Source organism: Rhea pennata, chromosome 11, assembly GCF_028389875.1.
Source record: "Rhea pennata isolate bPtePen1 chromosome 11, bPtePen1.pri, whole genome shotgun sequence".
In the NCBI taxonomy this organism is placed as follows: Eukaryota; Metazoa; Chordata; class Aves; order Rheiformes; family Rheidae; genus Rhea; species Rhea pennata.
The window spans coordinates 10,664,223-10,736,311 of record NC_084673.1 but is presented as its reverse complement, the minus strand read 5'-3'; the positions used below and the strand labels follow the sequence as shown (position 1 = coordinate 10,736,311).

Below are 72,089 nucleotides of genomic sequence, written 5' to 3'. Positions count from 1 at the left end.
CCTCGACCGGTCCCTGCATCGAGCAAAGGCCCGAAGCAGAACCGCTTCCCTCTTCTCCGCTCCACTGCTTGGGAGAGCGGGACGCGCCGACGGCTTCCGGCCCCGCGCTAAGGTCTCCAGATCCGCCCGGGGCCAGGCCGCCCCAGACAAGGACAACTGGGGCACGGCAGCCTGGAAAGGTCCCTTCCCCCGTCCGCCTTTGCTCTCCAACAGCTGCAGTTACTTTGTACACTGAAAAAAATAAATCACTTTCATACCGTCCCTCCCAACGCCCTTCTCTCACCTCTCCGGGGCAGCTGCCCGCGGGATCCTCTTCCCGCCCAGGCAGGGCTCTCCAGAACCTCCCGCGCCCCCCTCGGCTCTCTCCGACCCGCCGAGGAACCGCGAGCGGCGGCGCAGGGACTTCTGCCTGCCATGGCGAGTTCCCAGTGCCTTTCCCGGCCGTTTAGTTCAGCCACAGAGCCCTGGCAGACTCGGCAACAGCTCCTGGGCCGGGAGTCAGCGGGCCAGGCTGGTTTCCAGTTTCCGCAGGGAAGATGATGGAGGCGCCCCGCGGCGCGGCGCGGCACAGCGCGGTGCGGCGCGCTGCTCAGGCCGGGTTAGCGGGGCGGCGGGCGGCCTCACGGCCCTGCTTCGCCTCCCGCGGTTGCTTGTCAGCGGGCCCAGCGCTAAACTGATCGAAATGCCAGCCTTCGTGTTGCCAGAAGTGAGTTAAGAGCAAGGCTGGAACAGCCACGCTGCCGGCGCCACACGCTTGCTGTCAGCTGAGGGAGCCTCGTCCACCATCCGCACGTGTCTTCCTTGGTGATCTACACGTAACTTCAAATATCAGATAAACTGTCACCAGCGCTTCCTACTCACACAACGAAATGTCGTTCGATTCACATAGCCTGTCATCTATTTATTTTTGTCATCTAGATTTTTTTTTAATTGTCATCTAGATTTTTTTTTAAGTTGTCTTCCATCTATCTCTTTGTTAAATCTCCAATTCACTTTCCTTGCAATGGATTCATTTTGATATTCTAGCCAAACAAATGCAGAAAGTGCCTGGAGGAGTGACTTGCAGGCAAGATGTAAAAGATTATATGCTTACAATCAGTAACCTACTGATGTGAACTGTTGGGAAGGGATAAACAAAGAATTTAATGACTGAAGAAGGCTCCTAACCTTCGTATGCACCTGGATGCTAGTATCATTAGCCATTAACCGTTAAGGCAATATTTACAATGTTTTCCATCCTAGAAGAAAGCCAATAAGAAAGAGATTAATATGAACTGTCTCAGGATGAACACAAGAACTGAATGTATTGAAATTTCAGATCCCATTCTAGCACTCAGTCTACTTGTTAAAATTATTGCACTGATATGGGAACTGCCCAATACTTTAAAAAAGCCACTGCTTTTGATAATAAATTTGAGTCTGTGTATAGTCAAAGAGCCTGCTATTTATGTAGTGTCATTACTTGCGCAAGAATTGCTGGGTTGTGAATTGCAAGAATATGGCCAAACTTAGTTATTCCAAGTAATCTTTGTGCTGTTCCAGCTTCACAATCCTGCTCGTTTATCTCCTATGATGGTAGGAGCTTGTCCCTCCTTGGATCTAAGTGCATTAGCTCACTGGCTACCTGCATTACTATTTCTCATGGTACCCCTAACCTCTGGCTAATTTTTTTCTTAGTGGACAGCATTTATTCTCCAGAATCCATCCTTGCTTCAAATTAAAAGCTTAGAAAGACGAGCTATTAACTGAAAAATTAGTCCGAAGAACCATCATTGACTGAAGAAGAAATCCACAGTGCAGAATTTCCTATTATATTATATGTAGTCCGCGGCAGGTTGTGAGATAAAAATCTTTCCCCTCTGGGATAATCCAGTCATTCTTCCTTAGCAGTGGATTCTACTCTCTCCCATAACAGCATATGGTTTGTGACACATATCTTTTGGCGGGTATGTCCTCCATTGCATCATTCACATTAAGAAAGAGTATTCTGTTATAATGGCAATAATCTAGGCTTCAGAAGCATTCAAAATTATGAAATAAAGTGTTTATATATACCGTTGGGTCCTAGACTCATCTGGCTCCAATTACCACTCCCTTTCTCTGCACCTCATTACTAAGTGATAGGAATATTGCAGAACTAGTCTCTATCTCTGAAGTTACAGGAGTTATGTTATACAAAAAGAACCAACATTGCCAGAAGTAAAAAAATTTCTATTGAAAATATTTTTAGATACATATTGTTGCTAAAGCGTTGAAGGGACAGGGGAATTGTCTAATGTTAAACACATCATAAAAGCTAAAAGTACAAAACTGAAGTTATGCTAAAGAGTAAGCCTAGTTAGTATATGTCGTGAAAGCAAATCAGATAGAGACCAACGATCTTACCACAAGGGAACCAGAAGGTATGAGAAAGCTGTAACGTCTCTTGAAGGATGCAAGCTCCAAATATTTTGACTTTATTTGTATTCTTTTTTCATTGAAGAAGGAAAAAAAAGATATGATATTGAACAGATGTTTACAATATGTTATTTACTGCAGAGTGTAAACAATTCACCCAGAATACAGAAATTATTTTAAGAGTATGTATCTGAGAATTATAAATTATCAGAGAATTATCATTCCTCAGTACTCTAATGCAGTCATTCCAAAGCATTTGTTTTCTGAAATTCAGATTAAACACTGCATTAAATATTTTAAAAATTATCTCTTCCTACTGCTGTGAATTATCTATGTTGGACTGACAGTTCATTATTTGAGTGAGGGAACAAACTCCTCGAAAAACATAGAAGCTAAGTCATTGTAATTCCCTTAAAAAACTCCCCAACTGAACTGCAGAGCAAACTCGAATGAAGACGATTTCATAGGAAGCTGCCTTCTCCCAGGGGAAAAATGTCATTCTAAACATAGCTCATTTTCAGAAATCATCTCTGCCACTTGGTAGCTTTGCTTATCACTTTGCTTGTGGAGTGCTTCTAGCTCCCTGGATCAGAAGTTTCTAGTTGTCAGAGGTCAAACAGAGAATTGTTAACTACACATTACCGTGTATGTATTGCACTAGGTTTGAGCTTGTGCTCAATTATTAAAACCAAGAGCAAATGTATACCCATAATCACCCTTTCCCGATTAAGTTTTAAATTTGCAAAGTATTAGAAATCTGACAATTAAAAATCAAACAAAACTAGTCTTCTACACATACAGCTTACAAACCAATTTAACCTCTTGACAATAAAGCTTTCTGAAAGTGCATAACTGCATGCATGTTCAATGTTTGTAATAGAACTGAAATGTAGAAAATTTTCTTCAGCTGGGAGTTTTACAGTGCAACACATCTATACAAAATGTTGTTAGAAATGGCTCATTAGAAAATAGTATTGCTTAGAACAGTTGTAAATGGTCTGCAGAAAATAGTAAGACAACTATATTTAATGATATTACTGTTTAATAAATTACTTTTATGCATTAATTTAATGTTAGTTTTAAATTTCTAGTAACTGAAAAGCTGAGCATACCACAGATGTTGCACATGTACACAATAATGCTCATACTTCCATAAATTGTAGAAATAAAGCAGGTGTAGCTTATTAAAGGGTATATTACGTTCAGCTATTTATTTTGAGAAATATGCCAGTAAAATGCAAAGGACCTTTTTTTGCGTGACAGTTTATAGATGCAAAGATGCAAAATGCAAAATCTTTTTAAAAATGTGCCTGATGACCACTAGGTTTTTCAACAGACAACTGGTAAAACTTCACGGAAAACAAGGAAGCTCAGTTGTGCATATTAACAACTCTGTGAGAAACAGCTTTTCTTCAGATTAATGCTCAGCATTCTAGAGGAATACGCAACATATTTTTACAGCATAAAAGGTACTAAGGTCATCCTTAGTGATAAAACACATGTGAACACACGTAGTTTATCAGAATGTCTGTATCATAGACATATCAAAGACATATCTATGTTTGATATAGACATATCTATAGCAAAGACCCATTCTTCTGGGAATCATTTTAGAGCATGCAGATGTTTCCACAAGCGATTATATTCTATAGCCCAATAAAATCCATCTAAATAAAAAATAAAATACAAATCTGAGAATGTCTTCAAATATTCCCCTAGTTCATCACTGACTATTTATAGAATCCTCTATTTTTTCAGGACAGGCAGAAGATAAAATTTCTAGAACCTACAGCTAATTTTAAAAATCACATGATAGTTGAAGGTTCCTAAAACCCATTACTGGTTTTGGGTCATTAGTTTGTTTATGGCAAAGGTTCTTTGTAGATATGTACACTTGCAGTCAGTTTTATCACTTGGATTGATTCTCAAAAATTCTTATAAATCCCATCTTAAAATAATCTTTTAAATTTGTATTTATTTTTAGGAAAAAAGATATATAATTCAGTGTGTTCAAATGGTTCTGACGTTATGTATAGCTTGACATTCTCATTTGAACATCCTAAAATACTTCACTTCCACAAAAACTAAAAGCCAACTAAAACTAAAACTAAAAACTAAAATTTAATAGGAGTGTAATCAAGTTTCAAATATTTCTATTTACATATCTTGCATAAAGAGATATTTCAGAATAATCAGTATGAATATTTGACACACACCTTACTTTCTATATGTAAAACGCTATTTTAGACCATTGAAATATTTATATTGTCTGAAGATCTGTTCCAGAAAGAATAGCTTTAAATATCTAAAGCTAGAGTAGATGAGATGCATCATTGCTATCTATATGAAAGATCAGCGATGCATCTTTAAGTATTTTCATGAAGTGTGTGCCTTCATGTTGAAAGAACTTTAGTCAATTTGCCATCATACAACACAGTTAATACATCCAAAAGGCAAGAAGCATTCATGTACTTAAAATAGCTTGTCTAAAATAAATTACATATGAACATATTGTGGAAAAAAAATCACATTTGTTTCTAAAGAAAGGAAGAATTTTGAAAATGGAGGGATGATGTGTAACACAAATTACATCAAATCATTGAGAGACTCAGCAGACTGCAGAAATAGTTAATCCTTTGTTATAAAAAGGAGCACTCATTTTTTGGCTTTTCATACAAAACCTGTGGATTAGTGCAATAGGGATACATTAATGTATTTTAAGCAGTATTGACCATTCAATTTACAGTCTTAAAAGATTATAAGTCTCTCCATGGAAGTAGTTTCATCTTACTTCGAGGGATGTCTGAAACAAGAGAGGATTAATAGCAGCTTGTTAAAATTTTTTGGTTCTTGATAAGGGAAATGGATGATAAAAGGAAGATACAGATCTAGCTTTATCTTATTGGTTAGTCATCTGGGCAGTCAGCACAGCCTTCCTCTTACGAGCAATGGGTGAGGGCATAGCAGTGAGTAGCAAGTAGAAACTTGTTTAACTTATACAAGATTGTTCAATCTCAGAAAGCTATCAACACACTAGCAGTTTAGTATACCTCTGTTTCATAATAAAGTATTCCAGCTGCACTAAATGAGTAACAGAGAGAATAGTAGTTAGGATGTCAATAAATCTTTGCCTACTGAAAAAATTACAGTGCAAATAGCATTATATGCATTTTTGATAGTATAACAGTTCTGAGAAATAGAAGAGAGGGCTGGTTCAAGGTGGAAAATATAATATGTCACACTGATACCTTTTTAACTGTTTTCCAAAGGCTGAAGTTTCAGTCCATGGTTTAGGATTCCCTAGGGATGCTTCCTTAATAAAAAAGGTTTGAAGGTACACAATAAGGGAGTCCACAGCATCAGATGAATCACTTTAACCGCGTGGTATGTCTAAAAGTTGATATTAATAAGAATTTGACTAGGAGATGATGGCTTCAATTTGTCATCATCATAAGCTTTTCATGATGAGGAAAATCATTTTAAGTCTTTTGTCTCCATTTGCAAATGTAAACTATTGTAAGAATCAGACTTAAACGAGTTGAACTTTAGTGCTAGAAACACTGAAGATCTGGGAACTACTCCAGTTCATTGACTGTAAGAATACTACTGAAGAATTTTAAATGGCACTCTAGTTATCAATTTGCTGCATTTTTTTATTTTCATTTTTTTTAAAAACAAGTTTTCTTTTGCTATGCCTTAACTGATGCTCCTGGAATAAAAATGCAAGGAAGAATTGTTTTCTTTGACATCTAATACTTCACACTAATGTATTAAGCACATTTAATCACATAGAAAAACTAGAATCTCAAAACTGGAAATATCAACACTTATTAAAATGAGATTTGTGCACTATTAAAATATTGACAAAAATAAGACACATATCAAAAAATTCTGTGCTTTAGCTTTAGGGCTAGGTAAAAAGGCAAATCTAATTTTGCAGGTTGTTGCAGAAAGAAAATAATTCTTATACTGATATAAAGTACCAGGCAGAGTAATATTCACCTTTTTATTAAAGTTTATTGGACTCTACCAAGTCTGTGAAGAGAGTGTGATTTAAACATCCTACTATATAAATGATTTGAATCACAATAAAGTTTTTTAGGATTTCTATACTATTTCCTTTAGAAAATGAAATATTTTTTATTTACAGGAAGACTACATATCCTAGTAATGCCTTTTCTGCTACATGCACTTGTTATTACATCAGTGAGAGGTCTGCAAGCCTGGCTGTATCAGGCAGAAAAACAATGAAGTATGTTCCTGCATACAGAAAGTATTTCCAAGGGAATAAAACAACTAAACAGCAAGACAGAGTTATTAAGTAAACAGACTCAAATAGGTTTTCTTTTCCCACTGGTTTCTCCCATAACATTTTCATTAACATGAAACATAAAATTATGAAATAAAGCATTTAAAAAGTGTCAACCGCTAACAGTGATTAAAGGGCACACGCTTGTCACAGCCTTTTTGTTTCAATGGTTAGCTGAACCTTGTATTAAAGCAGTGGAGTATGATAGGTATATTTTCCCTTGTAATCATTATTTCCACATGAACACTACCACAATTGTAGACTTTATTCTTTGAAGTCAACGGTATTTTACTTTAAAAAGGTGCTAGCATCTGATAGTTCAAAATGTCCACTCTATCAAGAAATCATAAAGCCACCAGCCACTTACTAACAAGAGGTATTTAACTTAATCTAGGAAACCTGGTCAATCAAAGGGCCAAAACCCATCAGTCCAGCTGTGCCATGTACCTTAAAATGTGGTCAAAAACAAGGTAAAAGTACCTTATGATCCCTACTACTAAAATTGAGAGCTCAAAAAGATTTGATATAAACAGCTTTCTAAACTGACATAATCAACCAAGAGCAGCTGTCTGAATTTACAGTTATAACGTGCTAAACTATATTAGTTAGATACTACCAATTTACCTCAATAGGAGTTTAATTTCAGTAGGCTTGCTAGGCTTAATTTCCTCTAAGAACAGCTCTCTAGTAGTGTGTTTGGGAAAGATTCGATTTATCATGACAGCTCTATCTTTGCTATCTTGAGAACACCTACAATTAATGTATGCAGCCGCAAGTATTTTCCTTAATCGTAGGGAGAGGGTTAACTTCCATTGCCAAATCTTACCAGTACACATGTATCCCATCAGGAATGGGTATTTATATTGATCGTCTATTTCTACTTTTCACCAATGGACCTTTCAGAAAAATTATGCTACCTGACCTTATCACAGAAATACCAGAAATGTCTGTTGATTGATGCAGTATTGTACAGCTGCTGTTCTGCAGCTGTCATACAGCTGATCTATGTCTATGCAGAACGGACTACATGCATCTTACTCAAACACTCAAAACTGAGTTGGGAATGTAAAATGAAATTAAAGTTTTTCTCCCAAAAGGCCGCTTGTCTACAGTCCCTAACACTGAAACTCAAATTGTTACGCATGCAGAAAATCCTTTCACATCATGAGGGCTTAGGATGGCAGAATTTACCATGACTTTCATGTTCAAGACTAAGAGACATGGGACTGGATCAAGTAAGACCACTGATGAAGTTTTGAAAAAATTTAGGTCGTTATAACTTATGCCAAAACAAAAGATGCTACTCCCCATTACACCTCTGTCCTAATCTGGAACTGGATTTTTCAACCATCTTCTATGCTAAAAAGTCAGATTTAGTGTGTTGTCAAGTATCATCTTCTGGTTCTCTTTCAGCAGTCTGTATTTATCTCCTCCTTTTGGAGTCTTTCATTCAGAAGTTTTGCTCAAAATTTTTGTATGTTATACTCAAGAAACTCTGCTTTCTGGGAGTTTCATGTTATTTCTCTCTCCCTGGTGATTTTGCAATTTTTTACCCTCTCAAATTTGATCGATAGGTTGTTTAGTTCATTGTTTTGATTATTAATGGATATAGATGAAGATAAAGCATATAGTACTCTTGTATACAACGTTGCTTTTTTCCCCAGAAAATGCAAAAAATATTTACTAAAGCTTTCTAATACCCCCTCGATATAGCTGCAGAGCTTATCTATTCTAAAAATTACAGAAGTGACAGGATCAAATTTGTTTGTATGAGAAAGTTAGTACTTAGGTGGGTTAAAGCCATGTTTATACGCTTTTATATTCTGGGCTAGCATCAGTGAGCAGCCTCAGGGCCACTTGACAGCTGACAACAGCTAGAGCTAGGCTGAATAGCAATAAGACGGTGATGTGATTTTGCATGGCTTTTTGTCAAGGTAAAAATTGAGTTAGTCTGCGCTTTTACAGGTGACATGGCCAAAGGGATGCCTGTTCATAACATGCTGCTGTATAGTTTGCTGACAATGGTATTGGTTTAAAGCATCCTTTCAGATGAGCTGTGACTGTGATGCTTGGAACTGTATGATTTTAGAGTGTTTTGTGCCTTGCACTCTTGCAGCATCACAAAGGATAGCTCAATGGTCTGTGAAAACTCATAGGAAAATTGATGACAACTGGGAGGAAGACTGAAGGTAGGAAGAAAGGTTGATGGATCATTATGCTGTAAAACCCAACAACAACAGCCTCAAATTTATTTCCCTTACTTGTAAAAAAAAAAAAAAAAAATTGCATACCTCAACATAAATCTAAAGGTAAACCAGATGGTATACATTCTGGCCTCTTTCCACACTTGAGACAATATGCTGGCTTATGTGAGCCTGAGTATATGTGTCTGTGATCTAATCAATATGTGAATTGGAAGTTAGATAAGTCATTAAAAAGAAAGACTCCAAGTGACAGTCTCAAACCACTCAAACACCTGCCTTAAGGCTGGTAATTTGTCCATGATTATAGTGTAAGAGCCTCTGTCTTCAATGATTTGGAGCAGATCCATAGCCACACTTCCTAAATGATTTTGTTAGTAATATATACAGCACCTTTCATAAGCCTCAGAAGTCTTTTGTGACTTTAAAAATTAATACATCTGAGAATCATTCCATTTTATACTGCACTGAAACAAAACTGCCTCAAGGGCCTCCTTCTCTTGAAATGAAGGACAGCATTTATTACTTTTTAAGAGACAGTAAACAAAATTCACATTCAAAAATTACCACAGAAGACTGACCTTGGGCGTAAGTCCTTATTCTGTCAAGACTTTGAGATGTCATACAGTAAAGACCTATACTGACAAGTGTCAAATCTAAATACTAGCTTATCCTGTGAGTATGCCAGATCCTTTCCATACTCTTAAATATCCAATGATAGTAATTGTTGGATAAGTAAGTGTTGTTGTTGTCAGTGAATAAGCAGAAAATTCAAGTATTTCTCTATATGAAATTACATTCATGAAAGTTGTGTAACTACTTGCATTGCTTCCTCCCAGACAGTTGGGTACTAGTATTTAGTTACATCTAACTAGTCTAATTAGCATTAGCATGTTAGATAAAGCAACTCAAAAAAAAAAAAAAAAAAAAATCTAAAACACTTTTCCTGGCAAATCCTACCAAAAATCTTCTGACACTTGTACTGAATTTCAAGTCACTTTACTATTAAGAACTGTTATCCTATTTGGTCACATTCCCTCTTATGCCACAACTGTCCTTTGGAAATCAGTCCCTCTGATGAAATAAATTCACCACAAAGCACCCTGTCATTCTGAAGAATGCACTGCATGATAGTCCAGCCAGTGCAATATCTAATTCAGTCAATTGACAGAATGCTATTGGAGGCCAAATTACAGTTATTTTGAGGGAGTGGAACACAAGATGGAAATGAAGATGTATACTGAACTTTTTTGAAATTACATAGAATCTAAATATGTTGAATCTGCACATTTCCCTCTGAAACACTTAAGAAGTAAAGCTAATTTCAATATCAATTATTTTTTGCTGCAATTTTAAGTCTTTCAGAAAATACTGTTGTGTAAGTGGTATTATTTTATCTATATGAAACATTCAAAACCAACTTGTAGTGGCTATTATTTGCTAATATCACAAATTTGTACCCACAAAAATATTTTCAAATTTTCATTGAAAAAAACCCTTCTTTTATCTTTACTTGAAAGTCCAAATTTTCTGTAGGCAGAAAAAAAAGACCCATTTTTAATGCGCCCAGTTACCAATATATATAAAACACAAAAGTTTGTATAGAATTCAACAGATTTAAAAAAGGCCTAGTCATCTTTCGTTGTTCCACAGAATTAACGTAGAGGATTAATGATGTAATTATTTGATTCTACATTTAAAGTTGATGTAATGATGTAATTACAAATGATTACAAATGATGTAATTTGTAGAATGTGTTGAAGTGATCAGTGGTATTTTACAGATGTTCCACTTCATGGGATTTTCCCGAAAACAAATGTTGTTACCATGAGTATTAACAACCAAGAAACATAGCATGTTTGTAGCTCTGGGTTGGCCACAGCATGTTTTGGTGAGCACAGGTATCAGAGATGACATGCAAGAAAATTACGGTTGCGGTCAGAGCAACTTAGTGGGCAAAGGACACATGCGCAGGAATCCAAGGCACGTGAAAAATGTATTTTTTCTTTCTTTTAAGGATTCTAAATTTTTCCAACAATTGACATTAATGGGCTATGCCCCTTCTAGGAAGGGCACCTTCCCCCCACCCATGGTCAACATTTTAGAGGTTACATCTTCTTTATGCTTTAGGAACTATTGTACTGAAATAAATCAAAACAGACAACATTAGAAATAAGTTTTAAGAACATTTGAGTCAGGCAAAAGTCCATCTTACCCAGTTTCCCATCTTCATCTTTGATGATGGTGAATAACAGACATGAGCAAGCTTCAATACCAAAGAACAGGGAACATATGAACAGATCTGTCTCCCTGCTTTTAACAGTCAACTAAAGATAAATCAAATTATTTCAAGAGAGATTTTACTAAGCAGTAGCCCCTCTTATAAAAACATATGCATCTATCTATCTATCTATCATGATCCTTTTAGAGCTACAGAATATATGCTGTCATATGCCAGGAATCAGTGCTGCTTTTGATACAGCTGTTACACGTAATAACTGCAATTAAAAGTTAGGTCAAACACTGTACTACTTACGGGGTTATATCCTCCTTTATTCAGCACTCATTAGACCACATCAGGAACACTATGTGAAGTTTTGGGGTCCCCAGTAGCAGAAAGACATTGACAAACAAGAACAAGTTCAGCAGAGGGCCACTAAGAAGGTCGGATGCTGGAGCACTTGCCCTGCAGGGAGAGGCTGAGGGAATGTGGCTTGTTCAGCCTGGAGAAGAGACAACTTCAAGGGGACCTCATAACAGCCCTTCAGTGCACGAGGAGGTCATCAAGAAAACAGAACCAGGGTCTTCACTCTTCAGACAGCATGGTAGGAGGGCAACAGACAACGGGCAACGGGCACAAATTGAAACGAGAGATTCAGACAGAATGTGAGGAAAACTTCTCCACCATTAAGACAGTCTTAAACAGGCTGTCCAGAGAGGTTCTGCAGTCTCCATCCTACAGGCTTTCAAGATCAGACTAGATAAAGTCTTGAATAATCTAGTCTCACCTCATACCTGACTCTGTGTTGATCAGGAGATTGGACCAGATAACTTCTGAGATCCCCTCCAACCTCAGTTACTCTGTAGTTCTATAGCAGAAGAGATACAGCATATTGTAAGTTAACATAAAAAGCATAAAGTGTTGTTTTGTTTATCTCCGTAGCTCTCAACACCATATTTTCATAATCTTATCCTATAGGTAACTGTTTTCCTTTTTGATTCAGATTATTAGTAGTTCTTGCCACATAGGAAGCAATGTGGAATTAAGTTGATGACATTTAATGAAGAAACAATGCAGAGGTAGTTGCAGTTTCTTCAGTTTCTATTTGTGATAACTGCTTTTGCAAATTGAAAACATGACCATCAACCAGGAGAACGTCATAAAATGGAATTAAAATGTACAACACTTCACATTTCACAGTATATAGCTACATCTCCAATTGTTTAGTTAGTATATTTTTTTCCTTAGAAAAAACTTTTTCCATGATCAGTAATGAAGACAAACTATATTTAGATCACAGCTGCCTAACCAGTATTCAAGGTTACTGCAACTTGGGATTAACACAAATTCATTCATGCATGCGTTTTGGTACTGACCTGTTTAGGTCTGTTTTCTTACCGCAGAAAGGCTTACCTCATTTTGAACTTCATAGAAAGTAGTCTTTCAGTTAAAGGCCAGTGAGGGAGGAATGCAAATAATGTGTTCTGCAGTACTTAGATTCTTAGGACAGTTCAGGAATAAGCAAACAAACAACCCTCCAAATCCCAAACTAAACAGACAGAGCCTTTCCAGCTTGACAGTTGATATATTTTAATTCAGCTTTCCACTTATTTTTAGGAGGCGTGTGCTACTCAGAGTTAATAGGGGAAAAGGGATATTTCCTGTGTTTCTAAAACATATTTTTCCAAGTGCTTTGTGTAGTTTCCAGAAAACAAGGTATAAAATATTAAGCCAGCTGCATTGAAAACAAAAGCCTGCTGTTCTCTCACAGTACAAAGATATGGAATATTATACTGATATTTGCTTGAACGATGTCACCACATTTGTTTTGATGGGCTCTTATTAACTACCAAGTGGGAGGGAAGGCTGTTTTTTACTTTTTGTTTTACAGAGGTCAACAGAGGCAACAGCAGCTTATGCAAACTACCTTAAGAGGGTCAGACTTGTGGTAATGTTTATAGTAAGAAGTATTAAGCTTGACAAAGTGTTACAGCTTAAACAGACAAGCTTGCAAAACAAAAGACCTTACTGAGTTCTTAAGTAAAACAGCCTATTACTATTAGACTAATGCTAGAAATTATGCTGAAACAGGTGGTAATGAGTGGGAGATTCAAATGAATAAAGCTATTTGCTTGACACTTTTGGGGAGGGAAGGGATTTAAAGTAGCGATACGGTGATGTGATAGATCTCTTACCTTCTGCACACATAAAACAGATTGTATTTGAACAACTTTACCAAAAGAACAAAATAACTTTGACCAAAAAGAACAGGGACAGTATCACTGCATCACTTAGTTAGATCTTGTTTAGGATGTGCTAATACTGTGAATACTAGCTTTAATCTGTATTACTTACATTGACTATGTATCAAGTGACAGACTGATTAATATGTTGTTGATCTTAAAGCCTTAAATGGTGCATGTCACGCTTATATCCAAGTTTCCCATTGATTAGTAGCAGCACATGCATTCAAACGTCTTTTTATGCTGTGTTCTGAGTTGGTAAATGACCATACATATTGGCAGTAAGACACTGACTGTAAAATATTTTTCTCCCCTGAAGTCTTGTCTTCTGTTTTGAAAACCATTTTAAGACTTTTCTATTGCAAATATAATAATCCTGGCTATTAGCTCTGCTTTCAATCATTTTAATTTTGCATAGAAAAGAATTTTTATTTTTCTTTCTAGGTCATAGATAGGTCTAAGTTGCATTTGCCTTCAACAGATATCAGTAAAATAATTTATTTAAATATCTGGCAGAATTTAAAAGAAAAAACCTAAATAACCAGAAAAACCATCAAAAAAAAAAAAAAAAAAAAAAAAAACAACAAAAAACCCCCTTAAATAATTACATTCAGGCTAATGTCTCTGCAAACTACAAATTTTTGTTTATACTTAATTAGTAAAAGTATTTATGGAATAATCAAGGTGTATATGAAGCCATACATGAAAAAACACCTGATTCTGAGACATGTAGAATGAAATATTACCTAGAAATGTAATTTTATCTCACATTAAGGTTGAAATTTTTTCATCTTGATTATATTTCAAGTTATTTTAGAACAACAATTGCTAGTTAAACCTGCTTAGAAAAATGATTTCTTAGAACTGGCTTCATACAAAGTCAAAACACACTCATGGATTTTCTACTTCAAATAGAATAGTTGTATATAAAACTATAGGTTGCTTTTTTCTAACTCTACTAATCCTTCTTAGGAGTTGGAAGTATTACCTTTCATAAGGGGCAAATTTCTTTTAAGAGGATAGAGAACTGTAAGTTTTCTTCATAAAAATTCCATAAGTTTCTACATGTAGCATATCAAGAAAGTCTGCGATCTTCCTAAGTGGCCAGGGAAAGAGATGAGGAAAACCACCCCATAATCTCTCCAAACTGTCTTACCAGCTGTCAAACTCAGTCACTGTTTCAGCAGATGGGACCCGAGTTTCCGGAAGGGCTGTGTTACAGCATTACAGCACGCCTGTGCACTGAAGAAATGGGTGCTGCAAGCTGGCAGAGCGTTTACAGTAGCCTTTTCCCTGTTAAGAGTTGGACAGGATGAGAATCACGTGAAAATTTAAGGGAAAAGATGCAAATTAGACAACATTTTCTAAAGGAACCAATATGCTTAGTTATTCAATACAATATCACTTAACTACTTTGGAAAGTGCTTTGCTTCTGTTTCTCAAATGCCTCAAATTAGGCACCCAGAATAAGCAGTAACTTTGGAAAATCTTGGCCCTAAACCTTTGCCACCTTTTTCATTATTCACAGCTATTGGTAACTACGTTCTTCTCTCAACTAGTAAAACATTTTCTGAGAACAGACGATAGACGCATCGTGACTGAAGAGACTTAGCTTGGGCAACTGATTTAACAGTCATATAGGCCAGATACACAAGTATAATAAAAGGCTAAATTCAACACTCATTACTTAAATTGTTGTTGGTAAATTATTTCACTATGTCATAACATGCTGGATTTAGTCATATATTGTACTTTCCCACACACTTTTGGATTCGGCACAAATTTTTATTATGTAATACTGTTGGTAATAGCAGAGGGAGAATAACATGGTCAGTTTACTTTTTTTGGTGAGAAATGGCAGACGTCTGCTCTTGTACATTCTTTACTGTTAATTTAAAATATTTTGTTATTAATATACAAAAACATGAGTTTTTTAATGTGCTAAACTAATTTTAAAGTACTATTAAGTTTTTCTACTTCTTCCACTTCCATTTTTGAATACTGTATTGTGATACTTGATTTTAATAGCAGGCAATGAAACAATAATTGTAGCAAATTGAGCAAAACATTTTGCAAAGTCAAGAAAAATATCTACGTGATATAAAAGCCAGTATGAACTATTTTGTTTACCCCTGTGCATACTATTTTGTACATTTTTTTAATATGCCTTTACATCTTGGTCTTGTTACAAAACTATGCAAGGCCACCTGAGACAAGGGTTTCTTTTCCAGTCATATATTTGAGCATCCTTTTGCTGCATTAACATCATTGTTCTCACATCATTGTCCATGAAAGTGCCTTGAAGATAACTACTATTTTTAACAATGTCTGTAAAGTGGATATTTGTTATTTCTTTAACTCTAGTATTCTGGTTTCATTCTGAGGGTGACAGTGGAAGAGCACTTTCTTTAGGAAGAGCACTTTCTTTCTGTTTAGGAAGGTTTTAATTAGACTTACACCAGGTTCACTTATCATATTCTTTTCCCCTCAAATCTATGGAAATACTGTGATTTCTTCTAATTTTGGTGTAAAGCTTGGTAGGTGGGTTGCAGTCTGTAACACAGTTTCCAGTTATTGGAGGGAGCAATTGTATTTAAATTTGTGAACACTTTCTCTTATGTGGTTCATCTCTACTGCCTCCTTTAGTAGGAAGTATCAAAAGTAGTGATTATCTTAAACTGATTTGCATTTGCTGGGATTCAAGGATTTCTTTTAAAAGAAAGTTGAACTTCCCTGCAGATTTTAAATATAGTTTTTTTCATGTTCCTTTCTGTCATACAAAGTCATTGATGATAACTGACTTCTGTTAATGCTGTTACTGTGTTATGCAGATGTTTCCTGGAATCTCTCTTGTACAAATGATAGATTAACAGGAATTCTCTTGACGTATTATTTTCAAAACAGTATAATGAAAATATTCAGCCTATTCTCTTTATCTGGTCTCACATGCAGTATAAGTACACGGGCTGAACTCACACAGTGTGAAAACCCTGTAGATTACACTGTGTAGGTAGGTAGCTTACAGCTCTTTTACCCACAACTATTTACGTATCAAAGAACTGTACTTATGCAGATCCTAGGATGATGTTTTCCCCAAACACAAGCACCACAGAGTATGCCCTACTGATACCAGCTTGTAATTAACTGGACTTTTAAGAAGCATAATGTCATCAGGTATCTTGAAAAATATCAGAAAACACATTTTTAGCTTTCTGTACTTAGCTTACTACTTTGATTTTATTCTTATTAGGCTTTTATCAGCCTATATTTTTAATGATTTCAAGACCTTTTTGCACTTATTATATAGAAACCTAGATTCAGAATATGAAGGACATGCTTTCCCCATATAACAGATGCTAATGGCATATGCTTATTGTTCTTATCCTCTGCCATATGACAGATATAGTTTATTTGTACCTTGAATCAGTTTTGACTGTTTTAGGTATTCTTTCAGACTTATTAAGTTAGCCTTGTATTATTTATGACTGTTCTTTCTCTTATCCTGCATTTTAACTTAAAAGGATACTGCATCACTGTTACAGAGTTACTTCCCATGCAGATATTCTTCAGTCGTACGGTATCCGATATGCTTTTCTTTGCCTTTAAACATGATTATTGAAAACGTTTTCATTTGTCCTTTGAATATCTTACGGTTCTTGTTATTTAATGACTTTTTATAATATTAAATTTTCACTCAGTAATTTCTCATTTCAAATTTTATCTTATTACGATCCTGTTAGAAGTCAAACATATCCATGAATTATTCGATTTCTCTCAGTGCTCATTTTTCCTTTGAAAACAAAATGCCTCATTCAGCATATGCAGATTTCCTCTATTCTCATCAGTGAACTTAACTTTGAAGACCTCTGCTCCAAAGATATTCTTGATCCTTTACCCTTGACTTAAAACAAAAAAAAAAAAAAAAAAAAAACAACAAAAAAAAAAAACACAGCTTTTCTGGCCTGCCTCACCTCTAAAGAACTACTTCATTAGCTCTTGCTAGTAATCTAGTCCTTGCAATACTCCTAGTTTCAGAGTCTGCAGATGGTATCTTTCTTGAATTATTCTGCAAGAAAGTTAAATGACTCCTTTTTATTATTCTTTGCTAGGCTTGTGGGAACAGAGATAGATTTTTCTAATGGGCTTTTCATACAGGCACTGCGCTATCACCTCAAGGTCAGCAGAAAAAGACTAAGAAATTGTTTGCTTTGTCTCTTATTTAGGAGTATAAACATTACGTAGCTGCATGAATACATGGCATTTGCTGAAATTATCAAAAATATTACTAACATATTAATTAGAGAATGCTGCCATTTCAAAATGTATTAGCAAATTAGCAAACAATCCTTTCTTTAAGGTGTTTGATGGCAGATGAATATGAGAGGCAGCCATAGGAAAGATGGAAACTAGTATTTCCAAAAGTTGTGTTGGAAAACTACTTAGAACACGGTTTGTGAAAGAAAGAAAATTCTCAATTTCCTCTTATAAGTAGTTCATTAAAAAAGTCATTTTATAATTTGCTAATTCAAGAGCAGTATTAAGTATTTAGAATTTTAATCTTAAAAGCATCATTAACACCTATTTACACTCTTGTTAAGAGTATGTATCTTTCAAATTATCTAGAAGTGCAGCTTGTTTATACAAACTTTTTAAAATGATTCCTAGTCTACCATCTTATTTAGTCCTAGTCCTAGTCTGAGGATCTTGCAGTCAAAGATCTTCCTCAAAAGCTTACCTCCTGCTAAAATAAATGGATTTTTCTCAGACAATATGTTTTTTTTTTTTTTTTTTTTTTTCCTCCCCAAAGCTACAAGCAAGCCTCCTATGGGATGATTAGAAACATCAAAAAATAAGAAATCCCTCACAGCTACAGGCAGTTATACTTAGGTTCTGCTTCCAGACTGAGGGGTTTGGTTTTCTTATTCTATACCTGACAACAGCTTTAGTTTAACACGGCTACACTGTAGTCACTAAATAAACATTTCAAGCATTCCCTGGCACATCATAGACTTGCAGAATAAACTTCGATTGGAAGGGACCTCTGGAGCTCATCAAGTCCAACCTCCCGCTCAAAACAAGTCCCGCTAGGACAGGTTGTGCAGGGCCTTGTCCATTTGGGTTCTTACTGTCTCCAAGGACAGAGATGCCACAGCCTCTCTTGGCAACCTCTTCCCACCTGTTTGACCATCCTCATTGTGAAAAGTTTTTTTCTTGTATCTAACTGGAATTTCCCTTATTCCAACATACATCTGTTGCCTCTTGTCCTGAGCACCACTAAGCAGAGTCTGGCTCTGCTGTCTGTATTCTCCTGTTATGTACCTGAATTCACCTGAATGCAGCAATAAGATCCCTCCTAAGCCTTTTCTTCTCAAGGCTGAATAATCCTAATTCTTGCAGACTTCCATCAGGCATCATGTATTTCAGTCCCCTCACCTCGTTGGTGGCCTCTGTTGGACTTGCCACAGTATATCTGTGTCTTTGTTTGACAGCAGAGTCCAAACACGGACACTCTACTCCAGATGTCTCACAACACACAAAGCAGAGGGCAATAAGCACTGCTGGCTGAACTCCTGCTAATGCAGCCTTTGCTGTTCAATTTCGTATCTAGCAGGACCCAGCAAAGCTGCTCTCTAGCCAGTTAGGTCCCAGCAGGTACCGCTATATGGGACTATTTCATTCTAGATGCAGGACTTTGGGTTTGCTTTTATTGGGATTCATAAGGTTCTTGTGAGCCCGTTTCTCCAGCCTGTCAAGGTTGAAGTGGTTTTGAAGAGTCATTATTTCAGAATTTTTTAACAATTCTTTTTATTCTTCTTTTTACGAGTTGAGTAAATCCATTACATTAAAATAAGAAATCATGTAAAGCTATAGCTTTTTTTTTTTTTTTTTTTTTTTTTTTTTTTACGAATATATGACTTGAGGCTTAAATCAAAGGAAACAGGAGAAGAATAGAAATTTTCAAATGCTATGGTACTCTTGTAGATCTTGAAAGGCATAAACAATGAAGAAAAAACCCTATGAAATCTTGCTCTTTGGAGATTTCAATCCAAGGAAGAGAAGAAAGCTGTTAGAGTGGATATTTACCTATGTGAAGCCAAACGCATGAAATTAGGATAAGTAATAATAGATAAATCTTATAGCTTTCTTTTCATACTTAGAAGATTGAGCCCAGTCAGAGAGGAAAAATATGTTGGAGGTTATCAAAAAGTAAACTCTCAAATTGTATCCAATTTTAAGGAAAATAAGTTTTCTCAACTTTTGCTTAAAATGCCAACATATATTTTTATAATCAATCAATCTCCTAAAAGATAAGATTGCTGTTCCATTCATATTGACAAGGACCAGAAATTAGTTCTAAATGATTAGAAGCAGATATATATTGTAAACTTGTGCCATATTTATACTATAGAGCTGCTTTTAATCACTTCAGGCATGAAGTTTTCGGTTATGAAACTTATCAGACTTATTCTGTCTTAGTAAAGCATTCTGAAATCTTAGCCACAGTGGCAACAAGCTATGTGAACAATGATATACTTGCATCCTGCTTGAGGCATATTCCATACCTCAAGCTGAATTTTTAAGCAGGACAGTCTGTTCAGAAAATGTGCATTCTTACTGTTTTAATTTTATCTAGACACACTTTACATCTGCCCAAACATGTGCTAAGTAGGAAACAAAGTAATTCACAAATAGAAGTACTTTCTCTATGTTCTCAAGTGAAATTCAAGGAATATGGTTCTAATGATAACTCGGAGTATAATAAGCCTTCTGCAAGGATTTAAGGAAAGGAAACACCAACAGAAGCTTTGTGAAATGGTGAAAAACTGTGGGTTAAATATATCAGCACTGCTGCTAAGTGGAACTGACAGAGCTGCTGGGATAGCTCAGTGACCTGACTAAGACAGTAGTGAGAAACCACGTTCTCTGTCCACCTCTACAGAATTTTATCAGAAATTATTAATATATTAATGTATATAATAAGTTCTTACTATATATAGACACCTCTCTCCTAAAATAGATCTCAGATTGCCATGAGCTGTGACCTATATATAGATACAGCTAAGTCCCATTACTTTTATGAAAGCAAATAGGAACATCCTCTTCAGAAGTGAAGAAACATTAAATAAATACAGTCACAGCGCAAGAAAAAAAAAATACTGTAAACATTTCCATCTCCAGTTGCAAAAAGTCAATTAAAGTGAGAAGAGATCTTAGACTAACTTCTACAGACATGTAATTGTATCTTTTACCCAATAGCCAGCACCTTCATTTATCCATTTACTCTCCATACATTTGGTAAATTCCCTGAAGTTTGGAAGCAGCTTCTTTATTAGCTTATATTCTCAATAAGCTCAAATTGAACTCTCCTATTAAATCCCACAAACAAGTCTTTGTGTACCTTATTAATACACCTTCTTAGAGGCTGAAGAAGTTTTCTAATTTCTATCCTTTCCTATAACACTGAAAATGTAGTCTTTTAAGAATATATTCCATTAACACCACTAATGGTCTGATACACAAAAATCCTTCTTTCATTTCAAACTCCAGTAAATAAGACATACAGGACTGTAAGAAAAGGAAGTAAAGACTATAATATAGAGATCATGAGATACATATATATGTTTCAAATGTATTCACACACAAAATACACAGTTTGTCGTAGTGCATTACAGTTGAGTGGAGTGCTGTATTATTTTTTATAGGGGAATGGCACTAACTCGGGATGCCGGAACGTGGCAACGTTGCAGTCTTTGCTGCAACGTGTGTAAGTCACAGCAACGGGAAGAAGTAGTGGAGCAGAATGGTTGCTTGCATGGCAGCTGCTGAATCTCACAGTTTGGTGTCTAAGTGAAAGCTAGCTTTTACTGGGTGTTTAATCGTGACTTTCAGCTGAAGCAGCTAAAGTACACGCAAGTTCTGACAACCGCTGTGAGAACAGGAACCTGCGGCAGAGGAGCGGGGTCAGCATTCGGAGCAATTGCATCAAGGCGCTGCGGCGAGGCTTGCCAAGGCTTGCGTTTCAGCTCCCAGAGAGAACAGTTTGTTCTCTCGTGTCAGAAAATGAGCTCCTACACCCAATGGTCTTATTTGCAACCAAATTTCCACTTCTATCTGTCCTGGGCACCTACTCTGCTATCCAAATCTCACGTTACTGTACATTTTAACGTAACAGCTCAGCATCAATATTTTATGTAGCAATGAAGATATGTTGGTTATACCCTCCAAATAATCCTCTTCCCTCAACCTTTTCTTTTCTGCCTTTATGGCCAACTCTTTCTCACAGTTTTTCCTCCGTATAAAGTCTTGTCTTTTCCTTTGTGTATCTATGCTATGCAAAGAGCATAATTTCTTTCAACTATTTTACATTTCCTTCCTCATCCTTTAATTTATTGCATGTTCATCCAGACCAGAACATTTCATATATCATTTACCTGAATCTCATGAATAGGAGTTTGAAAGTCAACATAATAACTATTGCTTCCCAAGTCCTCTCATTTTGTTTTTATTTTCCAAAGCTCTCACTTCACATTTCACTGTTTGCACTACACGCAACCCAAAAAGAAAGCAGATTTCGGTCCTGGAAGGTTCAAAAGCTCATTAGTGGAGTTAACAAAAAAAAAAAAAAAAAAAAAAAAAAAAAAGGAAAAAAAAACAGAACAGACACACAGAGAAAAGCAAAGTTACTATGGGAAGATTTGAAGAAGAGATACAAGACATGCTGGAGAGGGGTACCTTCCTTTGATTCCAAATTATGTCTTACTGAATATGTATTACAGCTTCCCCACCAACCCCATACATTGCTTGCAGTTTTATAAATAATCCACAGCAGACAGTATATGAAGAATGTAACAGAAGAAAATCCAATCTATTTAATTAATTTGAATTTGCATGTCAAAACCTTGTGTACATTATTTCAAAACACACATTGAACAGTTCTCACAGCTCTGTATATTAACGAACAAATGAGAATAAATCTGTATCTTCTTTAAATTTGCTGAAAATACGTTGCACTGTTCATTGTCAAGAGATTTTTTTTTTTTTTTTAAAAAAATCACACTCTTTTCATGGATCGTGAGAAATTCAGAGCAGGATGGCAAAGGGTGTTTACACAGGCACTTAGCCAGGAAACACTGTTTTCCACAGATACAGTCATTCGGGGAGCACATCTCTGATTTTTACAAGCTTTCTCTCTCTCTGTGTGTTCTTGTGCCCCTGCGATTATATCAAGAATTCTATCTGTGGGTGAGAAAACACACAGGTCTGCACAATGTATTCAAATGCTGCCTCTTTCTTTTAGGTAAGTACTACCACACTGAGGCCATTGCTAGGAATTTTACAGAGCGAGATAAACAAATGCAAACCTCTTAAGGAAACACATGGGCTGCAGGATGGTTTCACAGCGAATCCTTACCAAAAATCTGCATAAGAACAACACAGAAGAACGCCCTATAAAGCTTATGTGAAATGCAGTACTGCTTATTAGCAGGCTTCCTGGAAAACCTCCCGAGAGAGAAAGTCTTGCCACTTTATTTCTGTGTGCTTTCCTGCATCTTAAGTTGCAGTTTAAGATCCCGTAGGATCATGTGAGGCTAGGTTATATATTAGAGAGCTGTGCTGTGAGGGTGTAAGCCTAGCAGCTGGGTAGTGTTATGGTTGCTGCTTTCCTGTGCTAAGCTGATTTACTTGTTTAAGGTCTGACCTCATCATCCTGTCAGTATGGATTCCCACCTATACAGTTAGCAGCAGCTTAGCATCGGCTTGAAGAGCTTGCAGTATATGAATCAGAAGAGAGCGAGCGGGCTACCGGTATTTGTTCTTTTGTTGTCTTTTCTTAAGAAGAGGAGTTGAAATAGGAGAGATAACAAAGAATCCATTTCCTTTCTGGAAGAATAGGCTTTTGTCTTGTGGGTTTTTTTTCCTTCCTCCTCTCCCTCCTTTCTCTGAAAAAATGTCAGTATCTGGAAAGAAAGAGTTTGATGTGAAGCAGATCTTGAGGCTCCGCTGGAGGTGGTTTAGTCACCCCTCGCAAGGCTCTGCCGGCACTGGAGGCTGCCATCAGCAGGAAGGATATGAGCACAGAGGGACACCGGTTCAGAACAGGTTGAAGACCCACTCTCGGGAGAGAAATGGGCTGAAGAAAAACAGCAGTCCTGTCCACCACAATATACTGGCACCTGTGCCTGGTCCTACCCCAGTGCACCACCGATCTATTCAAACCTGGCACCAACAAAATCTTATAGAACAACTGCGATCAAATGAGGATATTCCCAAAACAAGCACAGAGGAAAACTGTGTCAAAGAAGATTCAAAACCCACCCAGGAGTTGCAGATGATCACAGAGGAAAACTCAGATGAATCTACAGAGAGGTAGGAGTTTTAAAGTTTGCACTTTAAAAAACCACACTTGTATAGAAGTTATTCTCTGAAACCATCTCTGCTTTTACCTAGAGTTCCTTCCTGCATTAAACTCACTTTATATATGTGCACACCCATATTCACATGAATAATAATAAAAAAAAAAATATTCACATAAAAAAAAAAAAAAAAAACATTGTCATGACCTTTGGATATCTTTGCTTATCAGATCATTTAAGAAGTATGCTCTAAGGTAAAATCTCTGTTTGTCAGATTTTCTCTACTACAATTTACATAAGCACAATGGAAGAGCGAACCTCCTGAAATACTGTCCTCATTCTGACGTTATTGATGGGTACAACTTTGACAAATGGGAGCTGCTGGAGATGCACAATCTGTGTGGTTGCCATCAGGCTGTCAGATTTCTCACTGCCTTTTCTTACTGCCTTCTTGACAAATGTAATTAACCATGAACGAACTGAAAGGGAAGCACTATTGCTTCATTTTTCAGAGGTCTATTTGAAATCATACTACTTTCACAGCTTTTTTAGTATACTAGGAGACAAATACTTTTTGCATGTCAGATAATAAAATATTACAGCTATGAGACCTTAAAGATGTAAGCATGAAAGATAAGCTATTAAAAAAAAGTTAACATGGAGAACAAAAATGTGAATACGAGGCATTTGATTAACCTACCTTATTTTTTTTATTTTATTTTTTTTCAAAATAATGTCAATATTTCTTGCTTGTATAAGAGCAATTTTACTCCACCTTTATTCCACCTTGGACTCAAATTATGCATTTGTAGTGTGATTATTTGCAGTATATGATGGGATTGCTATCTGTCTTTGGGAATAGTTTAAGGTATTTACATCATATTTAAATACAAATCTATCTTACTTGAAGCTGTAGTTTCTCTCAGTAAAACAAAGCTGACAGTTTGTGTATTTTTAGCAGTCGTTATTCTTCAAGTTGTGCATCTGGTTTAGGGAACATCTGCAATCTGAACAGTAGAAAATGCATTCCAAAATGTCATTTTGAAAAGTTCTAGTAGTCCACGTGTACTACAGAAATTCATTACAAAATAAAACTAACGAGGTAAGAATGTGATAGTTCCGTATGTTTAGTATTGTACTGATTTGTAATGAGTAAGAAACATATTCTTAGTATATCTTATTTTAAATGACAATGCAAATTTCCTAAGAATATAAATTGGCAGTTACAAGCACACATTAGAAAGAAAGCCAGTTTAATCTTGATCTAAGGGAGATTAATGAACACCAAATTAACACTGTATCTATATCACGTAAAAAAAAAAAAAAAAAAAAAAAAGGAAGAAAGTATGTTGCATTCCATCTGGAAGCTATTGAAGTGCTGTCTTCTAAAGTAAGATATGACATTTTTCTCCATCTATACACAGACTTTCTGCTAAGACTTCATGAAATTTTGTACCTTCATATTCATTCAAATCAAGGTTCTCGAGTTGTTTAAATCTGCAACTCTTTAGAAAAGTTTGGGTATGTATATAATTCATAAAGCATTGTTATATTCAGGTAAATGTATTTTTTGTAAAGTTAGCAATAGAAGCTTGTTATGCCTGTTGTACATTAAAGCCTATCTTAATACATCTTAAAAGTCTAAATTTGTAAGAAATTGATTAAAAAACACTGAATTACTATGAGTTACCCTATAAGTAAAATTTTATATCAAGGAAATAAAATAGATCGTTAAAGAAACCCTAGCTGAGCTCCAAGATCTAAAATATGTACTGAAAAAATTCTAAGAAAATCATCATTCTCCTCCCCCACAGCATCTAACACAAACCACACAAAAATTAATATGTTTGGATAGGAATGAAATATTGAGCATGATTTAGTCATAGCAAATAAAGAGAAGCCTTACTTTTTCAGTAAATGTTGCTGGATATATTTTTCTCTCTTTAGGAAAATATCTTGTACCTTTGAAATCATCCTTTTAAATCATATTGGGCCTGGTCCTTCTTTGAAAGTTCCAGGTAGTCACAACTGATTTCAATCAATGGAGTCTGCAAGTGATTAACCAAGCATTTGCAGGATCGCCTAACACCATCTTTTTACATAATTAAAGCCACGGCATAATGAACTTGACAATTATTGCAGCCATGTGCTCTTCCACATTCATACCTGAGTACACCAAAGATAATTAAATAAACTTTGCTTTTATTCCATAAAAGAAATCATATCTTCAGAGTGGTCATCCCTAATCATGCCTGAGCTTACTTCTGCCTGAAGGAGCCCCATTTTTAGTTGGATGCCAAAGCAGGACAAAATGAGCATGCTGCTACGTGAGTACTTTGACATAAAAATAGCAGGAAAAAATAGGAAATCATACAGATACCTCTATCATGAGCACACTATGAAAGCATTTTCTTTTAGCAGCATAATGCTTCTTACCAAAAAGCTTTGGAAACAAGAAAATAATTTTCTTAATTTCTTCAGAAAACCTTGACATACTTTTTTTTTAGAAATCTAGGAGTTATACTTTCAGTGATGAAAACACAACGTAGTGAGTTTTGATGAAATAAGGGTTGTTTATTAAGGAGGAAGGCCAGGTGAGAAAGCTCCAAAAAATAGTTCCATTATGAATATGCTATCATGAATAAATTCACTTGATTCTGCTTTTTTAATCTTTGTTGGTACTCTAGTATCTGCAATAACTAAGGCAAGACTTAAAGAAAGACTTTCACTGATAGGAAATGATAAGTCTATTACATAATATGGATTCCTGTCTGCAGATAAGCTATATTTCAGGCGTTTGTTGTTTTAATCCTGACAAACAGGCTTATTCCTGGATGATATCCCATGATGCCTGACAAAGTAAATGAGAATTTAAGTGCTCAAATGACAGAAGCCTATACTGGAAAATGGGGTATGCAAAATAAAAACCTCAATTCCTAAGAATTTATATATCAATCTCTAAAATTTCTTTAATGATTTCTAAGTTCTCCAAAAATCATAATTAGTGAAAGGTCTGCCAGCATGTTTGGGGACCTTATTATCAATTGTTGCTAGGGAAACATACCCAAGAGATATCAGCTGATCTTCTGGAAGCATCTAAAATGATTGGTCTTTGCTATAAGGAAACAATTATTGTTATGAGAGTTGCATCTGGAGTTTTGAAAAAAGCCTGACAGTAGGAGACCTTTCACTGACCTGGTCTGATTCTCATCAACCTACTGCTGGAATAGGTACTTCAGATCTTTTATTTATTTGAATACTATTTCCCACTGTAAAACATTATGGTATTACTGGGATGATCATACATCTAAACCTATGGAGAATTAGCATGCAAATAAACAGCAAAAATGTTCAAAGATCTGAGGTTTAATTGAAGTATTAAGAGCTTAAGTGATCTCTGAAACAATGCATGATAAATAAACTGTAAACTGCTACTGTTTGAGAAGTGATGCTTGTGAATTTTGTGCAACTTAGTCTGTTGGTGATCATCTCTGGTCTTCTCCATCTTATCTGGAATCTGTTGAAGTTTAATATTCTCCCTCAGGGAGACCAGAATTCCTGAAAGTAGGCCTCATTTCTTTCAAAGAAAGTAATCTGGCAGTGTTCCAGAGACATCAAAGAAAACTCTGAGGATTTGATTGCTGGATTTTGTTTACTGGGCTAAAAAAACTTTGTTCTTGTGCATAATACGCAAACACACACTTGTGTACACACAAACTGAAAAAGCACTGATACCGCCCAAGAACAATAATCCTTGATATTGAATTATTACTTCTGTTGATAAATTCTGGACTTGCAAGTATGTCTATATAAACCTCTTGTTTTAATTTGCTTCTTTTAATATGGTATATAATAATTTGCATAAGCATATGTATTATGCATTGGTCATATTTTATTTTCCAAAATATTTCTTTGCATTTATAGCATACAACATATACCCACATTTCCAGATATATCATCTATTCTATATGACAAGAGTCACCACTGTTCAATTGAAGTGTTTAATGGAAACTCAATTTTTGTAAATACGTACACTATGCCTAGTATTTGCATTATGCTACATTGTCACATCAATTTAAACATGCTTGCTGGGAGATACTATGATGCTGTTAGCATAGTATTAAAAAAAACCCAAGACCATGTGGGCTGATTACCTCTTTTTCTAGTTGCCCCAAAGCAGTTAGATTTCAGTAATGAATGTGGCATCTATCATATTTCTCTTACACATTTTTCTACTTTAGAAGATGCTGACAAATTCTGTTTTTGCTAAACGTACATACTTTTTAATTTTCCATATGATAGAGAATATACTTTTAATTTATTTTAGTGGAATCTTTCTATGCCATAATCTAAGTGGTTGTTCATGATGTAGAAGGAGGAGTATCTTTTCTGTAGTTTCTGTTTATGAAGCTCTTACTATTTTGGTAGTTCATCTTGTTTAAGACATGAAAACTCATCTAATTGTCGTCGTCATCTTTTTTTTTTTTTTTTTTTTTTTTTGCCAGTTATAAAGAAATATATATATATATATATATATATATATATAGATTTGCCAGTTATAAAGAAATAACTCATATAAACACTGAACAGGTGGATATGAATAAATCAGTGAGCAGTGCCTGAGCTCAACTTCTTGCCTATGCAATGCCATTTTTTTTCTCAGCTAATGTGGCACATGCTGTCATATTTTCTTTTGCTAAGCACTCTTTTGGGGAGAGCCATTACACTATTCCTTCGTCATGACCTCTGAGGTTTATAAGAGATATTCAGTGAATGTTGATGATCAGTGAAATGTGATGTCTGCTTTATTTATCAATACAAAACTTCAGTTTCAAAACATAAAAAAGGATAATTTCCCAGGTTGAAACACATGACCATTCGTCAAAACTTTTTTTTTTCACATTAAGACTACAGTTCTGTGTATCCAAATAAACAAAGTATTGCAACTGATTGATGAGAATGACTGAAGATGAGTGACAATGCATCAAGTTTTCCAATTTTACCTGGTATATGAATGGACCATGATGGATACTTTGCAGAGAAGATGATAAAGGGCTGCATTCATAGTAGTACATCATGACAGTATTTCCCTCTCCTGATTAAGAAATCAGTCTTGTAAACGACATTTGATGCCTAAGACAAAAGTTTAGAAATGAGTATTCCATCCTTAAATCTTTTTTTCCAGAAATCTTATGTTTACAGAACTTCTATCATTTCCATTTCTTGTCTCCTGACCCTCGCCAGGATGTCTGTCTACTTTCAGTGCTGTGGTTAGAACTGGATACACTCCGGTTAAAGTCTGACAATCCTGGAGTAGAAGGCAGAATTACTTACATATTATTCAAACTAAAATGCCACTTGAATATCCTTCTTGGTGTTTTTTGTCAACAGCATGAGGTCATTGCTTATGGCAGCTTTGTGGTTCACTATAGCTCCCCTAACCTTTCCCAAAGTCCTGTTGCCTAAACCATCTGTACGTTTTTTCACTTATTTATTTCTAAATGTAGTTGCCTCAAATCTGTATCCTCATGCATCCAATATAAATCCAATAATATAAAATACTAGGGATCCTGGACTTTTTATATAGGTGACCTTAGCTATAATGAGATAACCCTAGACCTAACAATGACTTCCAATAAGGATATTTTCAGTTAGGGTCTGATCACCTTGAAGAATATGATCAATATCATCCCAATGCAGATAAAAATCTGAAAAGTTGATGTGCATACTCTACCATTTAAAGGAAAGGCAACAATCAATGTTTTGTTTAGCTCCCACCTCTCACACAGTTGCTGACAGGAGATTGTCCTACATTAAGTTAATGTTTGTGTTTCATTTATACCCCTGTACTGCATAAAAGATATTTCTGCTTTAAATGGTGTATAACGATCCAGCCCTACACATATTCAATAGTATGCATAAAACATTCTGTGCAAGCATAACTTCTTGCGCTGGGTCCAAAAGTTACCATACTTCCTCAGTATTTCTACATGAGAGAGAATCAACTAAAGGATAATATTAATGCATCTACATGTGATGATATAAGCAGTAACATTTTAGTATTTTTCTGTGCTATTGTAATCTCACAGCTATATTGTACAAGAAAACAGAAGATCAGATCTGTTTCAAAATCTGTTTAACTGTCTACATTTTAACAGATATTTCATATTTTAGTTTTAAAACTTTCTCTTCACATGAGCAGCCTGCCTATATACTGTGAACCAGAACCTTCATACTTATTTTCTTTAAGACATATAAAAATTAAATTCATATTCAGCACTATATTTTAAAAAGATGTCAATCTATGTCAGTCTACTATGGATTGCTGAAATGCTTCGTTACTACATCAGGGACAAGCAAAAACTAATTGTCTACTAAAGATGACCTTTAACTAAAGGTCAAAGAATGAATTTAAAACTAGGGACATTTAAAACGGGTCATTTAAGATACTGTAGCTGATCTCCTCTCTGAAGCGAGGCTTTGTAGAGCTCATGTGACATTTCGGTATTTTAAAGGAGTAGAAGAGAGGTTGGCAGCTGGGGAGCAGGGATGACATTCTGGGCAATTATGGTTGATGAACACCCTACTGGCATCAATAAGATGCTGCATCTGCTCATGCCAGAGATTAGTCTTATGAATTTAACAATGCACATATAGCACATAGGCTAATTAGTGAAATTTAGCTGAATTTTAATAGCAGTTTACTTTAATTCATTCTCAATTGGACAAAAAATACAAGTGAGAGTAACCAGGAAAGTTCTACTTGGATATCCAATGCTTACTGAGTATGGAAACATTGGGAAGTTACTATAAGTGGCATCTGATGCAGAATTAAAATTTAAGGGCAGAATTACCATTTTCATAAAAGTGTATTACATGCAAGGAGGCAACAGACTTTTTAAGTGAAGGGGAAATGTAGTAAGCAATGTTGAATAAAGTTATTCAGGCAAAATAAAAACTGTTGCCTCATACAAAAATGTCTAGTACAGAAATTAGAATCAATACGTCTGAAATGCATCCTCAGCAGATTTTTTTTCTACTTTGTCCTTCTACTGCGACATCTTGTGATGAACTTGAAAGGGCAAAAACTATGTGACATTAAAGTAGGCTGAAACAGTTATTAAAGACTAAAGGAAGAAATGGGTTTCTATTTTGAAATACATTTTATGTTTAGTTTCTGGATAGAGTGTATATTTATCCAAAACATTTTTTTTCCATAACTACCAAAATTGAATCATAGAATAATTTAAAGCTAAAAAGGACCTCTGGATGTCATATAGCCTAACACCTCCTCTTAAAGCAAGCTACGGTGAGAAATAATATGACTTATAAAAGCACAGAATATTTTACAGGCAGTATTATTTAACATGCACAGCTTTCATAAATGAAGTATCACAAGCAAGGGAGAAAAATTACCATTTAATACATTAGTACATTAAGAAACTATGACCATTCTACCCATTTCAAAACAATTTCTTTATGATTTAATTCTCTTCTCATTTCCACGTAGCTTGCTCTCAGTAAAGACAGGTGTTAAATTACTTTTTAAAGAGTTACTAAGTTTTTAAAATCATTTCTTAATGTTGCCAGAAAAAAAGTTAAGGATATGATTAAACATGCGACATGCAGAGCAGTAAGACTGTTTTTACAGACGTTCTGAGCATATGCAACTGCGAAATCAACAGGAAATTGTATGATTGCTCAAGCATTTTTTAAAAAGGGGAAGAGACAAGGGCTTAATTTGAAAGCTACTGCTAGAAAGCGTTTTAAAAAAGGACAGTTTATTTTCACGATTGTTTTCTGGCTGAGTTGTTTGCTTCTGAACTATATGAAATACTGTGACCAATGAGGATTACTAAATAATTACTAAATATTAGTAAAATATTTCATGTTTAAAGAAATACAGGGATATGTTTGTTACAGTCAAACAGCTAGAGTAAGCCTAATACATACCAATTTATTTAGCTCCTTTCATTCTACTAGAAAAAATTATTATATTTAGAGAATGACCATTTCAAGTGATTTGATGAAGAATACGGCTTGTTTATAATATCCGTATGTGGCAAAAATCATGCTAAAGTACTATCTGGATTCACAAAATGATCTTAAGGGAAGTAAACGGAGTAATAAATATATTATAAATAATTTTAAATATAAATAATATAAAAAACACAAACATAGTCTAAAAACAAAAACTATAACAAAATTTCTTGCTGAGAGGAGTCAGACTCCACTTCAGCTATGCTGGCAGGAGAACTTGCCACTCAGCTATGACAATGAATCTTCTTCCAGTGGGCTCCATCCTCCCCTTTGCCAGGAAATGCTCTATTAGTCAAAACACAGTTCAAAGCTAATTAAAACAAACAGAACAAGATCTTATAACCTGGCTTTTCCTAACAATTGTGCCTGTACAATAATAATTTGCATAAAACATCTTTCATTTAATTCTTGTAACAGTTCTCCTCCTATACTATGAGTTAGGATATTTCACTAAAAGTCTGTCTACTGCTCACAAGTAACAAGAAAGATAACTAAATATTTTACCTTGAAGTCATTACTTCATTTGAGGTTTAAATATATGATACAGTATTTAAATGACTACAGTTTTAAAGACTTGCCAAGAAATAGGGTACTGTATTCTCATATTGTGTTCTACAGTTGCATGAAACAGCCTTATTTAGAAATGAAACAGTATATGATGTTTCCTTCATTGTTTTCTCAACTAAAACTCATTTAGACTAAACAAACATATTCATTGGAAAAGAGAGCAATGAATGACATTTCGTTTTTCCTATGTGTACTTTGAAAAAGTTTGGGCAAGAACCTAAGAGTGCTTAGCTGCATATTAACATTTGATTTAATCAAGTTCAAGCTGTCAGCCACCTTTTAATTTTTTAAATATATTACTTTATGATTAGTTGCGTTAGGATCTGAAATTCACGACCCATGGGTTCTCTTTCAGATTTGTTGCTTGTATAAACTCAGAGGAATCACATCGTCTCTTGGTATCGGACTTTACTCACATCCCAGAATCAGAGAATAATTGGGGTTGGAAGGGGCTGCTACAGATCATCTGGTCCAATCCTCCTACTCAAGCAGGGTCGCCCTGAGCATGTTGCACAGGACCACGTCCAGTCAAGCATTGAATATCTCCAAGGATGGAGCCTCCACAGGCTCTCTGGGGACCTGTTCCAGTGTTCACCTCACAGTAAACATGTGCTTTCTTGCACTCAGTGGAATTTCCTGTGTTTCAGTTTGTAAACTCTGCCTCCCCTCCTGCGAGGATGTTAAAGATAGGTCACGTTAGAGATAGGTGTTTGATATCTGCTTCCTAGGGACAGAACATGAACTGATCGACCACATTTTTCTGCAAAGTGCTAGTAAAATGCAAAAGTATAAGTACACTTACTATAAATGTTTTGAGCAGCCAACATAGATGGGATACATTAGAGAAAGTGGACAGGCACTGTCATGATTTGCTATGCTTCGGTTTACCTGGAAAATCAGAAGTCAAAAGGGAGGCATTCGTGCTAGACATGAGCATTTTCAGGTCTGTTAATTTTAATAAAGGTGGAGAAAATGAAGAGCTTTTTAGAACTGGGCAAATAGATTTTGATTTAAATGGAAATCATGTGCAAACCACTAAGAAATCCTAGAAGTTGTAGAAAAGCTATTTTAAGTGATTACATACGATTGTGTTGCTAGGGAAACCTCTTTTACAGTGTTCACTTAGCACAGATGAACAGGAAAGCTCTAGGTCTCTCTGACATACCATTCTAGAATGCTTTAGAATCTGAAGAAACAGAGATGCACATATGTGCATATACAGAGAGGATAAAAATACCTCTGCAATTTTATCTTAGTCGTGCTCTATGTCTTCAGTGGAAGTTTTTCCTTTTCTGCCACGGCTGCCATGATAAAGCAAAAGCTTTCCAATTAAAAGCTTCTGTTTCCAGATATTTGTTTGAACACTACCTTTGGTTTTGATCCATTTGGGTTCACATTTTAAGTAATCGTTTGTTTGGGACAAATGATTTGCCTTTGTTCTATATTTAAGGTAGTGAATGCGGCAGGAATAAGTCCAGATCTCGTGGTGCCATTTCTGGCCCACACTTTGACTCCTGGGAAAGATGTGGCTTGTCAGAACGCGTCATGTAGCCTGCTCTGTTGTATGTAGCCTGCAGACTCTATTGCACATGTTCTGTATTCCCCTTTTACCTCCTCAGTACCCATGGAGCTGACAGACTTTGTGACATTTTACCATGCAGTCTGCCATACTTAGAGACCAGCTTGTCTCTCTGTTGAGCAGACAAAAGGGCTCAGGTCTCTTCCACCAACACCTCTTCCAGGATAGGCATTAATATTCCAACCTCTCCCCAGCCGTGGGTGGAGTTAGCTCCAAAGGTAGAGCCTTTTCTATTCCAGAGAGCTACAGCTCCAGAAATGTAGAAAACAAAGGACTTAAATGATTGAGAAATAATTCATTTTTCAAATCTTGTAATGTCAGTCACTTGATTTTTAGTGGCCTTCTTTCTAATTTGGGGAATGGCATATTATCTACTGTTGGTGCAGATCCAACTACAAAGAACGTGCATTCTCACTCTGTCTATACAAGCAAGGTATCTCAAAATGATAGTAATATAACTCATGAATTCAGCTTTGTGCATTGCAATGCCTTTGCAGGCTGGGCCTGCAAATCCATAAAGAATCATATTTTGGGATACAGTCACATCATAGGTATATAGCTAGTCCTAAGAATATGCTGTGACCTCAGGAAACAGCATTTGAGAGGTTTTATATTGGACCATATGGCATGTGAGTAACCAGTGTTTCGAGTACTGGAGTTCTAAGAGACCTTGAAATATTTACTTACAAGTAAAGAATAATTTTTAGTTTGAACTCTCCTCAGCAAAATAAAATAGAAAATAAAATCTAATAGAAAATTGAGCTCCTCTAAAAATGTCCTCACATCATTATGTGCTATTAAAGGTACTTATCTATTATTTATTCAATTTAGAAAATAAAGAGTAAAGCAAAAAGACATTTGCTGTTAAAGAGGATCATGAAGTTCATGAAAATGTAGTTTGGATTTGCATTTATAATGGATATTATATTGATAACTGATTCAATGTATTATTGAACTAAGCAAACAGTTAGAACCCAAACATGCCACTGTTGCTTATTTGTGAACCATAGTATCATTAAAATATTGCTGGATAACAGAAGAGAAAGAAAGAGATACCAAGCTAGACGTCTGTAGGGTCTTAGAACCACCAAAGTAAGTTTAGGCTAGGTTGGGAATTGGCAGGAATTGATTCTTGCTATAAAGTAAACTATTTGGAGTAGTGAAAGCCATCATTTGATTTTCACACCGTATTACAGTTTTCTGAAGAAAATTCTCCAATCTGTCCAATACATTGGAAAATTTTGTGATTTTTGTGCTAGTTTTCTGGCTTATCAGCTATAATTCAAAACATAAGTAAATCTTACATGACTGTAGGAGTTTTAAATCAGACATACATAAGTATCTTTTAGCACAATACTTTCTTAAAAGCATTTAAGGATGGCAATGTTCATTCTGAGTCATGATTTTGAGTCTCACATAGGACATTCATAGAAGACTGACTCTAGTCTATCCAGCTGGTCATTCATCCTACACAAAAACACATGTAAAGCTAGAAACTCCCTTCTATGCCATTACTTACAAAAAAATTTCACACCTCTGCATGCTAGTTCAGTGGCTTAGAATGGACTTCTGAACTTTCTGTCTGAGATCCTTGACCTAGTAAAATCATCCAGCAGTACAGCCAGTTCAGTCTCTTGATATATCTTGTCACAGGAGATTTACAAGCTGTCTAAGGCAGCTTGCTGGGAAGTTACAGCCTTGCAATCATGCAGGAGTCGGACTGTTCAATCGGAACAGAATGAAGGTAGTGAGAGGAGGACACAAGGAAACAAACTTGTTCGGACTAATTTTTTATCTTTGTTTTTTCATTCAGTTATAAGTTCCCACATTCATCTGTAAAAGAAATTGAGAGCGACTTTCAGCTATAATATGCCAATAAAGTTGCTTAGGCTGAAGCTCCCACGAGATGCCTCAAAGCAGTAGAGCTAAAAATGTGCTTCCCTTCCTCTTCAGAGAAATCAATATATATCTCAATTACTAGTTAGCTGTTTAAATTAGAGCTTCATTACACTATTTCACTTAGGTTACAGTGAATTCAAACCTGAATAAACAAAAGCACAAAGTCAGGACTAGAAGTACAGTGTAGCCTGCTTAGGCAGTAAAAAGTGGTAATGCTCTTATATATTTAGTAATATTCTCTAGACTGGCTTTTATTTGGACATCTGGAAGTATTTCCTTATATATTTTAAACAAAATATCAGGCTTATACCTGTAGTATTAATTAATTCCAGCTAATTTAGCTGGAAATCTGTTCCATGGATTTCCAACTTTATAACAAATGTGTTTTAAAACTTGAAACGACAGCACTAGGATTACTGTTAATAAGAAAAATTCTGATCATCTAACTTTTCTAATTCAGTATTTGCTCGTCATTACTCCTCTTTTAAAGTTCTAGTAGCTGACTAATATGTAGTACTAGTACCTTAATATTCTTCAATAAGCACAAATAAAAATAATCCAATATGGTTATCGCCAATACATATTTACACTCTGAATCACTTAGATCATACATCTAATTTGCTTCAAAATCCACACATACATTCAAAACAGAATATTGTAATTTTTAGGCTTTGGTGACAGCCTTGGCCAGAATATACGCTGCAGAGTTTAGATCTTTATTATTATTTTACATTTTATAAGAAGGAAAAATATGGCATCACTAAAATAAACCCTCATTCTTTTTCACATATGACTGTAAATATAAGCTGGGAAAGCAATTATCATATATCTTATGCTAATAAGTACAAAGATCTTTCCAGTGACTTCCTGTAAGAAGGTTTTTGTGGTCTTATATATCTATAAAGCTACAGTATGCAACTGATTTGAATGGATACATTAATTTCAAATTATAGTATAAGCCTCGTCAGCAGTTAAGAAGGTGCTCTCCTTTCCTAAAATACCCTTCAATGGCTGTTACAGTTTATAATTAAAAACACTGTTTTGTTCATTTTAATGGTCTCTCTAAAATTATTTTAAAATCTACAGTATTTTCAGCTACACGTCTTAAAAATAAAGCTTTCAATACGGAAGTGTTCATTCGTTCTTGAATCTTCCATGTCTTTGCATCAAGAATAAAAAAGATAATGCAACAAGATTGCAGGTTATTCCCTGATACCATTGCTACTGTGACAGCAATGTATAATTACTGCAGGAAATAACAACCTCTATAAAACAGCACCTCGCTCTACAGAAGAAAAGGTATGTTGGCACATCTCCCTCCTCTCCTGCTTAACTACATTTCCTCCAGAACGCTTCTATTCCGATTCCCATGTCAACTCTTTCTGTACCTTTCTGTCCATATTTCATTAAGGATCTTAAAAAAAGAAAAAAATCTCAGACATAAACATAAGATACTATAAGCAATATTTTCTGTAGTTCATATCAATTTCATTTGTGCTTTTAAATTTCTATTTTTAATTCAATTTCAAACACTACATTTATTTAGATTTCATAAACTTCTTGTTCTATTTCTGTGAAGGTGAGCTGAGGCCGAAGCAGACAAACACATGCTGGAGCAGCTATCACTGTGTCTGCCAAGATAAATGCCACCAACATCAGCAGTACATATTTTCTTAAAACATGTTGTCAGAAATACAGTGTTAAATACACTTGATATCATCAAATAAAAGTAGATCTAACAACAAATCTGTAAAGATTCTAAAGGTAATTCTCTTTTGCGTTACAAAAAGCTATGGACTCGTGTATGACAGAGATAAATATTCAGTGAGCACTCACTTCTGACTTTAGCAAAAATGCATATAATACTTAATGAATTAATGAATACTAAGATATTTCTCAGGCATTTAAAAAGTGAAAGTCAGTGGCCAAGGATAAAAGCAGAGATAAAGCACAGTAGTCTGCACAATTTAGAACATTAACAATTCTTTCCAGTGTATGTGGGAGGGTAATCAATGTATACTGTCTTAATTGTGCTGACTTTAAAGCAGATCCACTCACTGGAGCCAGATACAAATAGAACCGATTAAGTTATTTTAATTCCTTTTCAGATCTAAGTTCCAGTTACATTTTTGGACAAAGAAAAGCAGAGGAAGATGACGAGTTGGAGAATACTTTCATATCAGGATGTCTGAACCTATGACCACATAAAAATATTTGGCTATGAGAGAGGGAAACATTCTTAGAGTATAATTACATGCTTAAGAGGAAAGAATTGGCCATAGATAAAATTATGTTGCTAATAAAAACCTAGCTTCTTTATGGTACAGAAAACTTAAGTCTACCTCTCTTAAATGTGTTTTTGAACTCTGAGGCTGACCATACTTGTTCACACATATTCTCTTTCTATCTCTTGTCTAATAAACTCTAATTAAGACAAGCAAAGTGGAAAAACCTGCTTGGATCCTCAGACTTTTTCTGTTTGAACTTTTCCACAGTAGTATCATTAGCTACTAGAAACCTGAGCAACAAGTAAACAGCCTCACTGAATTTCTCCTTCAATAACTTTTAATTTCTCTTCAACATAATCATGTAATACAAAAATTGGATCATGTAGAATTCTTCTTGTGCTATTGGAGTCTATCCTAATCAAGACAAGGAAATTTTCCCTGCGGTACACGTTATGTGATATGCATTACATGGTGAATTTTAATGTATCATTACTTGCTTTTCTAGCCTGTCTTATGAAAAATGGATATAAATTAAAAATATAATTTTGTTCTAAAAGTAATTAGACAATAATATACCAGACATATAATATGAGCTATACAGGGAAATACTTTCTTGTTCTATAGGAAATTGTTGAATCAGAGTGTTAGTGATTAAGCCTGCTGGATTAGAGAAAATGATAGGCTTTTGGCTGTTATAGTAAATAATTACTACACAGCATATTCATCACTGTTATAAATAACATCATGTCTAATGTCCTCAAATTCTATGAAGTTGTTCCTGTCTACATTAGTAGTTAACCTGGTATTTTCTAATCAAACTCTTAAATTAGTTCAAAAATATTTATTGATAACAGTAAGGGTAATTGATTTTATTACTAATGAATAACAGTTACAGATCAATATTCAATTTCTGCATTGTAATTTCCCCGTCCCTGTGTAGTATCTGACTAACCTTGTGTAGATATGAAGATAGTTATAAAGGAATGAGATGCAGATTTTGCATCTGATTAATTCTGAAATAATTTTCAGCAGCTGCTTGTAATTTCTACTTTAAATACCTACTTTAAAACATTCTATCTGTGAACAGTAAGGTGACAGCTTTTGTATACATGCATGCAAAGCATAAAAACCAAACTCAAGCATGATTAGAGAAAAGAAGGCACATGATTTTGGAGATAAGTAACTGCCAATACACTTGGGATTGTCTAAAGAAAGACTAATTTTAAGATTGTAATATATATACTACCATCTTTTATACCTGCAACATTTCACTTAGTTATTATTCTCCAGTACATAATGTAAATGAATACTAAGTTAATTATGCTGGAGGATAATGTTCTTGAATGATGATTGAGATAGCATTAATTTAAATGGTTCATCTGAAACACTCACCGGATCTTTTGCATATAGCTATATATCTGTTAAAATAAAACACTAACAAATGTTCAGCCAGTCTGCTCTCTAGGTTGATTAGATATTGCTAGAGCTCCAATTTTTTAGGAAATATTTCATGGTACAGAACTACATGTTTTAAGAACATAATCATGCCATTATAGTATTTACAGTAAAGTTTCCTATTTAGGTTTGTCTAAATTAGGAAGAGAAACATTACTTAAAATGAAAATTCCTACTATATTATGAATTTCAACACTGACAGGCACAGGTTACTGTGTAATCCCATAACCACTAGACAAGGGGAGAAAGATTTGCTGATTGCTACTGCAACTCTTTTGGTGAATTCCGCGCTTTATACTGGCTGGCTAAGAACCTCTGAGCTCAGCCTACGAATATTGTGCTCCAGGTGTTAACTCAGAGCTGTGGATTTTGCTCCTGAGGGGCTCTCCTCCACCCCGAGCCCCTCGGGGCACGCCGTGCGGGGCGCTGCATGCAAAGCCCACCGAGGGCAATGGACTCGCTCCATCGCCTTTACCAGCCCACCTTTCTGGCTTAAGCGAAGCAGAGGCCAGTTGGCTCCTCATTTTAAATTCTCCTGAATTTTCTGAATGAGTCTGGGACAAAATGAAGCTTTCAAAACTGAGCCCTGAAAATCAGGAGCAAAAACTCTGCCTTTTATACAGACTCTTGAATAAGCATTTCTCTAGTGTGGTATTTTCAAATATTTTGTCTTGAGCAGTTAAATGGAAACAATTTACATAATACTATAGTGCAGCTAAAGAAAATCCAAACCACGCTTTATGTTTTTACACAGTAAGGAACTACAGAAGCTGTTTAAAATTTACATAGGAATATGCCATTTTTTAATTATCTGTATACAGCAAATTATGATGTATAAAACTCTATTGCAGATTCAAGATTTCAATAAAGGAACTCATGAAGCTTTCAACAAACTGTATTCTTAGTAGTGAAAGCTTAACTGTGGGAGTACACATGCTGGTAAGAAAAATCTGCATGGCAGTAAGCCTGAAAATTAATTTTATAATTAATCTTCTTGGTAAAAAAATAAATATACAATTTCCAAATGCAAACAGCTTATGCAGGGGGAGTGTTTGGATATAGTCCTCTCTGTAACATGAATTCACAGCGCGGCCACAGCTGACACCAGCATAAAGGGCTGTACAGTGCTCAGGTGCTCTGCATTTTAACTGAAGCCTTGGTTTACCAGCAAAATCACCCCACCAAATAAATGCCTTCCATTCACAGGAGAATTTAAAACATCATAACCCATATTTGTCCCGATACTAATCATAATGGCATTCATTTGTACATCATCATGTCTGGGGAGGAAAAGTAAGACTCAAAACAGCTACAGTATTTTGGCTGCCACATACAGTGGTATGCCGAAGTTCTCGTGTACGATGATATGCACATTTGTACTTATGATCCCAAATGGCAAAAGTTATTTTAACTAATTCCAACCAATAAAGTAGCAGGTTTATGTTAATACTAGTAATAAAAAATGATCAAAACCAGGCAGCCGATAGCTGCAGGTTCTAAAGGAATTGTCAGTTTAAACTTTAAAGTTAGGCTAAAAGTCAGTAGTCTCTCCATTAACTTACAATTATATATATACTGCTCTGTCAGGTACGATTCAAAGCAGTAGCAGTTATATCATGGAAATCAGGACGCATATGTAATATATAGCCTAGACATGGTAATGAGTTCCAAGAAGGCTACATCTTCAGAGAGAGGCCTCAAAATAAGGATTGATGACAATATTTAAGTTGTTTATTCTCTGAATATCTCTTATCAAATTCATTTTTGCATTTAAGAGTCATAATCACCACCTATGCCATAATGGTAATACTGTTAAAAGACTTGGCATTTTGTTCGCTTTTTAAAGCCTCCTTCTGTCCGCACTCTGTCAGTGGTTGTGGCGCATGTCATCCCAGGCAGGCTATTCCCCACTGAAGACACCTGCATTATGGACTAGATCCAGTCGCTCTAGTTTGTAAATTTCCAGAAAAAGCATAGTTACATTTTCCTTAATACACTGTAAAAAAATTCAAGTTTACAGTGGTTTTAATATTTCTATTTCTGTCTTTTCATCATTTTCTTTTATTCCAGTGCATGTTAATCTCTTGCTACCCCAGAAGTCATAGATGTATAATTTTTTTTTTTTTTTTTTTTTTTTTTACTCTTTTGGATTTACTGATCAAATTCTTTCACTAATACCCTAAAAACTGGAACATAGTTATTAGCTGTTATATTTACAAACAATAAATAAAAAAGACAGCAACTGAAGGAGAAATTATAAGGCAGTGGTTGCGACAATTTCTCAAGTGGCATAATAATCTCAGCAAGCAATTAGTACAGGCGCATCAGCTTTATCGTTACTTTATGCTGTGGTCAGTGTATAGTCAATGCTTCCTAACTGAGACATGTATCTTCCTTATTTTTCAGCCAGCTGATATGGGGTACCTCTAACAGATGCATATGATTTGGCATAGGAAAACAGCATCTCTCAACCTCCCACCCCATAACCTATGCTCAACAGAAAGTCAGAGCTCAAGCAGCTGGATAAGAGAAAGTCTGCCTGTGTGTGGGCTGACTGCAGTTTTCTCGAATAAGCAGAAAGAAATGAGAGAAAAAAAATGATGACTTGCACTGTAAATATTGCTGCACAAACAAACTGAAGTGATGAACTTGCAGTCTTGGCTCATGCCTTGTCACTTCTAAAGCACATCCAGAACTGCACATAGCCTAAGTTACACTCGAGTTTTCAGCTGTGGTGAACTCCTTAGGATGCCTCATAATATTTAATAATTAAATTTATATAAATAGTATCCAGTTTGCTGCTAGGGCATGGTATGGTCTACACTTCAGTGGTAAGGTAGTCCAAAATCTATAAGTGACAGTAACTGAAACTGTTCAATTCAACTGAATTTCAATTCAATTCAACTGAATTTCACAAATATTAAAGCAGGTTAAATAGGTATATTCAACAAGTATCCTAAAGAAAAGTAGTTGCTTTAAAAATATAAATAATTGCCTTATCAAGTACAACAAAATTAAAATGTTACATTTTATCATATGGTTTTCATGCCACATTATCCTTCTAAGCTTCCTTATGACCAAGCTTTGTTTTTGTTTTTTGGCACAGACTCATTTAACAAAGTACTTAAAAGATTATATTGAATTTCAAAAAGGATATGGTAAATAAATGGCATTTATGTTTTATCACATTTTAACTAGTCAATGAGAAAAAGTGAGTTTATTCTTTATAGACTGATTATCAAAGATTTCTGTTTTGATTAATGAAGAGTACTTTATGAAGCGAGAAAATGATTTTCACATAATTCAGAATTTCTAAGAATTGAAGAAAACAGGCCTAGAATGAACTTCAAATCTCATCATGTCCATTCCCCCTAAAAAAAAAAAAAAAAAAGTTTTTACTCCCTAATGCCATTTTTGCTTGGGATCTAATATAATCTAGCAGTTACCTAGACTGTCATTTCTTATCCCGTATTTCATTCAGCTATTTCTCAGAAGGTGAACAGATCTTTGAAAAGGAAAAATATGCATGAAGTTCATTAAAGACAAGCACAAAGATAGTCTTTTGAATTTAAATTCTGTCCCCCCAAAATCCTTGCAGCAAAAATTACACCCAATTTCTGTCCTTTACTTTTCCGTAATAAAAATATTGAGCAGCATCAGAAGCAGAATATATTACCACAGAATGCATTGAAAACAGTTTCTGCCTTTGAAAGTGATTCCCTGATAAATTTTCAAGTTTGACTATACAAGCTGTTCATCTCTCTCATATTAATTTCAGTTAAAACCTGCTATTTTGGCTTGATTTTGAAAATATCTTGTGAAATAGTATCAGAAGTCATCCAAAAGTCAAGATAACTTCTGACATTTAATTTTTCTCTCCCAGTAAGCTATGTTATCTTGTCATAAAAAGAAATTGGTATGACATGATTTGTTCTGAACAGCCGTGTTGGCTGGAATTTATTTCCTTGCTATCATTAGATGCTTAACATTTTTTGATTAGTTATTCAAGTATTTTTTCAGTCTTTTTGTTCCATAATTTCCTGTTTTTTCTTTTTACTTTTTAAAAAGTGGATACCATCCTTCATATGGTCTTACACGAAAAATCGGAAATTATTTCAGTCAGCTCTCTACCTAAGACGAAGGTCACCTAGCTCCGTTACCTTGAAATCACTGAAGCAGAGATTTCTCTCTGCTGTCTCTAGCCTATGCTGAGTTCTCAAGGCATTACTACTGGTGCTAACGGTGTTAACACAACTCACCATCCCCGTGAATGAACCCTAATGTAAAGACGACGTTAAGCAGTTTGGGGTTCCGATTCTTCGGTATGATTCGTTAGTAATTCTCCCTCGTGACTGACTAGAAAACTATGTCCTTGCTCCTTATAGAACCAACGTACATCTGAAACGTTTATTTTTCATTATTCTTCAGATTTTTTTGTCCAAAAGAAAAATAATTCTCCATCTTGTGTTTCCTTTCTGAGTAGGTCCCAATGAACTAATCTGAGTTTTCAGCATATTAATCCATACCCCATAGAACAACATATCATGGATAGTCATATTCAAATAGTACATTTGCAACTACCTTGCCTATCTTTGTATACAGTCCATAGGATCCTCTACTATATTTCAGCCCTTAAGCATCAGACTTCTCAATATTTTTCTAAATTCCCTTTTGCAATGTGCTTTAACTTCTATTTTCTATCATTCACTTATTTTTTTCCTCCTGAGTACTTGGCAGGTGAACAGTTGAGTTCTCTGCATATCAGTTATAGTCATACACTAAGGAAAATACATAAATTTTTTATCTTTGAAACTAAATATTGAAAAACTTATCACTTCTGAAGATAAGCCAGCAATTACAGCATTAATTTAAAAAAGATAATGGAGCTTTTTTTTTCTTCCAGTATTTTTCAGTCTCTCAGAACCTTCGTCTTTGAAATAGTTAACAGTAATGCTGTTAGGGGTATTTCTGCTGTAGATAATGGTCAGTCTACAAAACATGCGAAAAAAATATTCAGCTTCAAAATGATTGCTCTGTCCACAAATATATACACTATGGAAATTTTTTATTTCAAGAAACTGTTACTGTGCCTTTGCAATTGGGAGGACTGAGCTTTATTTTGGTTGGTTTCTGCAGATATCAAGGTCAAGTGCAATGTAGAAACACACATACTATTTAACAATACTTAAACCGGATTTAACAAACCTGACACAAGATGTTTTTGAAAAAATAATCCACAGTATTTTATGGCTTCTATTTATGTAATAGAAAAAATGGGGGGAAAAAATTAAAAGGAATAATAAGAAGATAAAGTGAAAATAGACCATTATCTGTGATACAGAACAATGAAACATAGAAGCATGCATGCCCGACAGATTGTTATGTTTATTCCAAAGTTTCAAAGTTTTCAAACTTCATTTTCTGAAAATATGAATGAAAGTCTAAGAGGTAAATGACAAAATATGAACGTTACAGCCTATGAATTTGGTATCAAGCAGCTGATGCAAAACTAATGAACATATAATCCAATTCTGCAGCTCCTTCATATTCAATGGACAGAAAACAAACAAAAAAGTATAGTCATTAAACTCACCGAGACAAATCAATTTTGTAAGCTGTAAACTGCAAAGGATACACAGTATGGGTGCACTTGCCTTGCCCCTTCATTTCTTTAAAAAGGAAAACACATTTAAAACTGTAATAAAGAGCGTCAAGGAAAGCTACAGATTTTATTGTACTAACTTGGTATATCCTAATGTATTTTCAGATAATAATATCTGTTTGAAATTACTCAGGCAGAAACACACATACATATGCTATACATACGCAGAGTGAGTGAGGGTCTGGGATGCAACAGGCCGGCTGTGCTTGTGTTCCTCAGGTGCGGTGACATGTACACACACCCCAGGGCTGACGCACCTCAGTCGTACCAGAACTAACGCGTCTGTGCAGACCACAAATCGTCTTACACAGCCAGGGAGTCCGGCAGTGCCAGGCCCACACGACTGCTTTGTACCCTGCTTCATTTGAAGGAAATCAAATACTCTAGGGATCTGAAGGCCTTCAACACACCTTTGCCCAAAAGATACCGCCCTCCAAAAGGCTGTGGGATTTCTGTAAATGCAATGCAAAAATCCAAAGATCTTCACTGTGATTGGAGAAGACTTTCAGATGGAAAAGAAGGGATATCTGGAAAGACCCAGATGGGCAACAGTCATACTGACTCTGATATTGTTCTTTACTATTCAGAAAAGCCCTGATGTACAATAATTTGCTTGTCATGCAGAGAGAACTGAAAACTCTCTGCTGTGTCTCAATTCAATCCTACATATAATTGGATTCCTAATTATCCATCCTGATTAGCTACTTAAAGATGTATGATCTTTGAAAATATATGACCTAATTTATCTTAATTTTCTAACAATACTATTAAGTGACAACCTGATTTACCCATTTTTTATTTTTGTATTTTCTGAAATAAATGTTGTGTCCATTATCTGAACTTCTGCTAAATTTTAATACTTTAACTTAATGAAGAGATGTTATCTCTTCTAAATATTTATGTATATGCATTAATGTTATCAAAGCCAAATGGTACATTTAGTCAAACAAATTCCATTGTTTCCTAGCTGGCCTTGGAAATTTAAAAAACAGGTTCTTTACGTTTTAATAATATGTAAATTGAGAAAGTATTTTTCTAAAAAAAAATTTCTAAAAAATTCTTTACTAACTAAAGTGTTGTAGATATTTTCAAGATATATGATATCAGGTATATCAACAAATTTATTAATACTTTACTAAAACTAGATGACAATAATAAATATTTTCCTAAGAAAATACCAAAAAGACATTTACATCTGCAACATAATCTGTATTAAAAAGGTAGTAAGGAATAATTTAAAAAAATAGTGACATCAAAAGAAATTGTGTGTATAGTTTTTATGTATATTTATAAGTGGGATAGCTAAGAGAATTCTGTAGTGAGAGGAATACATTTATATTTTACAATTCCATGAAAAAGCAGAAAAATCAGTTTGTCTTTATTATTTGCATTCAGGTTCTGAAGGAAAAATAATGTGCTGATTTCGTCAGCTTTTTGGTTTGGTAATCTGTCTGGAATTATATGGTCCTCGCCAGTCTGTCTTCCAATTCATTTATATTTAGTAATGCAATTCAAAGTACAAAGTACAATCAGAGACTCCGAAAAAAACCAGAAATATAAGTGAGACCCTAAAGACAGGCAGCATACAAAATTTTACACTACAAGATGCTTTAGATATTAGTATCACAGGAACAGCTTTGTTCTTTGCGATTTGTGGTCGGAGGCTGCATTTATGATTAGTCAGTGCTACACACTCTGTGCATAGCTGACATAAAACTGACAGGGAGCAGAAAATCCTGTAGAGCCAGCTCTGTATAATATTTTTTGTTCGTTGTCATTAGAACTTTCATACAACCTTGTGAAGGAAAACTTGTAGGTAATAAACAGAAACAAATGGAAAAGGGCATAGTAAGACCAGGATCATAAAAACAAGATATTTTTAAATATTTCTGTTACGTCACTTGAGCAAGCGTATGACAAGCCTAACCAGAACTTCCAACGCTACAACAATTACACTGCCTCTCCCCTCACAGGTTATCAACAACTAGCAGTTCATTACTGGGAATGAACGCCAATGGCTCAGATGAATATTTCCAATCTACAAACCATGCAGAGCAAACTTTCCGCAAAATGGAAAATTATCTTCAGCAGAAACAGCTGTGTGATGTTCTCCTCATAGCTGGAGACCAAAAGATTCCAGCTCACAGGTACATTTCCCATTACGGTTTACAAGGCTTCAAAGCCAGAAGCTTCCAAATACTGTGGTAATTTATGCTCGCCCTGTCTAGTTATGAATGGTTACTATAATTAGCACATCAACTAATAGAATAAAATAATGAATAAATAATAAAATCAGAGTTTCATATTCATTATTTCAAGTAGAAAGAAACTCAAATACGAACCAACGATATTGCCCGTCCTCTCTTGTTGCTGGGGTCAAGCTATAGACGGCAGTGAAGCAAAACTGCACAAACAAGCGTGCTGAAAATGAGATTACTAATTACCCTTTTAACTTTACTACCCACTACTGTAAGACTCAAGTCCTATACTAAAGATAATGTTTCTATTACACACACAATTTATTACATAATAATACTGAATTTCATGCTTGCTATTGAGATTATGAAGTAATTTGCATTCCTCCTAAAATGCTTCTATTTCAAGGTTGGTTCTCAGTGCAGTGTCTGATTATTTTGCTGCAATGTTTACTAATGATGTGCGTGAAGCAAAACAAGAAGAGATCAAAATGGAGGGTGTAGACCCAGATGCGCTGAAAGCTTTGGTGCGCTATGCCTACACAGGTAACTCTTCCTCCCTTACGCCTACAGCAGTTTTGCAAAGCAAGATAGAAATCTATTAAATGCATACATAAATTTCACTTCTTCCATTTCATACATTCCATACATTTCATAAATATAGACATACATCATGCATATTTAATGTATACCTTTCTGATGAATGAAAAAATATAATGAATAATGATGAATAAACGTTACTTAATAAACATGTTCTGATAAAATATTCCTTATTTTGAAGGCAGATAACAGATATCTGATGCTCCAATAACTTACTGTAGAAGATATACAGAAACATAAAGACATACATAAACCCATTACTAGGACATCTTCTAACTAGATAAAAATTATTTTAGCAATTTTAATGGGAGAAGAAGATATTTGGATCACTTAATGCTTGAACCAATAGCCAAAAAGACCAAATCAGAGAACTCCAAAATGCTTTTCAGCTGCTCTATAATGAGCAGAGAAAAACACTGTAGAACATAGCCATTATGTTAGTATATATTGCAATTAAAAATATCCGGATCGTTCAAACCTATGCAGATTCTGGAAGCCTGCAGGTTCTGGTATTTGGCAAGCCACTCTATCCAGATGGCAGCTACTCCAGCCAGGAAAGTAAAAGAGAAACTCTTCCCCCCCACCAAACTACGTAGTTCTGCAAAAAATGCCCACATCTTGAAAGGAGTGAATTACTCCTCCAGAATGCAACAGCTCCTAATTGACCAGAATAACAACCTTCTGCATTTGAATAACAACCTTCTGCATTTATGAAGATTTGCTAGGTAAACTGACCCATCTGCTCAGTTAATATCTAATACCAATAACATTCCCTAGTTCCTTCACCACCTGATGTCCCATGCAGGGCATTGTTTGCTTGCTTGATTTTGAAAGCGCATGTATTTTTGTCTTTATAGTAATTTAAAAGGCGATAGTATAAAAAAATCAAAAGAAAATCAAAGACCCAATATATTTACTATCTTGGTATTAGCAAAAATGTGAAAAATGGATTTCCTTCACTTACTAAGGCACTTCAAAAATCTAGTCTACTGTGTAAAGACAGAAATCTATGGAAAGACAAGAAATCTGTAAATTAGACTGAAAACAGAGGTTTCTACATGCAAAATAGACTCCTTTTCATGTTTGTGGGTACAAAAAAGAGGATAATCACAGGCTCGAGGAAATGCTGCATAACATCTGTAAAGCAGTGATACTATGGCACTGGATTAGCATATATTACCCAAGGAAATGGATTAGTACAAGCACAAAGAAGCTAGGTGGTAGGCTACTTATTACCTGCATGTGTGTCAAAATCATCCTGCTTGACTAAATTTCTACTCTTTCAGTTTGTTCATATAAGGTATGAAGCAAATGGGATTGTTCTAAGTTAAGACTGCTGAACTCTGAAAAAACTGACTTTTCCTACAGTGTCTCATAGGTTTTCATGATAGTAACCAAGCCTTTTAAGTGGGTGCTACTATCTTCTGAGTAATTAAATGTAAATGTGACTTTCAGAGGAGATAAGAGTTATAACTTTGAGAATTGTTTATTTCCATGGAAATAAATCAGAAGTGAACTTTGGACAAGAAATCTCTTAGAGTGCTACCCAGATGATAATTTTGACTGTAATCTCTCAGTACCACCATTCTCCATCTGTTAAATGGAAATGTGAAGCTGGAAAAGAAAAACGCTTCTGAGGCAATTGGGTATTGTGACGATGAACCTAATTGTAGAATGTGTTCATAAAAGAAAAAACATAGTTTTTTTTTTTTTTCTGAAAAGAATTTTAATGCTGTGTATCAGCTGGGGAATCACACTGGGGAATTATATATACTGAACAGCTAAGATGGAAGATCTCGTTGGACACACACCTAGTCTATTCAATGAACATTCTGAAGTTCTCACATCTTATAACCATTTAATTAAAAATTGTAACTCTAAAAAAGAATTCACATCAAAAAAGGAAAATGAATTTCTGAAACACAGAAACATTCTTTTCATGTTTCTTTCAGAGGAGAAAAACACTGGGAGGTGAGAGGATTTCAGGTAAATACAGATACAAAGATAATGACTGAAAATTTCTATTTTTTCTCTGTACAAACTGCATAGGTATTCTAGAGTTAAAGGAAGACACTATAGAAAGTTTGCTAGCTGCAGCTTGTCTTCTCCAGCTATCTCAGGTCATTGAGGTATGTTGTAATTTCCTGATGAAGCAGCTCCATCCTTCAAACTGTCTAGGGATTCGCTCTTTCGGAGATGCGCAGGGCTGCACAGAGCTCCTGAAGGCGGCACATACATACACCATGGTAAGATAACTAATCTCACTGCTTTGAAATTATAATGCTGACAGCAGGTATAAATACTCTCCTGGAAAACATCTGGGGTTTGGTGAAGCAGAGTCGGCTGAGCGGGGCTCATGGCTGCTGCGCTCCCCAGACTGATACACCATGGCGGTTTGTCACGCGCTGGCCGCGTGGGATCCGCACAAGCCGTAATCCCAGGACACATGGGCCCAGCTCATTCTCCAAGGCGAAATTTAAGAACTGTGACTGATACTATAGCATTGGAAGCAGAGAAAAGCACACTAGCAAACCAAATACTCAGTTCTGTTTTTTTCTCTTTTGAAATTTTGCCTTGTAGAAGGGGATAAGTATTGAATTAGCTATGCAGTATGATCTGTACACGTTTCTTCCAAAAAATGTAACAGAGCCTTAAATTGGCTAATATTGAAAAAAAAATCAATGGCTTATTCTTGCTGCTTTTGATTCAACACAAACAAAATTCTAAATCTGATTTTAAGGTGAGGTGCACAAAGACCAGACAAAATAAAGAATGTATAGCAAAGATCTGAAATACTGAAAAGAAGCACATCTCTGACTCGAGCGTAATCCTCCTCTGGCTCAAAGCAAGAAATGAATATTCAGAGCGTGGGAAACAGAGAAGCCAGATAGCTTGCTGTGAAACCAAATCAAGGCATAAATATTCAAGGCAACAAGATGTGCTATAACAACTTTAAACACAAAAAGAATAGCAACTGCTATAGCTAAATAGATATAAAAAGAGCCACTTGTGAGAAGACACATGGCAGCTTTATGCTTGAAACATAAGTCCGGTATGTCAAAAGCAGTTTAGAGGCTTCATTACGCTGAGATAATTCCAGCAATAGACTGCACACTGCCACACGCTGACGTAAACCAGAGTGGCATGTGCAGATTGAGGGCACTGTCTGTGCTCCTGCCTGTCATACTAATGAATGGTTTGTTTAGCAGCGGTCTAGATTCCTTTTATATTTTAAAGTTTGAAAATGATTTGATTCTATGAAAATAGGCATTTAAGACAGAGGTTCGCTCAGCTTCTCCATAGCGTCATTGTCCTTCCTGCTCCATACTGTTTACACTCCGGGCCGATACCAGGAGCTTTCCCCCTTAATCTTTTCTCCCAGCATCATCAGCCCAAGCACTCAGACATCAGCTTTAACCATGCTTTAAAATTCACAGTCCAAACTTCCACAAAACAGTTAAAATAATGCGATTATTGACATTATTAAACAATGAAAGGACTTCTTTGGTTAGATTTTCTAGCCATTTGAATTCCCCACCCTTCTTCTCCAAGAGTTAGATTTTAAACTATTTTTTAAATGAAATCCATATCTGTGCGTCACATATAGATGTGAATCAGGCCTTTAAAATTGAGCCTGTCAAATGTACATGTCTTTATACCAGCTTTCCTGAAAACAAGTAGGAGCATTTCCACCTCTAGAACCAGCTCCTGTATCTTCCATGCAATAGAGTGATGATGTTGCTATGAAAAAGCAGGAGTTTGCGCATCCTGAAACCCTCCACCACGTTTTCAACTACTGACAACTTAGATACAGAAAAGGAAATCTCCACCTCTTTGAAATAACTTTAAAGCAATTTCTTTTATATTCCGTAACTGATTTTTCAGAAGAGTTTAGAGAATAAGAGATCATAACAATGTATACACACATACACACACACACACGTGTTGTGGAAGAGGATAAATAAAACATTCTGTTTTGTTTCATGTCGAGCTCAACCACTTGAGAACGTGCACCTTGGGAGAACAACTATAAAGTCATATTGCAAATATAGAGACCATACAAATGAACTAATAGTTTAAACATTTTCAGAAGATAATAAACTATAAACAACACATCCATTCAATAAAAACAAACACACTGGCGACCTTCCCATTCAATTACTTTAGTCATTGATGCAAAGTATTAAGAGTTTCCTGCCTAGTATCTTTTCATGCAGATAAAGCCTGTTCTGATAAACATCTTGTGCTATATTTGTAACTAAATGTGGATTGGCCTTCCTGTTGCTATTCTCTGGATGTCAGAAAGTATTAAAGCAGGATGTACATTACAGAGCAAAATTAACATCTCCTTCAGTCACTTCTATATTTATATTCATGGTACTCTTGAAAAAAGTCACAAAAAGTTAAGAGACTGCTGAAAACAAGTAATATAAATATCAGTTACTAAAATGTCTTCACCTGCCCTATTTCAATCTGGTTTTCAAGTAAGATACATTACTTTCAGGCATGTAGATGGAAATTAATATTTCAAATACAGTTATACATTCCTAAATACATTGCTCTGCAAATAAATTATAAACCCAGCTTTGTTAATAATTTTTTTTTCTTTTGGAATTATTAACACAAGGAAGCATACCTTAATATTGCAAAAAAATACTGTTAGAAATACTGTTAGAAAAGTGACTGCTGTATTTTCTGCTACTGAGAGTGGAGACATACAGTCAATATTTGGCATAATTATTGCAAAAGAATCTAATTTGTTTAGGACTATGGAATATGATCATGACACAATTCATTTGAATGTCCACGTGGCATTTTTAGGATAAACTTTGTACCTCCAAGTTGTGTTTCTATTATGCTGCAATCTTAAGATCATACTGATGGACAAAACTGCCAGTGGCCAATCCCCGAGACACGATATACCGACAAATACGTCTGCAAGTAGGTTAATGAGAAGACGATCAGTGTTCCTCAGCCCTGCAATACAAAGGCAACAAAGAACAATGAAAATATCCCGTAAACGGTAGATGGGATTTCCCACATGGCAGTAATTCTCAGGTGATGGAAAGCCAGACAGACAACTATAAACCACTTGTTCCCAGTCTTTGCCCCTAGCATGCCTCAGTCTAGGGAAGGAGAAAATAAAAAAGCAGAATGCACTGCAGTTCACCATTCCCAGATCAGCCAGAAGAACCATTCTCACTGGCGAAGCAGACAGTGAAGCTTTGTACAGACTGGGTAAGCCACACAAGGATTCACTGCGTGATGGAGATTTTTATTTTATTAGTTTCTATGGGAAGGCTATAAATCAGACATATGAAATGTTTACCTCTAAATTAGTGAATGAAAGGTATTATTAACATCAAACTTGAATGGCAAGTAGACAAGGACAAATAGTTCATTTTCTGTGTTCAGCACTCACAAAAACAGGAAATAATTGTAGCAACTGCCCTAAGCTGCAAGCATTTACTAAGCAGACAATGTAAAATAATCTTTAAAGAGACATGATAGTGAACAGTAAATTCATCATTATTGCTTTTCTTGTAGCCTTTCTTACTAATCAACATAATACTAGTCTACCTTGCTAGTAATGTTGTACACATTTGGGGAGAGTACAAAAAGCAGTTGTAATTTTACTTCTTTGAAACAAGATTTTAATATATTCCAAAGTATTTCTTGGAAAACACCAACACATCCCATTTTAATTCCTTAATCCTGCCTGCAAATACTAGATTTATCAGAAGGTCTTAGATTTCTGTGAATGAGATTTTTTCTGTATTCCTTCCTCACTTTTTCCTCTGAAACTTTCCATATCTGTTCTTGAATGCACTGCCCTGAAAATACTGACTACTCAAATGACTATGCTATTTCCTGTGCTCCGTGGTGATATACCAAGGCTGGATCACTGCAACACTTTTACTTAGCAGCGATGTAGAAAAGTGACTCCCACGAGGTTTTAGGCCAACCCAAATCTTCATGTTTGTCACTTAAAAGACGGATGACAGAGCTGTTTAAATATTTGTAATTTTCTTAAAAGTGCTCTAATATAAATGGGTAAAAATTCTTGTGTGAGATCCTTTGGTGAGTTCTTGTGGTACCCGTGCCTGCAGGAAAGAGAGTGCTTTTAGGGGAGCTGAGGAGCTGTCAGTTGGAAGGGAAGTCTAGGAACAGACTAAAGTCAGTCTGCTGTTACTTTAGATGCCAAAATCTGCGACTAAGTAAAATTCTGTGTGTTAAGCTAGGCAAATAACACCCACGCAATTACTGGGGAATATCCATGTGCCCACTCTGTACTGCAGACACTGCCTGTTACTGCAAATCCTTCTCATCAATGAGTAAGAGTTTAAATAAAAGTAATCCTTCCATTAAAGAACATGTACTATTTTTAAAGAAGATTGAACTACTTATAGCACCTGAGTATAAATTATCTCTGTACACCAGATAAGAAAGGTTAATGGACAATCTCAGAAATGCTCTGAATGATATGCCATCAGAATCCTATGTATTTTCCATTTAAAAATATTTATTTCTCTTTGAATAGCTTTTCTTTAAGAACTAAGCCTTTCAGGTTTATGCTTGAATAAATGAAATAAGGCAGATAGATTACATTCAGTAATCTTTAGAATATGTATGGCTCTTCCCAGTCCTTCAGAATGGAATGGAAATGCAGAAAAGCCTATGTTATCTAAGAAAACGTTATTTCAGGGTGTGAAAATCATGAGTGGACTGAAACCTTTCTCTTTCCAGGAACACTTCACAGAAGTAATAAAAAACCAGGAATTTCTTTTACTTCCTGCTAACGAAATTGCAAAGCTCCTGTCCAGTGATGACATCAATGTTCCAGATGAAGAAGCCATATTCCAGGCGTTAATGATGTGGGTGAAGCATGATTTGCAAAACAGGCAACAAGACCTGGGCATGCTTCTTTCTTATATTAGACTGCCTCTGCTTCCGCCCCAGGTAGGAAACAAATGCTTAACAGGGAACCGAACTACTAACAGAAATGCTTGCCTCAAGCACCATTTCGGTAGAGAATGCATTTCTTTACAAAAGTGGCTTTTAAAAAATTATATTGTAAACTGTGTAGTAATTATGTTTATTATTTGGAAAAATGATTTTTTTAAAAAAACCCACAATGACGACACGGTTACTGAGATCAGAATTACTGAAAAATATCAGTTTAGCAGAGTCTCAAATGTGTACAGTGTTTCTTTCTCAGGTAGCATTTTCTCCTCTAATACCATAGCAACATAAATACTATGTAAAGACATTTATTTAGTCTTACCAACCTGCAGGATGTACGAGGCGCAATACTTAAAAAGTCACGTCTTTATCACTGTAAAAGTAGACAAAACCAGCATTTTCTAGATTATTTCCTGACCCTTTTCCTATTGGGATTACATGGTCTTTAATGCTGAAAGACACTTCATCAGATACAGATGCAGATCTTTCCAGAGATAGATATACAGTTTTACAGTAAAGTGACGTTGTCATATCTTTGTCATACAAGATCTGTGTATCTCATCTGAAATGCTTATATCAACAGCAACATTGTCAGGACACTACAATTACTTTATGGGTCTCCATGAATAAAACAGCAAGTACACAACTTTGGATTAAGCATCAAAATGTTGGACACATTTCTTTCTAAATACACACTTCATCTAATATATTCTGATACTAGCAGAGACGTCCAGTATTAGGTATTAGATTTGCTTATACTCACGTCAAAAGGAGATTTGCATTCAATTTCAAAAAGAACAATGCTATGTTTGTAATTTTAACCTTTTCTAAAGCTTAGAACAAAATTTTCAGAAAAAATAAAGCAAAGATAATACTTAAAGACTTTTTCCTTACCTTTATGTTGTTAAATTGCACTAAAACAAAACTTTTAGAATAAATCTAAGGTGAGAAGTGAACGGAAAATGAATGTTTGTAGCTACAAATGCTTTAACTACTAGCGTGCATACAAATTTAAAAACCTAAATATAAATAAATAAATAAAATTACTTTTCATTTCTTAGTTACTAGCCGATCTAGAAAATAGTCCCATGTTTGCAGACGACCTAGAGTGTCAGAAACTTCTTATGGAGGCTATGAAGTACCACCTCCTACCAGAACGACGGTCCATGATGCAGAGTCCTCGAACTAAGCCTAGAAAGTCTACAGTAGGTGCGCTTTATGCTGTAGGAGGTATGGATGCCACTAAAGGTGAGTTTGGAAATTTGTTTAATTGTGTTAAAGGAACTTGTTTAGTTCAACTTTACAAATCAGAAGAAAAAAATTATTACTTGAAATATCTCAATACACTTTTACTGTCACTTTAGACTCCTGTACCCCCTTTTTAGATAAGAACTAGGAGACTGAAAACTTTTTAAAGAGGAGGGAAATAAAATCAAAACCACTAATGAACTCTTAAAAAGCCTTAGCTAAAAGCTTATCAATCCTTAATACAAAGTTTCAGTTTTTCATGACTGCAACAGTATGCATACCTTTTTCCAGTACTGCATATACTTATTTTCAGGTTTGCGGTTAAATGTTATAAATGCAATCCAATTTTTATGATTTGATTTTCACAACGGTTTCAGAATGACATGCTGACCAACAAAATAAGTGAAATGCCCCAAAGCACTTTCTGTTTTATACCTTGGACTCTGTAATAATTTACTGTGGACATTAATTTTGTTTATAATTTGATAGTATTTTTATAAGTTATAAACATATAAAAAGAGAAACAGAGATCTAAATAACAACTTTACAAATCACACTATTTATTTAACGAGTAGGATGTTAACTTATTTTCTACAGGAACCTTAACCTCAAATCGACGGCAATACAAAAAGCTGTAATTATTTTAAAGTCTAGTGACTTGCTGAACTGTGTTATATATTACCTCTGTGAGTTCACTATTAATAGAATCCCAAAGAAGTTAACCCATTTTATGTTTTGCAAAATGTTGCTGATGACTGACATTTCCTGCGGGAGAAATCTTGAACTGTTACCTTTCTATGTCTTTGTAATAAAATAAAAGCAAAATATACATTAACCACCACAACAATATGAAAGGAAAACACAGGCTCATCCCTAAAGCAATTTCACAATTGAAGTTTAACTGTAGCAATTACTGTAGTTTCATTAGCAATATTAATTATTCATGAATTATATAAAATGGCCAAGAACTAAAAGTTAACTTTAAACTATTTATTACCAAAATAGTAAGATTTCCTAGTTCATTTTGCCAGTAAAGGTTATATAGAGAAAAGGCTGTTTCAGTGAACATAATATCTGGGCTTCCTCTTGGTGCCTCTTTTACTTATTACCTTGGAATAAAGCCAACTGTTTGAACTTTTGCCTTTTGATGGTTAAGAAGAACAGCACTTCCTCTCCTTCCTGCTGTCCTGTTACATCTCTGACTCATCCCGTTACATCTCTGACTCATACCCTGAGCCTGTGCTGGACTGTAAGATAAGGCAACACCACCTCAGAAACTAGGAGGCTTTGAAAGAACAGATCTATGAAGAGAATAGCTACCACCTCTGGCAAAACTATGCTTTACATGCTGTACGTGATAAAGAAAACTTGAACTCTCAGGGAGCGCTAGGCTGGATTTTGTGCTCATCTCAGGTGGTACATGAAGTCAAGTCTCAAGTTAGAATGATCAAAAGCAGATCAAAGAACCACTTCTGGTCTAGCGTTTTGAAAAATGTGCATGTGCCTAAACCACATTAATTTTAAAAACCTACTTTCAAGCCCCTGTAAAAATTACAGCCTACAGGGTATGAACACACTATACGCCTTAATGTATTTTTCCTGTTTTTCAGTTAGTACATGAGATACTCCTTTTGAAGCTGAGAATTTTGGGAAACTCCTATGTTAGCATAAAATAAATGAGAAGGAATCAAAGCAAATAGCAAACAGACTAACTGCGTGAAAAGAACAACAAAAGAACCCCAGCTGCTCAGAATAAAAGAACACAGGAGAGGGGAAAAAAGTAGAATTTCTTCCTTTTATTGTTGGTGGATCAGGTAGTTTATTTCCCAGTCAACACATTTAGAAAGGCATGTAGATCAGAAAGAGAAAACAGAAAATAAGAAATCATAAGTTAAGTTCCTATTTCACTAAATTGATTAAGCATAGCAGATGATCTATTTCAGATTCTGCTCAGGAAAACATCTGAAAGCAAAACACTACCTTTCTTTTCTGTTTCATTCCATGGCTATTTTGCTGTCACGAACAATTCTTTACTCACTTAACTGCCTTTCATAGGACTCAAAATGCTACTTCTCTGTTCTCAAATCCCAGTTAGGAATCAGGCAGGAAATAAGCTCTGTTAGTCTCCTCGGGATGCCTTCCGAAAAGCAGAAGCCGTGCGACAGGGTGCACTAAAGGTGTCAGCGGCACTTGCCTCCTGCCTGCCTGGTTAGTCAGCCGTCTCCCCGTGGTGCTAGCCCAGCTCTCACAGGACCAGTTGCTGCTGCTGAGTGACTGACCAGAGCCAGTGCATGGAAAAGTGCTAGCTTTAAACGGTAGAGAGTTATGGCATGAGCCATACGTAAAGTTGTAGTAAAAACATTACTAAAAGCTCAGCAATATCAAAAAAACGAAAATACAGCTTATATATTACAGCATAGAAATAGCTATTGCAAGGGCTCTGCAAAGATAAACCTCAGGGAAGCTGTCTATGGGAAGCAAGTGTATACATGCACACAACTCGGCCTTCTCTGTCTTCATCATAGAAAGGAAAGCATCAAAACTGTTCAAGAGGATGTGAGGATGCAATCCAAGTCCTAAGACAGACAGATACATTTAGATATTTTTAGTTTTTGATAAGTGGTTTAAGCGCAAGCATGGATGAGAACTACATAGCTGTGATGAACTGTATTCAAAAAGAATGAAAAAAAGTAACAGATTTAACTTATCTCCAAAATTTTCAGTGTTAAAAAAATGTTGACATCTCATTCTGCATCTTCTTGCCCTTAGTTTATTCTCATGTGTTTCACAGAATCATATATGCATGAAATTAATACAACCTTCTCACTAGGTTCACACTTCATAACTGAAGTTCACAAGGAGCAGCAACAAAAGTCTACATACAGAATTTCAATGTTGTACAGTTTAATAAGGTTTTGCGGAGGACCAACTACTTACTGCGGGGCACTGATCAGTTCACAGCTATCTCATATTGTTTAAGTTTTGATAATAATTATATTTTAACAGGCACCACTACAATTGAAAAATACGACCTTAGGACTAATAGTTGGGTACAAATTGGCACCATGAATGGTAGACGATTGCAGTTTGGAGTTGCAGTAATTGACAACAAACTCTATATTGTGGGAGGCAGAGATGGTCTGAAAACTTCTAATATTGTTGAATGTTTCAACCCTATCACCAAAGTTTGGACTATCATGCCACCTATGTCAACGCACAGACATGGCCTAGGTAAGAGGTGCTTTTTCTCTGAAAATACCTTAAATCACATACAGATTAATTCTGACTGACACAAACACTGCTGACATTACATTCTTAAAGCATTTAATAATATGCAACAATATCTATAGAAATATTTTCCAAGAGAGAGCTGATATTTACTACTGTTCATCTAACCAGTATTAGCCTTCCAGAGCTATTTTTGTGGTTAAAAAATTACAAAATATAAGCAGCAGAGAAAATAATCAACTCCAAATAGAATCTGCTGGTCAAGAGATTTTTCAAGAGGGTAATAGCCTGATCTTCCATTTTTGATAAAGATTCTGACTTGTGAATACATATTGCCTCCGGAAATCAGATCATAAAATAACTGACACTGAAGAAAAGATTGCTGTAAGGGAATATGTACACCTTTACTAATTTTAATGTTTTCATTACATGAAATTTTACAGATCTCTGCCATAGCTTATTATGGATCTATACTGCCCTATAATCAATATTATTCACAGTGACCGAATAATATGAATATGAAATCAAGAGTTCCTTTTTGGAACTATAAAAAGTAAGAAAAAGTTTAAAGTTGTGAGACCATGTTAGTGGGACTAAGATGATTTCCGAATGATTTATATAGTATAGGTGTTATGAAAAAGGCTGGCTTCTCTTCTGCTTATAGAAAAAGCTATTAAATGAAATCATTCTTAAGTTCAAAGGACATAGAATATTTTTAATTAAATGAATAATACAAAAAGACTGATGCAGAGTTATTCAGGAAACCTTGACTTGTGGCCTATTACCTTTTGCACCACTTAGTCTTATTTAAAAGAATAGTGTGGAGTTTTTACCTGCTAGTCTGTCAAATGCATAAAACCAGACAGAGGTAGTAAAGGAAAAGAATAAAAAAAATAATTAATTATCCAAGCTTGTAGGATTACCAGCTGCAGAGACAGAATTCTACCCAACAAGTAAGTTGCAATTTGAGTGCCCGAACTTAGGTTTCTAACTGTGTATCAGCCTGATTTGCAAAGCTGCCTTAAATCCTACAGCTTCTATTAGGTTCAGTGTGAGCTTGGGGGGAGTTAGCACTTTTGAAAAAGTCAGGCTGTTTATCCCTGCAAAGACAGATTTAGAAAACTAACTTTTAAGCAGCTAGATTCAAACATTTTGCCTTACTGGCAAAGCCAGCAAAACCCAGGGGCAATGGCAGCTCACAGAACAGGAGGCACAAGAACAGATACAAGTCAGCTGTTATCCTAAAGTGTGCTCCACTAATAAGCATTAAAAAGTTATAGGACTTTTACAAATAAGGATAGCAACTCACTCAGCTTAGGATTCATGCTGGAGCGACTGCAGAGTTTCAGCTAGATCAGAGCACAGGATTAGAGAATTGCTTTGGACAAATGTTTCCATTGCCTGGCTCAAACTTTGCTTTTCTTTAAAAGAATCATACTGCTTCACACGTTTGGGCTCAGATTTGATTCAGAACAGAGTCAACAGAAGTGGAAGACATAAAAATACCAAAAGAGAACATCAAAAATAAAGCAGCTTTCCTCTGATCTTTTGGCAAAAGATAACGCTTATTCAGAAAAATACTGAATGTGAAGTATTTTGTGTATGTATGTTTATTCTGCTCAAAGACAAGGCAGCTTTTAGATACTGAAACTGCTTATCTGTAATATAGGGAATTAAAGTATGAGGTTAATCCACTATCAGTCACTGAAATTAGTAAGTACTTTAATTTGTTTTTAATTCTATCATCTTTTAAGGAGTAGCAATGCTTGAAGGACCAATGTATGCTGTTGGTGGCCATGATGGATGGAGTTATCTTAATACAGTAGAAAGATGGGATCCTCAGGCACGTCAATGGAATTACGTTGCTAGTATGTCAACACCAAGAAGCACTGTAGGGGTTGCAGCATTAAACAGCAAGTATGTGATCAGGAAAAACTCTCTTGCTCTCATTTTATTTGCTTCCTTGCTTGCTTACTTTTGCTCAAATAGCAATATACTTCTTAAAACAGTCTTTTCAGTCATATAGTAACTCACCACCTCAAGTAAACAAACAGAAGTTGTAATGTGCAAAAAAAAAAGAAAAGCTTTTACTCTGTTTTGCGGTAAATTGTTCTCCAATTTGCAGTCCTATTTTAAACCTATAGTCCAATATTACAGCTCTCCAAAGATATAGCAAATTGGAAATATTCTAACACACATATCAGAATTTTACATGAGGATTTAGATCAATTTTGTTTTAAACAGTGTTCTAAGTTTACATTTTTAAATCATATGCCTAGGGAAGCACAATTTGAAAGAACAACTTCTACAGAAATAAAATCATTCTTCTATCATTTTACACCCTCTGCATGCATCTACAAACTTGACAAGTTCATAGTCGGGAATAATTTTTAAAATCCAGAAGATATATGGTATGTTCCATCAAAGAAAGGCAAGTTTAATAATCAGGCATAGAATAAACAGCCTTCTCTAAGTATTAACCTATTCAGTTTTATTCTTCCCCTCATCTATCTCTTGAATAAACTGAGGCCGTGTGTTTATTATGCACTGTAAATTGTTTTCCAGACAAGATTTTAATTTTTTTTTAAGCATCTTCCTAAGACACTAAAGCCACCTAACATCTTTATATGGGAATAGATTCATGTATGAATCTAGTGCACAATCGGTATTGTACCGGTAAAATGAAGTGTGTTACACCTTATTTTATGTTCCTATTTGGCATTTGCTGTGTTTCAGCATGAGGAAGAGCAATTAATAAATTAATGCTTAAGAGAATTCTGTTCCCTTTGTTCAACAAGACAGTCTGGTCCTGAAAATGCAAGAGCCTGATAAAATAACCCAAGTTATGTTGCAGACATGGCCTGAGCCAAACTACCTTATTTAACTCCATGGAAGCCTCTTGGCAATGACATGGGCTGGGAGGGATACACACGGTTGTAGGCAGAGGAGTGCATCTGGCCTGGAACCTTATCACAGGCTTCCCTGTTCACTTCTTAAATTCCAGTGGGTTGTGAAAGAGGAGGATAATGAAACAGTAACAAAGATGTCAACAAACAGGTATTTGCAGATGTAAAAATTCCGTGCATACAGGAGGAATCAGGATCTTGCATTCAAATATCACATGCTTTTAATCAGTAGGTCTGAAGTTTGAGGGAAAGAGAACTGTCTATTCAAGCCTCTGTTGTATCTCAGAGGAAATGTTCTCAGCATAACCTTCATCAGAAACTCCTGCTGGTACCTTCCACAGTGACATGCAGGAAACCACTTTGTCAAAGAGGAAATCCAGCCTGATCCCGACTCAGTTCTCAGTCGCTTCTGATACAGGCTGTCTCCAACCTGCCTGAAATCATGTCTGTTAGTTTTGTGATGTAATCTCGGGCACAAGGGGGGAAGCTGAGATCAAATGTCCTTCATCCAGCATTACTGCTGCGGGCTAAGCTAGGCGAATACTTCTACTTTTCCCATTTCCCTCAGTCAGACCATGTTTTTTATAGTAGCACTACTGAAATCAGTTGTTAGTTATTCAACCCCACTAGAAAATACTTCGAATTTTAATAGAAACAATGCTTTTTGACCAGTGAAATGTCTAACGAAAACATCTGCAATATGGGTATATTTATTCTTTTCCGTGGACAATGGAAAAAGATTTTTTTAGATGACTCTACCATGTTTCTAGATCTATTGTGGAAAACAAAAAAGCCCAACCAATCTGTTCACGTATTCAGTTACTTCCTCTCTCCATGAAAGCTGTATAAACAAGTAGACTGTAGCTAAGAGCACGATGAGAAAAGAAAACAAAACAAATCCTCAAGCTTTGTATGGGCTAAGCAACAAACTGCAGAGAGCTTAACTGTATCTCCAATTCACAAACATTAAAAGATAGGGCTAGAAATCTTGTATTACTCTCTCACTGGCCAAAAATTTGCTTGTTAAATTACACATCAGAGGAATCTGAAAATTATTCCTGTTATAGGAGAAAAACAGGCACCTCTTAAGCATTATCCTTCTGCTCTGTTTTAGGTATCTCTCTCTGCACACGAGTTGTTCCCTATCTAATTAGATGCACTAGGTAAATTCAATTTCATAGCAGTAAGTAACAGCGAGGGTCTGAAAGGTACATGAAAATTTGACACACTCAGCATCTAAAACAGTTCTGCTATTACATCCTGTGTATATACTCTAGCAGCAGCAAGAGAGCTTAGAATACAGAAGAAATTCAGGCTTTATAGAATCCATTGACAAGAAGCCACAAAAAACTCCGTGGTTCTTAATGTGGTTTTTCACCATTTATTCTGGTTTGAACCCCAGCTAGATCACTTAAATCCAGGTTCTAGCATTTGCCACATACAAACATACCACCCAGCTGAAAAAGAACTGCATGCAAGTGCCCTTAGGTTGAAACTCAGAAAAGTTGACATGACATGGCATAGCTGTACAGTAACTTTTGTCCTGCAGATTTTCTCAAATACAAACACTGAGGAAATACTGTCAAAAGCATGTTAATTATGGTTTTGATATACTATGAAGTTCACTATGGTTCTTTTACATGTTAATAGCATCGCAAAATTGCTTAACAATGCCGTACTAAGACATCAGGTACTCAGTAAGCAAGTCATAGGGAAAACCACCCTTATGTTTTAAACTTGCTTAATGCTTTTGAATTAAATTCCACCCACAGCTCATATTTAAAGAAACTGATAAGCATTTGTAATCTTTTCTTATGGGATTGCTTGAAAATTTGCACTACAAAAATGAAGAAAGTAACTCCCTTGTATAGTATGCAAAATCTGATGTGCAAAGAAAGTTCCACAGTATATAGGTTTAGATAGCAAACACTAGGTATAATGAAAACGTTAGTGTTTTGAATAAAAGGTAACCAAATAAAATTCTTATTAAAAGAAGAAGCTAAAGACTAAAATTCAATCTGTCTTCCTGTGCGTAATTATTCCAGACTGTATGCTGTTGGTGGACGAGATGGGAGCTCCTGCTTAAAATCCATGGAGTGTTTTGACCCGCACACAAACAAGTGGAGCATATGTGCTTCAATGTCAAAGAGAAGAGGAGGTGTTGGTGTTGCAACATACAATGGGTTTTTATATGCTGTGGGAGGTCATGATGCACCTGCTTCCAACCACTGTTCTCGACTTTCCGACTGTGTAGAAAGGTAAGAGATTTTTTTAATTATTTTTTAACATTCCAGGAAATATAATTTATTGCAATGTCAAAATTGCAGCAATAATTTCACTCCAAAAGAAGTGAAAACGATATGGTTGGAACATACTCCATGTCTGGAAAAGGACACTGAACGCACATTTCATTTTGCCACAAAGACTTGAGTCGGTGGGTTAACAGAGATCTTTCAGGTCTTTATAGGGCTGTTACAGGATCTGATGATTTTAAAATATGTAGCTGTGGAACCATTTTTTTCCCTGCTACTTCAGTAACTTTTAATTAACTTTTAAATTTTCGTATTCAATAAGACCTCAAAGATTTAATTCTAGAGTATTTTCTGAGCAGTCATTCAACTTGCAAAATGAATGTTCTAAAGCATCAGCTTGTTTTCCTTCTTTCCATTCCTTACTAGCATGAAGAGCTGGGAGGAAACCAAAGCAAAAATCACAAAACGCTCATTTCTTTTGTCAACATGTTTCTTCCAGATTTTTTTGTCTTGTTTACTTTGTTACTTTTCAGTAGTGCAATGTAGCCCTAGCAGAAGCCTGTGCATCATTTAAATCCAAATACAAAAACAAATCTGCAAAACTCAACACTTTCTTGCATCAAGTTTGAATAGTGGGGAGAAATAAGATACCTCTTGGCTTTATATCCATTCCATTTCCAGAAGAAACCACCTTTTTAAACACAGATACAGTTCATCTGATCCTTATTTAATCTCATTTTTGTACTCTTCACTGATTAGCACAGTTTCTTAAGAAAATGCAATTACCAGATATTTCTTTTCAAAAATACAGGTATTGTGTACCAAATGCTGCTTTGTTTCTGTTTTGGCACGTGGTACAGTGTAGGGGGGTGGGAGAATACTCCAGTCCTGGGGAAAAGGCAGCAGCAGTGTACTGACTAGGGGTGACCCATCAGCTCTTTAATGGCCTGCTGGTGCAAGGACCACTCTTACCTGGTTTGGGGGACAAAAAAGGAACACCGGGAGAGCATTCAGATCCCGCTTGCGAGTGACACAGTGGTTAAGTGTTGCTTGCAGGTAGCTGGGGTAAATCTAGGACTGCAGTGGAATTCATTTGAATTTATATTAGAGACTGGCTGAATACATATTGTTGGAGTAAAATGAACACTGATAGAAAATATTGCCACACATATTGTCTTAAAATTTCTATCAACTATGTGAGACATTTGAGCTTATTTTCCAGTGAAATTTACTTAAAACCTTACTTCTGACAAGAAAAGAAAAATCTGTATGAAGAAATAGGAGTAAACTAAAATTAACTTTGCTGATAAAACTGCTGTCACACTATCATTGCCTCAGTCTTCGTTTAAGTCCAAAACATACTGATTATATAATCTAATAGAACTGAGAGACTGTAATCATAAAGTGAAAAGGTGGACATTTTAAAAGTGCTTGAAGATCCCTCTAGTGGCTAAATATACTATTTAATCATGTTACTCATAATTCTCTGTAGTAGTTTATGGTGTAAGCTGAACTACAATACAGGAGAAAAGAAGAAATATAATTTACTTAAATTTGAAATATTGTAATGTGTTTCTATTTTCCAAAGATTTTTTCTAATTTGATCACAAAACTTCCCAGATACGATCCTAAAACAGATGCTTGGACAACAGTGGCACCCTTAAGTGTACCTCGCGATGCTGTTGGAATTTGCCCTCTGGGGGACAGATTATATGCTGTCGGAGGCTATGATGGCCATACATACCTGGATACCGTGGAGTCCTATGATGCTCAAAATAATGAATGGACAGAGGTAATTGAATAAGAAGAAATCTGACTGAACAGTAGTCAGAGCAATAATGATTATGCTGCAAAATTATTACTTTTTTTTTTTTTTTCTGAAAAATGGTTTATGGAATGTGGTAATACTATAGTTTCCAATGTATAAAAATAGGGTGCATATAAATTTATAAAAATTTACTTCCTAATTAATAACTGTAAGAAGGTTTTCAGACTAAAGGATGGAGACAATGCGTGGGTAAGTAAATCAGGTTATGCAAATCATTTTGTAATGAAGGAATCACATTTGCAGACTTATGCATCTAGCTCTGAGTGTAAATGAGGGGCTAGAGGATTTGTGCAATGACTGGAGAGATGGGCTGAGTTATCTAAACACAGAGCCTGGGGCTGCAAAACGTCGGTTTCTCACCTAACTGTTGCCAAGCCAAACATCCAGGATCTTCAGAAACGAGGTTAAGCTTAAAGGAAAACTGAGCAATAAATGCATAAAATGTGCAACTGATGTTGCCCATCAGCTGTAATACCACACAACATCTTAAATCGGTTTTCGAATTGTTTTGATTTAAAAAAAAGAATTAAAACAAATTTTCTCTATTTTGGCATGAAATGATGTTTACATATTTAGTAATATGAGCCAGAAGAAGTCAAAACTTGCTTAAATTTGGCAAGTTTGTTGTTAGAACTGGCATACGTTTGCTAGCAATGCCCTCTACTGGATGCACTTTAAGTTTGGAGTTGGGACCATTACCACTAAGATCAAGAGATAACTCAAGTTCCTTTTATAGTTGCACAGTCACCTCTTCGGGAATACTAGATATAAAATTCTCTTACAACAGGTAAAAATAACAGTGCTAGCCAACGTTCTTGTAACTCTCAACAGCTGCAAAAGTCTTTTTTCCAAAAAGCAAAAATTCTATTTTCAGAGTTCCAGTTAAACTACATTGTACTTTCTACTCTCTAGAATTACATTACTTTGGATAAACAATTGCTTTCCTTTTAATCTGCAAGTAATTTCTTCTAGTCCTGTCCATAAGAGTCTACTAAAAATGTTTCCTCTCTTTTTTCTAGGAAGTTCCTGTCAATATTGGAAGGGCTGGTGCATGTGTTGTTGTTGTAAAGTTGCCATGATGACTATACATATCATGAAACTAAAGCTTGAGTACAGTTCCACGAACTCTGAGTCGGAGGATAAAAAACATTTCCAGAAGGCAGTACGAACCATACACATCTTAGCAGCTTGCCATTATACAGAATACTCATTTCTGATAGCCTTTATGCTATCAGAGCACAAAACTGGAGTCTTCCTTCATTGCAAAAATCAGAGAATTTTGCATAAGTGAAATATTATTTTATTATGCCTAATACATAGCAATTCAATAATATGTTTGAATGGTTCAAGTTTGCTACAGAAGTTCTTCTGTTATTTATGAAGTGCAGTAGGAAAGTGATAAATGTGAATAAGATTTCATATACATTTTTCTTTTATATGCTGTAACAGTAATGCTAATGTTTGTAAAAGGAAGTTTTCTATTTGAAGTAAATGGAAAGAGCTAAGAGACAAACAGCTTCAACAGAGAACTGCACAGAAGGAAATATTGGTCAATAAATATCGACAACAGAATATTTGCTGCAGAAGTAACTTCACTTCCATATTCAAAAACTAGAATACCCAACTGACTTGCAAATAATTGTGTAATAAATCTGAGAAGCATAGAAGTTGATTGCTGTTCAACCTCCCACACTGATAGCGCTATGACAGAATATCCAGTTTTAGCAATACACTCAACTGAATTCTGCAAGATAAAAATTAGTAGGGCTAAGGTATCTTTGCTTTACTAAGTATTTTCAACAGAAAAATCTCCTTTGTCAAAACACAATGCTAATATTATTTGCAATCAGTACATTGAAATGCGATATTTTAATGCTGATCATAGTGTCAGCTTATTCATGGATTCATCTTTGCCCACTAACCATCTGTCAGTACATGTTGAACCAGTTTGGCTATTCTTAGAATAATCACTGCACATTAAAAATTTAAAACATTCATATAATTACATTCCCTGAGTATAACTTACAAATTGAAAATTTTGTATCATATTGATATGACAATCTTTGACCTCAGCTGAAGATTACCAGCTTTCTCTCGTGTACAGCAGAAAATACGGTAAGCAAAAAACATGTGCACTGTGTAACAGTATACCAATACTCTACGCATGTTTATGTTTTAGTGGAAATTATGAGAATGCTAAGAATGAAGAATAAATAGGAAAAGAATCACTAGAAAAATCACACAAAACATTCCACATGCATGATATTTCTTTTTGTGTGACAATTTTATGAGTGTTTTGACATATTTTGCTTTAATTTCATTTTTAACAATTTCAAATGCTGAAATTGTATTTTAGGAATGGAATGTATGTAAGATACACTCTACACTGTAAAGCACACTATTTGGACATTATCTACGTTAGCCTTTGATATGTCCTTGTTATGTCAGTAAAAGAAAATTCAGGACAAACATGAAAATTCTCTGAACATGTCATGAATATATCATGAACATTCCTGATAGAATATTATATTTTCAGAATTCAGCAATATGGTATTTTTTAAGAAAAAAATATACTGTCAATTGTATTGAACACCTTGAAAGAGGAAATCTCATGAGCATATTTATAAAAAGAAATAACATTTTTAAATTTAAAAAGTAATTATGTTTATATATGGCATGCCACATTCAAATAAACTTTCTCTACTAAGAAAATCTAGATTATTTTAACAACTCTGATTTTTACTGTACATCTTTTCAAAGAATAAAAAGCACAGAAGTACCTCTCTCATTTTTGTACTCTCAAATCACAAAAGATCCTATCTTAGTCTCCTCATTGCATCTGTTCCATTTAAATTAAAAATTACCTTCCTTCCTATTAAATCTTGTTAGGTAAGTTCATCTCTTTTCTTTCTCCAAGACAAAAATAATTACCAATACTGTCATGTTGGGATCCCCTTTCATGAAATAAGCTCCCATTGTACTGCTCCCCAGCAACCTGGGCTGTCTGCCTGCAGAGGGCTGGAAGCACAGTACCTTTTAAGAGGGTTTCTTTAGGGGCCATAACATTAAATTTATGAAAAACATCAGTTTACCAGCTTAGAATCACATTAATTCAGTTGTGAATTTCTGGATCAATGCACAATTTTCTTACTAGCGTGGTGGGCAAGAAAACATAAATTCCATTTCAGAACAATTTGGATCTTGAATTAGTTTTTGCGGAAAAAAAAAACAATCAAAGAGACAAGCAAATGTGACACAAACCCTAAACTAGCCACTGGGTCACTGGTTAGAGAATTCACATCAGAGGATGGACACACAGGTTCTTACTTGCCAACGCATCCGTGATCAGAAGCAACGGCAGCAAGGCTACTTGCTAAGCATTACGCAGACAGCTCTGTATAATAAAAACAAGTGTGCGTGTGAGGCAGATCTTTAACTTCTCTTCCTTGTGCTATGGGAAATCTGTCTGAACACCCAGTTGGAGTGCCTTTTCACAGTAAATACCAAAACAACAAAACCCAACATACTAACATTTCCCCCCTGCTTCACTCATGCAACAACCATGTGTATTCTTTTGTATGAGTAAATACCAGGTGGGTGAGAGGGAGAAGTTCTGCTTATTCTGCTTATTCTTCAGGCTCCAGATTGCACTTTTCTCATGTTCTCCTAAAACATTTCAGTGTTTCAAGTAACCAGTATAACGTCAATTATTCTGTTCTTGTTCGAAAAGTACTGATGCTGTATATTCATTTTTAAAGCTCTAAACCACAAATTATACAAAAAATAAACAGACAATGTCAAAAGATGGGCAAAAGGAACAGGTCAAAGTTAGTGCCGATAAACTGGCAATAAAAAACGTGTTTTTCCCATAGAGCCTTTGCATTGAATTAGAAATTCTCTTGGGGGTAAAAGAAGGACGGCACAAAACCTCAAGTAAGAGAGAGCACTCAAGAGTCCTTAGCTAGTAGAATGTGATTTACAAAATATAAACACGTATCTAACCCATAATGAAATCTACAGTTACAACTGAAAGTGAAGACTTTGAGCATAGAAAAGGTGAGTTTCGAAGAATACGAACTGTGGATGGGGTATGCAAACACAGAGGATCTGCCTTTGAGAGCTGCACGGCTTGCAAATGTTATGATTGCACGAACACAAAATCCCCCTGCCTTTGTCCTGTCCTTCAGTTTGCATTACAAAACACCTGTTTTTAAGGGCAAGTACGCTGTATATTTAAAATTAAGTTTTGTAGCTATTTTAAAAATGAGACATTATAAATACAATTTTATTAAAAGCTTTATCAGTAAACTAGGCATGAGAGGTTTAGGAAAAAGCACTAAATATAAACAATCCACTAAAAAACCCTTTAAATATACTATCATTTGTATAGCTTAAGTCTCAAAAACAGCATTAGAAGAAAATTACACTTTTATTCTTCTTTACTATTTTCTAAAGATTCTGTGTCATTAAGTTTGCTTATTTTAAAATAAAATAAGAAGGAAAAACTATAGCATTCATTATCTTGTAGCATGCTGCCACATTAATCAGTTTGGTAAATTCAGTAGCTCTTCGTCCAACAAACCACAGCTGCTGAGATATGGTATGTGAAGTGAATATTTGCAGGTGCATATTATATGATGAGATGACTGACGTCAGTAAAGTATGAGACCTACCCTAAGACCTCATTATTGTCTCTTACGTCACTGAAAATTTGTGACTCACTGTTCCAAGAGTGTTTTTCCTGAATATGGTCTATCCATTTCTACGGCAAGGCCATGGTAACCAGTATACTTTCTAGATTTTAAGTTTAAGGAAACATGTTATGATAAAAACACAAAGATAAGAGTGAGCGGAAAAGGGAAAATATAGAAAGGGTATGAAAAAGAGAAAAATTAGAAAGTGATTTAAATGAAAACTTATAAATAAAAGTAATAAGCATAGGGAAGAATGGAATTAAAAACCATATGTGGAGACATAATTCTGCAAATACATCCTTTCCTTAAGAGAAAACTCAAATTTCAAGCTTTATCTGAAGGCAGGATATTGAGAGGCATGCTGTTATGGTACCATGGAAAGCTGAAGGTATGAAGTGTCTGCTTCTTTGCACAAAGTATTTTTATGTGCAATGGTGCAATCAGCACATACATATTCATTCCAATAAAAAGCCTTCTGTGGCCAGCAGAATTTTGGAACTGTTGATATGAAAGTTTGTTTCAACTTGTAAAGAAAAGAATAATATAACATACTTGCATCCTGAATTATTTTTAGAATAATCTATTTCAGGGTGAAATGACAATGAGGCTTACTGTAAACTTGTAATCACTAGTGGTGGGAAAAAAATAAAATAAAACCTGAACAGATACTTGGAACAATTAAATCTCCTTAGATTAAAGAAAGAACTTCTTTGATGTTTTTAGAACTAACTTTTTTTTTCTTCCATAGAAGTAGAAGTTAGTAGCTACTAGTGTCTCATAGTAGCTCAGTAGTGAAAAATATATGAAAGGAAAGTAGCAATTCAGAGCAGGAAATTGGACACCTAGCAAGAAGATGGAAAAAAAAAAAAAAAAAAAAAACCCAAACTGGAGAAAATCTGGATACAACTAGACACTATTAGGTGGCAGGGAAACCCAGAAATATCTTCTGATGAGCTGTCATCCCTTCACATCTCCTCTGTTCCTTTAATAAACATGAGTAGATGTAACAGTTACTTGCT

At 35.4% G+C, this 72,089-nt stretch overlaps 1 protein-coding gene across 1 annotated transcript; it reads left to right on the top strand.

Moving 5' to 3' along the window:
- Positions 1-23,320: 23,320 nt before the first annotated feature.
- KLHL4 (kelch like family member 4) lies at positions 23,321-67,455 on the top strand. The gene is made up of 11 exons (XM_062584610.1): positions 23,321-23,739; positions 47,130-47,303; positions 47,761-47,897; positions 50,001-50,197; positions 54,699-54,911; positions 55,976-56,162; positions 59,169-59,393; positions 61,145-61,307; positions 64,342-64,554; positions 66,169-66,340; positions 67,396-67,455. The coding sequence occupies exons 1-11, from the start codon at positions 23,321-23,323 to the stop codon at positions 67,453-67,455; spliced, it is 2,160 nt and encodes a 719-aa protein (XP_062440594.1).
- The last annotated feature ends 4,634 nt before the right edge of the window (positions 67,456-72,089 follow it).

Bases quoted from the DNA above. Each gene is read 5' to 3' on its own strand.
- KLHL4 (XM_062584610.1), top strand. From the start codon at position 23,321: ATGTCAGTATCTGGAAAGAAAGAGTTTGATGTGAAGCAGATCTTGAGG. The intron at 64,555-66,168 runs GTAAGAGATTTT...AAAACTTCCCAG, and splicing joins CTTTCCGACTGTGTAGAAAG to ATACGATCCTAAAACAGATG. The intron at 66,341-67,395 runs GTAATTGAATAA...TCTTTTTTCTAG, and splicing joins AAAATAATGAATGGACAGAG to GAAGTTCCTGTCAATATTGG.